Source organism: Heptranchias perlo, unplaced genomic scaffold (assembly GCF_035084215.1).
Source record: "Heptranchias perlo isolate sHepPer1 unplaced genomic scaffold, sHepPer1.hap1 HAP1_SCAFFOLD_60, whole genome shotgun sequence".
Classification (NCBI taxonomy): domain Eukaryota; kingdom Metazoa; phylum Chordata; class Chondrichthyes; order Hexanchiformes; family Hexanchidae; genus Heptranchias; species Heptranchias perlo.
Window position 1 is genome coordinate 3,143,858 of NW_027139623.1, and position 51,741 is coordinate 3,195,598.

Below are 51,741 nucleotides of genomic sequence, written 5' to 3' on the forward strand. Positions count from 1 at the left end.
ATTTTCCGCCTTTTCTCATTGCCGGCTGTTGATTGGTGAATAAAACAGCTCTCTGATTGGTCTGTGCGTTCAACCAATGAGATTGAGAACAGATGGACCAATCACAATTGCCCCCACTGTACTCCTCCAGAGGGTATAAGATGGGCGAGTGCGGGAGGATTTCTTCATTCTTTGTGAAAGTGTTTGTGAGATTGTGGAAATGTCTGGAAGAGGAAAAACCGGCGGTAAAGCTCGGGTCAAGGCCAAGTCTCGCTCATCCCGGGCCGGACTGCAGTTCCCTGTGGGCCGTGTTCACAGGCTCCTGCGAAAGGGGAACTACGCTGAACGTGTGGGTGCCGGTGCCCCGGTCTATCTGGCTGCTGTGCTCGAGTATCTGACGGCTGAAATCCTCGAGCTGGCCGGCAACGCGGCCCGGGACAACAAGAAGACGCGCATCATCCCCAGACACCTGCAGCTGGCCATCCGCAACGACGAGGAGCTCAACAAGCTGCTGGGACGGGTGACCATCGCTCAGGGCGGGGTGCTGCCCAATATCCAGGCCGTGCTGCTGCCGAAGAAAACCAGCACTGTGAGCTCCAAGAGCAAATAAAGCGGCCAAGATTTAATCTGATGTGGAGATGCCGGTGATGGACTGGGGTTGACAATTGTAAACAATTTTACAACACCAAGTTATAGTCCAGCAATTTTATTTTAAATTCACAAGCTAGGAAGGAGAAAATCTCCGAAAGCTTGTGAATTTAAAATAAAATTGCTGGACTATAACTTGGTGTTGTATAATTGTTTACAAGATTTAATCTGATAACCCAAAGGCTCTTTTCAGAGCCACCCACTGTATCTGTGAAAGGGCTGGTTACTGTCTGTAGGATCAGGGCTTAATTTGATAAGGACTTGATTCCGATTCTGGAAACGAACAATAATTTCTAAAATATAAATGATCCATATCGGTCTGTTGCAGTACTCGCCTCCGGACCGCAGATGTCGCCAACCTCCAATAGATTGAAATTTGCAGTTTGTCTGGTGAATGAGACGAAATACCGGAACCGTCAGAATTGTCAACTGGGTGGGTGGGATAGAGAAATACCAGGGTCGCTTTTTATTACAGTTCCGTCGTCGGATAACACTGGTAGAGTGTTGTTATTTTACCCAGATTTGTACAAGAGATGCTGACTAATGTGCTGTTTATTGTATCAGCGATTGCTGAATTAAGAATGTGAGTGAAATTTGTGTTTGGATGTGAGTGAGGTATTTATTCTGTCCCTGTCCGTCTGAAATCAGCTCCCTCCTCTTTATACATTTCCCATTTAAGCAAATTTCTCACGGCCCTGCCATTTCAACCCAGGAGATCACAGCTCTTTCCATCGCCGATGTGGTGGCTCTGAAAAGAGCCTTTGTTGCACTTGGTGCTGAAGCCGGGTCGGGTTTAGGCGCGCTCCCCGCGGATGCGGCGGGCCAGCTGGATGTCTTTGGGCATGATGGTGACTCGCTTGGCGTGGATGGCGCACAGGTTGGTGTCCTCAAACAGCCCCACCAGGTAAGCCTCGCTGGCCTCCTGCAGGGCCATGACGGCCGAGCTCTGGAAGCGCAGGTCTGTCTTGAAGTCCTGAGCGATCTCTCGCACCAGGCGCTGGAAGGGCAGTTTGCGGATCAGCAGCTCGGTGGATTTCTGGTAGCGGCGGATCTCCCTCAGAGCCACAGTGCCGGGTCTGTAGCGATGAGGCTTCTTCACTCCGCCCGTGGCTGGAGCGCTCTTCCTCGCCGCTTTGGTAGCCAACTGTTTGCGAGGAGCTTTCCCGCCGGTCGATTTACGCGCCGTCTGCTTGGTCCTGGCCATTTTCCGAACAGATCTCAACACAACCTGAGACACAAAGACTGTTAATACGGACTGCGCTCTGGGGCCGCCTTTTAAAGTGTCTAAGAGGATCCGCCCCTGGCCTCTGATTGGCTTCAGTCCCACACCCAGTCAGGGAGGGATCGCCCCTGGACGATGATTGAACCGAGCTCAGTCAGTCAGACCGAAACGGCGGGAGATATTGGGCCCCAATTGGCTGAGCTGAAATTAATCTTCAATTTCAAAAAGCCCGCCAATTTCAGAGCATCAAATAACAGTTTCAAGAAAATCTCATTTCCCTCCAGCAATTTCAGAATCTCTCTCTTTATAATCTCGAATATTTCCTCGCCCTCAGCTCAAATCTCAGGCTGTTTCACATTCCGGTTCATTCTCTGATCTGTCTGTAAACGGGCGGGAATAAAGCCCCGGTCATTGCTTTCCGTAACGGGACAAAGTCCAGCTTCAATTTCAAAAATCCCGCCAGTTCCGGCCCGGTGAACCGCTCCTCAAACAGAAACTTCACATCGAACTGATAATTGAATGAGGGCAGGAAATAAAGACCGAGCAGAGAGGACACAGCGGGAGAGGGAGTGAGGCGGGATTTTACTCTGAGCGGAGAATGTAATGTCTGGGGAAAGAGTCTGCATCCCCGCCTGTTCATTTATACCGTGAAAGCGGGAATTCCGCTCCTTCTCTCGGGATGGCCGAGAACCCGGGCCGTTGTTTCTGATCTCCCTGTACCGAGTGTTGGGGAATCTCCCTATACTAATTAAATATCAGAAACTGATTCCCCATCCCGAGATCTTTCCTCTCCCCGTTCCCAGGTCAGTGCTCTCTCTGTGAGGCGGTGGGCGGCTCTTAGAAGAGCCTTTGTTTTGTGTCCGGTTTGAAAGGGTCGAGTTGTTCAGCCGCCGAATCCATAAAGAGTGCGGCCCTGCCGTTTCAGAGCGTACACCACATCCATGGCAGTGACCGTCTTGCGCTTGGCGTGTTCAGTGTAGGTGACCGCGTCCCTGATCACATTCTCCAGAAAAACCTTCAGCACCCCGCGGGTTTCCTCGTAGATCAGACCCGAGATCCGCTTGACACCGCCACGGCGAGCCAGGCGGCGGATGGCTGGTTTGGTGATCCCCTGGATGTTATCACGAAGCACTTTACGGTGCCGCTTGGCTCCGCCTTTGCCCAGTCCTTTGCCTCCTTTACCTCTGCCAGACATGATTATTCTTCACTCAAATCGCTGCTGAATGAATAACAAACTTATGCTGCTTCCGTTTTTATGCAGCCTGCCCCGACCTGACTGAAACAGGCACAGGGTAAGAGAGGGAGGGGAGGAGACAGAGTTAGATATTAAACAGGGAGGGGAGGAGACAGAGTGAGAGATCAGAGAGGGGAGGAAAGATTCAGAGTGACGGACAGAGCGGAGAGCGGCCTCTGATCTTCCAGCTCCACCTCCAGCTTTCTCCGCCCGCCAATTTCAAACCGTTTATCGATAATAGAACCGAAACACAGCGCTCCGCACAAACCCTTACAGACTCGGGCTTCATATTCAAGGATTTCCAGAAACCCGGAGCTTTTCAATAAGCCCCGTTACAATTAACAGTCAGTAATATTCCTGCCTAAATACAGTCCCTTCTATAACAAGTCAACCCGCCTCCTTCCATTTCAGTCCCAGACCCGATTCGATCTCCCCACACATCCCCTCCCAGACGGGTTCAGCAGTTTACAAACACTTTATTCCAGCTGATTTGGAGAATCTCATGTGTTGGGGTTTGAATTGTGATAGCGGCGGATCTCCGCCAGTTTTACCCTGTCACCGACTCTCGCCCTGAATCTGGAAGAAAAAATGAACTGTGACTGGAGCCGAACACACGCCAGTTCCAGTGAGGACCGGCCCGGACATCCCATTCTCTCTATTTTATTTCAGACAGTGGGGGTGGGGCAGGGATAGCGAATATCAGCGAGTCACCAGGACCCTGGGTTTATTTGAAATGATTTCTATCTGAAATCTGAGCCCGGCCCCGGGACAGGAATCATCTGATTCCGTGATCAGCTCTTTTCTGAGAGACGTGGGTGGCTCTGAGAAGAGCCGTTGGGGTCAGATGGTCACAAGTTGCACTTGATTTTTTACTTCTTTTTGCCCGCTGCTTTCTTAAGCTTTGCTGACTTCGGCTTGGGCTTGGCCCTCGGTTTTTCCACCTTCTTCGCCTTCGCCTTCACTGTCTTGGGGGTCTTGGGCTTCTTAGCCGCCGCTTTCTTCTTAATTGGTGATTTCGCCGCCTTTTTCGTGGTCGATTTCTTGACCGCTGGTTTCTTGGCCGTTAATTTCTTGAACGCTGTTTTTTTGGCCGCTGGTTTCTTTCCGGGAGATTTCTTCGTCACTTGTTTCTTCACCTTCTTTTCCATTTTTGCCTGGGTTTCCTTCTTAGCGACTCTGAAGGAGCCCGAGGCGCCCGTGCCCTTGATCTGCACCAGGGAGCCTTTTTCCACATTTCTCTTGATACTTAATATGATCTGGGACCGGAGCTTCTCCACATCCAGGCCTTTGGTAGCCAGAACCTACTTTATCGCAGCCAGGGATATCCCCTTGCGATCCTTGCAATCCCCCACAATCTTGAGGATCTGTTCGCCCAACTTGGGTCGGGGAACCGCCTTCTTCTTCTTGGGAGCCTTGGGTGGAGCGGCGGCGGCAGGAGGTGCCGTTTCGGCGGCTGCAGTGTCTGTCATGTCCGGGACTCTGTCGAAAATCTCTCTGACAGTCAGAGCTGGGTCAGAAATGAAACGAGAGGCGGCGGCACAGAGCAACTGAAAGGCACAGAGCGGACGGGGCGGAGACATCCTGCTGTCAGCTCCCGGCCCCTCCAGCCTCTCTGTGTTTCTCTCTCCTCTTGAACTCCCCGATTCCAATTCAAATCGGGCACTCCAGAGTCGCAGACTAGCCCCTCCCCATCAGTAACACCGGTATGTTTGCTGTCGAAAAACTTTCACCGGAATTAAAAGCACCAGTTTCGATTTAAACCCGTTTCATTGCTGCACTGATCGCGCTCTCTCACCCGATCGCTGACATGATCTCCGTTTTTCGGCTGAAATCTTGAATTGAATTCAAACTTTACCTTAAATTTCCACTTGGGAGCTCGGCAGGGGAGGAGAACGTTCCTTTGACAGGGATTTTTTTTAATTTTACTCAAAATAGACTTGGAAATCCGGCGATGAGACCGGCCACACAAACACAGTGACATTAATCTAACCCGCCCGCCCCTTTAACACACTCTCTCTGACACAATGTTCACATCTTCACATTCACAGGACAAACTGTTCGCCAGATTGACAATTCCCGGGACAGGCTTTCCTCCCCGCTCGGCCTGTGCTGCAGATTCTCGGGGGTTAGTTGTCGTTTCCCAGCTCAGTAATTGTTAAACACTCTGAGGCCGGCGCTCCTCACAGTGTCTGATCCCCAGATTCAGGGACAGGAGCCAATCACAGCTGTGGATCTGATTATCCATATCTGGTTTTACAGGATTATATTATTCACACTCAGCAATATGTTTGGTTGAGACGATAATACAAATTATCCGCTCTGGGCTCCTCCAGTCTCTCTGTCTTTCTTTCCCTCCTCCTAAACTGACTGACAGACAAAAGTAACTGGTGTCCGATCCGTCCCATTCTCAACACCCAGAGACGGCCAGTTACTGAATAAATTCAACCTTCATAGGCAGTACAGTTTCAGACAGTTACAGGCTGTTTCTCTCCACCTTTCCTTACTGGACTGGAGACTGATAAATGCACCGTCAGACCGGCTCATACATAATAGAAGGGACAGTGACCGTCTCACCAACAGCACCGGAGGTCTGTTCACAGACACAGAATCAGTCTTTACCTTCCAACAGGGTGTTCATAACACTATCCCGCTTTCATGTACAGCGCTAGAGATAGAGAAATACAGACGGACAGATAAAGAGACAGACAGAGACAGGCACACAGACAAAGTATCATTCTCACACTTCCTCTCAGTGTGTCCGTTTCACACTCAGCAAACAGTATCCCACCTTCGTGTACAGCGCTAGAGAGATACAGACAGGCAGAGTATCAGCCATACGCTTCCCATCAATGTCTCTGTATCACGCTCAGCTGCAGTATTCCACCTTCATATGTTGTACAAAAGAGAGAGAGAAACTGACCTGCAATGTCCCGTTTTCACCCAGTAACAAATTGGAAAATTCTCCATTCCAATTGCCATTCCAAGCTGGAGTGACAGAAGATGCAGTCTCATCTCTCACTGATATTATTTCAGAGACAGACACATTATTAATCCCACTCTCAGGGACAGTGTCAAGCATTTAACCCTCTCTTGCATGTTGTACCATCTGCAATTTTGCAGCTCCGGGCCCTTCTGTATTTCACTCAGTGACCGAGAGTTTCACTCCGATTGAAATAAACTGGGACTGTTGCAGTCAGATATTAATCCTACACGGTCCCAGCAAATACACCGACTCCCACTTTCCTCCCATGTTTCTCCAGGATTGGTTCGAGGAATCCGGCCTCCAGTTTCGGAGTCACACGTCACTGTTTCAGTAAAGGGGCCAAGAATGAACAGAACCAATTGGCTCATTTCACAGCCGCCCACTTTATCACTGAAAGACTCTTTACCATCAAAAGATACCGAGAGAAACAGCAGGGATGGAAACATCTCGTTTAATAGTTGGAGATTGTAAAGTCAGTCTGGATTCCAGCGTTTGGCACTGGTGGAATCCCATCTATTTCCCATTCTGGTGCCTGTTCCTGCACTGCCTGTGGACCCCATTCCCTCTGACCTTTCCCCCAGACCCACTTCCTTTGCTCAGACTCGGAAAAATTCCAATTGGGGAAAGTTTCCATCGATTTTTGTATTGGGAATTAAACCAGATATCTGCGCATGCGTGACTCAGCCCCGCCCCCAGCGCTGATTCATGGGGAACAGAAGAGCGCATGCGCGCTGCCCTCCCCCAGCTCGGCCTGTGGGCGCCATTCCCTCAGTGAGCGGAAGAAGATGGTTTAAAACAGCCGGGAATGGAGAGATCACGGCCCCCGGGGGAAGGGAGCAAAGAGCAGCCTCGTTACAGCAGCTCATCGCTTCGGGACCGTGTCCGCAGATGGGCTCAGAGATCGGCATTGAGTCCGGGGGAAGGTCAGGGGGAGTCCGGGGGCTGTTTGTAAGAGGCGGAGTGGATCAGGAACTGGTCCCGGAACATGGAGTGAGCGGGGGAAGGGAGAGGTCATTCTCGGGCTGTGTGTGTACAGGGTGTGTCCAGGGGAAGGGAGACAGAATGGGAAGAACCTGCTATTTAAAATCATTGCTGCTTTCTCTCCCCAAATCAGTGGTGAATGGTCCTGGTTCAGTTCCAGTCTCACCCTGTCACTGGACAGTGAACAGTCAGGATGTGAGGAGTTACACAAACAGTATCTATACCAGGCATCAGGTGAGAAGTGTGAAGGACACATTTTAAACAGCGGTTGTTTGGTTTCGGGTGAACGGCTAGTCCCATGGGAGAGGAGTTGAGAAACCTGACCGGTACAAAGGTCCCTGCCCCATCGGGTGGTCCCATTCACGGATCAGTGCAGGGGTTGGGTTATGGCTGGATGTCACTAAATTGTTATAAAATCGTCCAACACACCGGGTGTGCAGAAGCTGAGTGCTGCAGTACTGCAGTGGAGTCAGACATTGACACTGTTTGTATCACTGGTTTTCATTTGTGGATATTCAAAATGATCATTAACAGAGATATTAAACTGATCACTTTTGTATTTTCTACCTCACCTGTTCCTGAGTAACAAGAGATAATTTTCTTTCTACAGGCAAATCCGAGAAGGATCCAGAATAAATGTGATGTTTCCTCCACCCGAGGCACTGGAAACAGTGCAGCCAGCTCCTTCTCACACACAGTAAGTACATTATCACTCACAGAGCACAGAGACACAGACAGGTCATCAGTTCCACAGTCTCAGAGAGCAGAAGTAGTCAGTCCCACAGTGATCTTAAATTCCAGAGACACATTTTCAATCCAACCATTAAACAGAGCAGGTGAAGTAGATACTGTTCCATTTCCCCCAAACTCAGTCCCGCTGACAGGGAAATACAAAAATCCCAGTCAAAATCACACTCTCAGATTGAAAGGCACTGTGTCAATCTCACAATAGGGCAACATTAAATACCAGATAGAAATTACACATGGTACCCGATTGAAAGGCACAGAATGAATCCCAATAATGTAGCCTGAGATTCCAATTGAATACCACCCCACAACTCACACATGTGAGTTTAATACATGCAGTATCCATTCGATTAATGTATCATGAGGTACAAACTGCAGACATGTCCAGAACTCATGTAGAGTATCAGACTGAGAAATGCTGTGACAGTGCAACCTGAGAAACAAATTAGAAACCAGTTTATAATACACTCATAGTATGAGATGTAAAGATACAGTACCAATTCTATTAGTGCACACTGAGATACACATTACATACCAGTCCAAAAATCTCATACAATATTAGACTGAAAGACACAGTATCGATTACAATAGAACAGACTGAGCTACACATTATACACCAATTCAAAAATCACTATCAGTTTGAAATATATATTATCATTCACAATAGTACACAAAAAAATTGATTTAATAGTAGTCCAAAAAGCACACAAATTATCTGATTAAAAACCTCCAGCACGAAATCCTAACGTTTATCCATATTTATCAATAAAATGAGAAAAACTATTTAAACATGAAGATATTAAAGCTACAGTATTGAACACCGTAATGTAATCTGAGAGAATAATTACAGACAGATACAGAATAAATCCCATCCTCATGTATGGTACCACAGTTGACAGAGAATGAATCCCACACTCACATAATGTACCAGAAACTGGCAGATAAAGTATGAATCCCACACTCACACAGCATCAGAGACTGCATATATCGAATGAATCGCAAACTCAAACACACTACTGACAAGATACACAATGAATCCCACACAGTATCACGGACTGAGAGATACAAAATGAATCTCACAGTCATCTACATTAGTGCAGGCTGAGTTACAAATTAGGGACCAGTCCACAAATCTCAGTGTCAGATTGAAAGATACAGTACCAATTCCATTAGTGCAGACTGAGCTACATATTAATTACCAATACAAAAGACCAATGCAGATTCAGACTGAAATATACAGTATTCCATTGATGCAGACTGAGCTGCACATTGTATATAAGTTCAAAAATGTCACCATATCAGTTTGGAAGATACACTAAATCACAATTGTGTTCACATTGATGCAGATTTAATAGTAGCCAAAAAGTGCAGTGATTCTCTGATTATAACCAACAGCCTCACATTTTAAAGTATATAATTATCTACCACTTAAACACTGGGAAAAATTATTTATACATTTAGGTATTAAAGATACAGGTTTGAACGCCATGCTGTAAACTGAGATACAAATTAGATACAGATAAAGAATGAATCTCATACTCAGATCCAGTGCCAGAGACTGACATACAGAATGAATCCCTCACTCATACAATGTACCACTGACTGACAGATACAGAACGAATCCCACACTCACACACTGTAGCACAGACTGACAGATACAGTATATATATCACTCATATACAGTATCAGAGATTGATGGAAATGGAATGAATGTCTCACTCACATACAGCACCAGACACTGACAGATATGGAATTAATCCCAAATTCACACACGGTGCCAGAGACTGACAGGAACAGAATGAACCTCATTCAGATACAGTACAAGGGACTGACATATATAGAATGAATCCCACACTCACACAAAGTACCACAGGCTGACAGAATCAGAATGAATCACTAAGTCAAATCACTGCAGACTGAGTTACACATAACATGCCAGTCCAAAAATCTTAGTGTCAGATTGAAAGATAATGTATCAATTTCATTAGTGCAGACTGAGCCAAACATTATATAGCAGTCCAACACTGTCAGACCTTATCAGACTCAAAGATACAACATCAATTCCATTAGCATGTACTGAGCTACATGTTACACACCAGTCCAAAAATCTCATACAGTAACAGACTGATAGATACATTATCAATTCTATTAGTGCAGGCTGAGCTATATATTACATTCCAGTCCAAAAATCTCACAGTGTCAGACTGAGATACAGAATTAATTCCATTATTATAGACTGAGCTACACATTATATACCAGTTAAATAATTTCACCATGGACAGATTGAAAGGTACATTATCATTCACAACAGAGTTCAGAGATGAAGATGTAATACTACTCCAAAACTCACACACATTGTTTGATTAAAGAAAATCCAAAAGTGTATCAATATTTACAAATTAAACACTTGATAAAAAACTATATATCCTTTAAAGTATTAAAGATATAGTTTCATATATAATAATATAAACCGAAATAAGAATACAGAATGAATCCAGACTTGCACATTGTCTCATAGACTGAATTATAGAATGAAACCCAGACTGAGATAAATTAGCTGAGACTGACAGATACAGAATGTATCCTAAACTCATATACAGTATCAGAGACTGACAGATACAGAATAAACCCCACATTTGCATGCAGCACCAGAGACAGACAGAAACAGAATGAATCCCACACTCACATACAGTACCAGAGACAGACAGATACAGAATAAACCCCATACTCATGTACAGTACCAGATACAGACAGGTACAGAATAAACCCCACACTTATATACAGCACCAGAGACAGACAGAAGCAGAATAAACCTGACATTCGCATACAGTACCCGTTACAGACCGATACAGAATAAACCTCACACACGTACAGTACCACAGACTGACAGGCACAGAATGAATCCCACAATCACACACAGTACCAGAGACTGACAGATACAGAATAACCCTCATTCATATACAGTACCAGAAACATTCAAATAAAGAATAAACCCCACACTCATTTGCAGTACCAGAGACAGACAGATACAGAATGAATCCCAAATTCACATACAGTACCAGAGACTGACAGATACAGAATGAATCCCAAATTCACACAAGGTACCAGAGACTGACATGTACTGAATAAACCCCACATTCACATACAGCACCAGAGACTGACAGAGACAGACAGATACAGAATGAATCCCAAATTCATACACAGTAACAGAGACTGACATATACTGAATAGACCCCACATTCAAACAGTACCAGAGACAGAGAGACACAGAACAAAAAACACACTCATTTCCAGTATCAGAGACAGACAGATACTGAAAAACTCCAAACTCATGTACAGTGAGACTGACAGACACAGAATAAACCCCACACAGGTACAGTACCACAGACTGACAGGCACAGAATGAATCCCACACTCACACAGTACCAGAGACTGACAGATGCAGAATAAACCCCACACTCATGTACAGTATCTGAGACTGACAGAAACAGAATAAACCCCACACTCACACACAGCACCAGAGACTGATAGGCACAGAATGAATCCCACACTCACACACAGTACCAGAGACTGACAGATACAGAATAAACCCCACACTCATATGCAGCACCAGAGACTGACAGATGGAGAATAAACCCCACACTCACACACAGCACCAGAGACTGACAGATACAGTATATACCCCCCACTCATATGCAGCACCAGAGACTGACAGATAGAGAATAAACCCCACACTCATATGCAGCACCAGAGACAGACAGATACAGTATATACCCCCCACTCATATGCAGCACCAGAGACTGACAGATACAGAATAAACCCCACACTCATATACAGTACCAGAGACTGACAGATACGGAATGTGTGAATTTGGGATTCACAGTATCAGAGACAGACAGATACAGAATAAACCCCAAACACATCTACAGTATCAGAGACACACAATTACAGAATAAACCCCACACTGACACACAGTTCCAGAGACTGACAGATACAGAATAAACCTCACACTCATGTACAGTATCAGAGACTGACTTATACAGAATGAATCTTATACTCACACACAGTACCAGAGACTGACAGATACAGAATAAAGCCCAACCTCATATACTGTACCAGAGACAGATAAATACAAAATAAACAACAAACACATCGACAGTATCGGAGATAGATGGATGCAGAATAAATCCCACACTGACACACAGTACCAGAGACAGACATAGACAGAATAAACCCCACACTCATATACAGTACCAGAGACTGATAAATACAGAATAAACCCCACACTCACACACAGTACCAGAGACAGACAGATACAGAATGAAAGCTGCACTCACACACAGCACCAGAGACAGACAGATACAGAATAAAACCGACACTCACACACAGTACCAGAGACTGACAGATACAGAATAAACCCCACACTCACACACAGTACCAGAGACAGACAGGCACAGAATAAACCCCACACTCATACACAGTACCAGAGACTGAAAAATACTGAATAAACACCAAACTTTTGTACAGTATCAGAGACTGACAGATACAGAATAAACCCCACAATCATGTAAAGTGCCAGGAAAAATTGTTTGGTTCGTGAGTGTCTGTAAATGAAGGAAACATGGTGTCTGGTAAGGGAGTGTCTATACATGAAGGAAAAACGGTGAAGGGTCAGGGAATATCTATAAATGAAAGAGAAATGGTGACAGGTCAGGGATTGTCCATGAATGAAGGTGAAATGGTTTCTGGTAAGGGAGTATTATAAATGGGAGAAGACATGGTGACAGGTCAGGGAGTGTCTAAAAATGAAGGCGAAATGGTGACGGGTTACGGAGTGTCCATAAAGGAGGGAGAAATGGTGACAGGAGGCAGAGTCTGTAAATGATGGAGAAATCGTGACTGGTCAGGGGGTGTCTGTAAATGGAGGAGGAATGTTGACTGGTCCGGGAGTGTCTGTAAATGAAGGAGAATTGTTGACAGGTCAGGTCGTGTCCATATCTGAAGGAGAAACAGTGATGGGTCAGGGAGCGTCTATTAATGAAGGGAAATGCTGACGGGTCAGGGAGAGTTTGTAAATGAAGGAGAAATGCTGAAGGGTCAGAGAGCGTCTATAAATGTAGGAGAAATTGTGTTTGATCAGAGAATGTCTGAAAATGAAGGCGAAATGGTGACTGGTCAGGGGGTTTCTGTAAATGAAGGAGGAATTGTGATTGGTCAGGGGGTGTCTGTAAATGAAGGCGAAATGGTGACTGGTCAGGGGGTGTCTGTAAATGAAGGAGGAATGATGATTGGTCAGGGAGTGTTGTAAATGAAGGCGAAATGGTGACTGGTCAGGGAGAGTCTGTAAATGAAGGAGGAATGGTGATTGGTCAGGGAGTGTCTGTAAATGAAGGCGAAATGGTGACTGGTCAGGGAGAGTCTGTAAATGAAGGAGGAATGGTAATTGGTCCGGGAGTGTCTGTAAATGAAGGCGAAATGGTGACTGGTCAGGGGGTGTCTGTAAATGAAGGAGAAATGGTGACTGGTCAGGGGGTGTCTGTAAATGAAGGAGAAATGGTGACTGGTCAGGGGGTGTCTGTAAATGAAGGAGGAATGGTGATTGGTCAGGGGGTGTCTGTAAATGAAGAAGGAATGGTGATTGGTCCGGGAGTGCTTGTAAATGAAGGCGAAATGGTGACTGGTCAGGGGGTGTCTGTAAATGAAGGAGGAATGGTGATTGGTCCTGGAGTGTCTGTAAATGAAGCAGGAATGGTGATTGGTCCGGGAGTGTCTGTAAATGAAGCAGGAATGGTGATTGGTCAGGGGGTGTCTGTAAATGAAGGAGGAATGGTGATTGGTCAGGGGGTGTCTGTAAATGAAGGAGAAATGGTGATTGGTCAGGGGGTGTCTGTAAATGAAGGCGAAATGGTGATTGGTCAGGGGGTGTCTGTAAATGAAGGAGGAATGGTGATTGGTCAGGGGGTGTCTGTAAATGAAGGAGGAACGGTGATTGGTCCGGGAGTGTCTGTAAATGAAGGCGAAATGGTGACTGTCAGGGAGAGTCGGTAAATGAAGGAGGAACGGTGATTGGTCAGGGAGTGTCTGTAAATGCAGGAGAATTGTTGACAGGTCAGGTCGTGTCGATATCTGAAGGACAAAAAGTGATGGGTCAGGGAGTGTCTATTAATGAAGGGACATGCTGACGGGTCAGGGAGAGTTTGCAAATGAAGGAGAAATGCTGAAGTGTCAGGGAGCGTCTATAAATGTAGGAGAAATTGTGTTTGATCAGGGAGTGTCTGAAAATGAAGGAGAAATTGTGATAGGTCAAGGAAAATCTTTAAATGAAGGAGAAATGGTGACTGGTCAGGGAGAGTCTGTCGCCAAAATTGGGAGATATCACAGATGGACGGCATACAGGCAGCTATGGGGAGGGACATTGTGTGGAAATGAGGGGCAGAGCATATACACACAGCCAGAGTCAGCATATTCAGGAGAGGAGAGGGGAATCAGTGAGTGTAGAACTGAATCCAACCAGAGTCAGCAACTTCAGGGGAGGAGAGGGAGGGGAACCAGTGAGTGTAGAACTGAACCCAGTCAGAGTCAGCACCTTCAGGGGAGGAGAGGGAGGGGAACCACTGAGTGTAGAACTGAACCCAGTCACAGTCGGGATCTTCAGGAGAGAGAGAAAACTTAAATAGAAGGAAAAATGTTGGAGGTGGTGCGATGGGTTTGGGTTTCAGCAGAGGGAGGAGGGTGAGTGTGTGGGACGGGGATTTACAGTTTGGGGGAATGAGCGGGAAGAATGTTCTATTGAAACTAGAATTGCCTGTTCTGAATTTCTATCCTGTATTCACAGTGAGGACTTTTGTTATCTCCTTTTACAGGGTATTAGAAGGGGCGGATTTGCAGACGAGAAACTCAAACCAAACATCACGTCAAGATCTGACTCCATTCACCAGCACCTGAAGATTATCGGCCTTAAAATGTCGGACAAATGTTGTTCTGTTCTATCTGTGGGAAAAGATTTCAAACATCACTGTGACTGGAATAGCAGCGAGACACACACACCCGATTGAGAGTGTTCCAGTGCACTGACTGTGGGAAGAGCTTTCACCAGTTACACAGCCTGAAAAAAAACATCACACCATTCACAGTGGGGAGAAACGAGACACGTGTTCTCTGTGCAGACGAGACTTCTACTGATCTCCAACGTGGAGAGAGAGAAGGACACCCGCACCATGGAGAAACCGTGGAAATGTGGGGACTGTGGGAGGGGATTCAGTTACTCATCCCGGCTGGAAACTCATCGACGCAGACACACTGGAGAGAGGCCGTTCACCTGCTCCGTGTGTGGGAGTGGATTCACTCAGTCATCCCACCTCATTGAACATCAACTTGTTCACACTGATAAGAGACTTTTTAAATGTTCTGTCTGTGAGAAGAGCTTTAAAAGAAAAAGTGATCTGCTGACACACCAACGCACTCACACTGGGGAGACGCCGATCACCTGCTCCGTGTGTGGGAGCGGATTCACTCAGTCATCCCACCTCATTGAACATTAACTTGTTCACACTGATAAGAGACTTTTTAAATGTTCTGTCTGTGAGAAAAGCTTTAAAAGTAAAAGTGATCTGCTGACACACCAACGGGTCCACACTGGGGAGAGGCCGTTCACCTGCTCCGTGTGTGGGAAGAGTTTCACTCGATCATCCCACCTGCTGAGTCACCAGCGGGATCACATGTGATTCCAGGAGTTGGATTCTGCTGTTATTCCTGCTGTTAATCACATCCAGGACTGAACCGTGTTCATTCTGACAGTTGGGGTTTGTTTTTGATGTTAATAATCCCTTTAACTGGGCTGGAGTTTAGTATTCTGTACAAGTGTCAAATGAATCAGCTTTCTTTCAAACAAAGTGTTTCTCGTCCTTCATATCTTGATTATAAGAATCATAGAAGTTTGCAACATGGAAACAGGCCCTTCGGCCCAACATGTCCATGTCGCCCAGTTTATACCACTAAGCTAGTCCCAGATGCCTGCACTTGGCCCATATCCCTCTATACCCATCTTACCCATGTAACTGTCCAAATGCTTTTTAAAAGACAAATTTGTACCCGCCTCTACTACTGCCTCTGGCAGCTCGTTCCAGACACTCACCACCCTTTGAGTGAAAAAATTGCCCCTCTGGACCCTTTTTTATCTCTCCCCTCTCACCTTAAATCTATGCGCCCTCGTTATAGACTCCCCTACCTTTGGGAATAGATTTTGACTATCTACCTTATCTATGCCCCTCATTATTTTATAGACTTCTGTAAGATCACCCCTAAACCTCCTACTCTCCAGGGAAAACAGTCTCAGTCTATCCAACCTCTCCCTATAAGTCAAACCATCAAGTCCCGGTAGCATCCTAGTAAATCTTTTCTGCACTCTTTCTAATTTGAGGACTTATGATGAAGTGTGTGGAATCCTGAGTTCCTTCACCTTTTCAAAAGATGGATCTACAAGATGTCCAAGTCTGACAGGACAGAAAATTGTATTATATCACAGGGTCCACTTCAATCAGCCTGAGCAGGTTTCCAATACACTTGTGTGAAAAAGAGATTCCTAATTTCAATCCTAGACGCCCTAGCTCTAAATTTAAGGTTATGTCCTCTTGTTCTGGATTCCCCCACTGGAGAAAATAGTTTCTATTTCTACCCTATCGAGCCCCTTTATAATTTTAAATCCCTGGATCAGATCACCCTTCAAACTTCTAAACTCAAGTGAATGCAAACCAAGTTTATCCAGCCCGAGTATCATTCTGGTGAATCTGCACTGTCCCCCCTCCAAGGCCAATATATCCTTGGTGAGGATCAGTACTCCAGAGGGGCTCTGACCAAGACTCTGTAGAATTGAAGCATCACTTCCTTCCCTTTGTATTCCAGCCCTGGAGATAAAGGCCATTAATCTGTGATTGCTTTTTGTATCTGTGCACTAGACTTTGGTGATTTGTGTACAAGGACACCCAAATCTCTTTGCTCCTCCACCGTTCCCAATCTCTCACTTTAAGAAAATACTCCAATGTTTCCTTTTTGCATCCAAATTGAATGATCTCACTCTTCCCCACATTGAACTCCATCTGCCGCAGTTTGTCCATTCACTTAAACAGTCCCTTTGTAACTTCCTGCTCCCATCTGCATCACTTACTGTGCCTCATAACTTTGTGTCATCTGGAAACTTGGATCTACAACTCTCTATTCCTTCATCCAATTTATTGATAAATATGGTGAAAAGCTGAGGCCCCAGTGCAGATCCCTGGGAACACCACTTGTCATATCCCACCAATCAAAGAACTTTCCCTTTATCCCTACTCTCTTCTCCGACCTCCCAATCAATTACAACCCATGTCACAAGGTCACTTTCAATTGTGTGCATTTTATTTATTCTATTAATCTCTTGTGCTGAACCTTATCAAATGCCTTCTGGAAGTCCACATAGACAACATCCATAGACACTCCCCTGTCCACCTTGTTGGTTTCCTCAACAAATTCAGCTAAATTAGTCAGACATGACCTACCCTTCACAAATCCAAGTTGACTCTCTTTGACCAGCTCAATTTGTGTCTCATGATAGATTTCAGTAAGTTCCCCACAACCGACGTTAAAATGACAGGTCTGTATTGTCCTGCTTTCTCCCTCCCTCCTTTTTTAAATAACGGAGTGACATTTTCAACATTTATATCCAAAGGCACAATTCCTGAGTCCAGAGAGCTTTGGGAAATTATAACTAATGCATCTCTAATTTCCCCAACTGTTTCCTTTAATACGATGGGGTGGATACCGTCAGGTCCGAGAGCAGTCTCCGTGGAGGGGGGTTATCACCTTTTACCTGAATACACCGATATTTTCGCCCACATTCATGTCAGTGTTTGGCGAACACTGTCTGATGTCTTTCACACACCTGCAGAAGCTTGGGGTCAGAGACGGAGGGGGTAATTTCACCTTCACTGCTTGGGCGGTAAACTGACGGAGCAGAAATTAAAATCGGGCCGGTTCTTTCAGCGGGGGGGGGGGGGGAGGGGGGGGGATCCGCTCGACCAGTTCAGCCCCCAGCGATGGTGAAAATTTCCCTCCACGTGTTGTGAACCGGTGCAGTTTGAGACAATGGACCAACTTGTGGGCTTCGAAGATTGATATTAGGGCGGAGGTCAGGAAAAGTGTGGCCGATTTTAACTATCCCCGCCTGGCGGAAATGGGGTGGTAGAGGCGAGTAAATGGTGTCAGGTCACTTACCGCCCCTTTAACGTTGGAGTTCCTGCCTCCACCACCGTGGGTCGGGTCCTGAGAAGAGCGGCCGGAGCAACACCCACCTGTTTCCGGGTCAGACCACGTGTAATATGTAAATCAGAGTATTATGACGTATCTGGGACAGTATTTAAATTTGGTGACGAATGGGAGGAGGAGCCGCCCTATCGATGGGCATTGAGTGATCCAGAACACTGAGAAGTTTATTTTTAACTTATATTTTTTGGAGTAAGGATGAGCCGGAGAGCTTTCCCTTGGCCTGCTGAGGCCGTGAGAAATCTCCCGGCCCCTGATCGTCTCAGAAATGTATCAGGAGGTTTCCTTATTGATCTGTGTAACCAGGCCCAGCCTCATGTCCCATTAAACTCCCTGCAGTGAGTAAACATTGCTGCCCAGCAGCTCAGAGAGGAAACGATCTCCGGAACTCCCCACTGGAGTTTGAAATTACATTAATATTTTACCAGTTAGTAACGGTCCGGGTGTTGGTCCATTATTATTCTGTTCTGGTCAAAACAAATGTCCCAATGAACAGGACGCTGTCTGACCCTGACAGCTCACCCTCAGTCCATCCCACCGGGCAGGCTGTATGATGGGAAATAATCATCAATCGAAAAGGAGGATTTGATTTTATTCATTTCAGGATTAAACATTTAATATTGAAATCATATTATTTCCAGACTAATAACAGCAAATAATTTCATGTTAGAATCACATCTTGTCGGGTAAAATATAATTCCTGTCTGCTTTTTTCCAAATTTATTTCAAGTATTCGATTGATATCAGTTACTTTAGTGAACTCATTGATGTCAATAGATAGTAAAATCAAGCGCGGTGAATAACGGGCGCCCGATCCGCTACCGCCCGTCTTAGGCCACCGCCAAACGTGAAACTCTAATTGACTCTAATTAACTTTTTATTTAATTTCGGATGGAAAGACTTCAGACGTTTCTATGATTTAACTAATGTAACAATTAGATTCAGTGGGTATTTCACCCCGTTCTTCAGCTCCTCTCTGAATTTAGTCTGGGTCACAGCATAAATACACGTGTTGGTGCAGGAACTGAGAAGTTGAAGCATGAATCCGGCTGACTCAATGTCACTGACCGTATAGAACTGGGCGTCTGTTATACGCAGAGAGATAAAATAAAAAACTTCTGCGCTCCATAACAATATAAAACTGCCTGATATACAGAAGAGTAAAATAATGGATTTCCTTCGGTTCTCCATCTCTGGATCATTGTGATTCTCTCCATTGCTGCGGCCCCGGAGTCCCCTGCGGACTCTATTGGCCGCTAAAACGTGCCTGGCGGTGAGAACATTGAACAGTAAAATCAGAATGAATGGGAGACAAGGCATTAATGCAAGATTAAACAAGTCAAACGCAGCAAATGTGGGTGAAGTGAAAAATGTAGGTTTGAAGACACAACCCCGGGGTACATTGTCCATTATATATTCCGGGTCTACTGCAAAGTACCAGGGAATGCTTAGTAAACAGCTCAGCGCACTCACCACCCCGATAACAACAGCCGCTGTTTTCTCGGTGCAATATTTTGTTTTCAGCTTCTGACAACAAATGGCCACAAATCGATCAAAGGTGAAAACCACTGTGAACCAGACAGAGGCCGCCGTGGCTGTTAGAATCAGGAAGAAAATGAAACGACACACGGGGGTAATGGTCAAGAATGAAACTGGGAAATAAATATCAGCAATGCGCCACATTATGACATCAGTGATAACGACCAGGAGATCGGCCGCCGCCATTCCCACCAGGTAGCGAGTGATACATTTGGAGAGTCCGCACTTCCCTCGGGACAGGATCACAATCGCCACCAAGTTAACTGTAAGAGAGAGAAACAGAAGCAGAGAAATTACTGTTCAGACCTGGAGACAAAGCAGCAGTTTGAGAGGATCAGGGTGAAATTTCCAGCTTTGTTGCTGCATCAAACGGTGGGAACTGATTTACTGACCTGGGCAGCGCTTTCGGACAGAGAAATGTTTTTAAATACAATGATCAATAAGGAATTGGGAAATTGATACAGAAAGTTAACAAAGTGAGCATCGGATCCACTGGAGGAGCCGAGTGAGGGGGCAGTGCCGGTGGGAAAGTGGGAGGTGTTTTACTGAGTGGGAATCCAACGGGTGAAATCCAGATTTGGGCTCCTGATGGACGGGAAAGTGAGCGAGGGTCGGGAAGGTAAGGGGACAGGGGGAGGTGCTGCTGATTTGTTGCTCTGGGTTGAGAGAGCTGACAGGGGCCAGCTCAAAACGGGAAAGACCGAGATCCGAGTCGGTGAGTTTGAAACTTCGAATACGCATGGAAAAGGCAGCTGGAGGCGGAGCCAGTGATTGAAATTGGGAGGGAGACAAAGAAAATTGACACGTCGGAGGGGAGGGGAGTCAGGAGCAGTTGGTTTGGGAAAGAGGATAAACAGAAGCAACAGATTAGATGAGAGTGGGAGGAGAGGCGGGGATTCACAGGGAGAGACTGCAACAGAATGTTAGGGGAAATCAAGTCTACAGGTCTCAGTAACACAAAGCAATTTACAAATTCAACTTTTAACGTCCGTGGTTATTGGTGTCAGGGAACAGCTCGTTGGTTACATAATGTTTCAATAAATTTACTTTTCACATTCAATTGCAATTAAACTCGAATGTATTCTTTAAGTTAGCCTCGTTCTTTATTGAACTAAGTTGACATATAGCTTCCAGAGTATAGTATCCTAATAAATCAATGCGATCAAGAAATCACTGATTTTATTATTTAAATACATTTCAATTATGTTTATATATTCAATCAGTAAACAAGTAAAAGGAACATTCACATAAACAGACTGAGGACCTGATAGCGATAAACACACCCGGAGAGAGTACAATAAAACTCTCACAATCTGACAACATCCTGATAACACTTTCAATTCACATTTCATCTTCATAATTATACTGGAAGTTTCAGCAGTTCATTCCGATGAATTATTCTCAACGCTGCCGTTCCCCCTCTCTCCACATCTCATTCTCTTTGTTTGTGTGACTTTCTCTGTCTCTTTCTCTCCCGTCCCTTCTCCACCTCCCTTCTCGTTTTCCTTCTCAGTCGCGTTCTCGATCGTTCCTCTCTGTCTCTCCGCACTCTCTCTACTCTCTTTCTCAATGTCGCTTTTCACACCCGAGTAAATCCTAACATCCTGCGCCTGCTTTCTCTTCACCAGCCCCGTGTTCCAACGATCCTATTCTTAATGTCAGTTTGTTCAATGGTGAAGCCTCTGTGAACAGTTTAATGTTTCTACAGATCATTCAAGTCTCCACCTGTTCACCTACACTGTTCACTTCATCTACAATGTAAGGAATAAAGAGAATCGAATGCCTCTTCCAGACACACCTCACAATAATTGAAATTCCTTCTCCTGAATTACAAAGTACAGCGTTAGATGGCGGCATTGTTCAATTAACAAAACGCCAACATCACCGCTGCTGCAAAAAATCTACAGATAAATAGAAGGGCTCATGATTCCAACAGATAAAGTGCAAACTGATACAAAATAACCTCAAAACATTGCATTTTACAGTGAATTCATCGACAGTGAAGCAGAGAATGAGATGTGAAAGAATCAGCAGCAAACTCAGTTCAGTAACCAGAACTCTGGAGCTTCTTCAGATACACACACAATGAAATAATATTTCATAAGAGTGATAACTAATAAATACATTGAAATCCCAGTTAAACTGAACCATGTTATTGTGGGGGGAGGACATTGCGCTGCCTCCTTGTAACACTGAGACCGTGAGCTGTCTCATTATCAATCACTGAAAACACATTGATGAAAAAAATTCCAGGTCAGATTAGTTCCACAACATGAAACTGTTAACAGCTCCTGATGGTCTGATACCAGCTCTTAGCCCTGACATCTGATTCCAATAATTCAAGTGCAGAGAATAATCGAGTAACAAAGCCAGGGTTGGATAAACAAAGTTCACTATAGATACAATGCAATTGCTACAGGTCCGACCGTTTGAAGCGTCGACCATTACTCCACAATAAATTCAGTGCACAGAATAATTCAGTAACAATGCCAGGGTTGGATATGCAAAGATCATAAAATCATGCAGAACCCTGGTTAGAGCGCACCTGGAGTACTGTGAGCAATTCTGGGCACCGCACCTTCGGAAGGACATATTGGCCTTGGAGGGAGTGCAGCGTAGGTTTACTGGAATGATACCCGGACTCCAAGGGTTAAATTACGAGGAGAGATTACACAAATTGGGGTTGTATTCTCTAGAGTTTAGAAGGTTAAGGGGTGATCTGATCGAAGTTTATAAGATAATATGGGGAACGGATAGGGTGGATAGAGAGAAACTATTTCCGCTGGTTGGGGTTTCTCGGAGTAGGGGGCACAGTCTAAAAATTAGAGCCAGACCTTTCAGGAGCGAGATTAGAAAACATTGCGACACACAAAGGGTGGTAGAGATTTAGAACTCTCTTCCGCAAACGGCAATTGATACTAGCTCAATTGCTAAATTTAAATGTGAAATAGATAGCTTTTTGGCAACCAAAGGTATTAAGGGATATGGGCCAAAGGCAGGTATATGGAGCTAGATCATAGATCAGCCATGATCTGAGCGAATGGCGGAGCAGGCACGAGGGACTGAATGGCCTACTCCTGTTCCTATGTTCCTATAATAGATATAATGCAGCTCCTACAAGACCAAGCGTTTTGAATTTAATGACATACCATTATTCAACAATATATTCAGTACAGAGAACAATCCAGTAAAAGTGCAAGGGTTGGATATACAATGTTCATTACAGATATAATGCAGCTCCTGCAAGACTGAAAGAGCAGAGACTTTAAACCTTCCATCATTCAACTGATATAAGAGAAGAGGTGACTGCGCAAAACATAATGGGAGAAAGAATAATTAGCCAAATACAGCAGCACAGTTAACACCGATTTGCAATATTCACAGATGAGATGACGGCTTACCTGGAACTCCAATGGCTGCAAGAACAGGATAGTAAATGCGTTCGATCTGCAACAATACTGGATATTCCATTTCTGTGAGAAGCGGTGACTTCTGTTGATCTGAAAACCGCAGCTCCAGAAGGCACTCTGGGCTGATACATTGCAACGAGCTTAATTTATACAGGGGATTAATCTCCACTGACACGGTTATACCCCTGATCATTGCTATTAGTTACAGTCACCTGAACAAACATATTACATCAGCAGCTTTGTCTCCCATGTAAATAATGACGAGAATATATCACAAACATCTCAAAGTCCAGCACATTATCTTAATGAGACCTCTCTCAGGAATAAAGTTAAAAGCTGTGCTCATAAAGGACTGGTCCAACAATCATGAGCGGCTCCATTTGCAGTTTTCATATAATTGTATTGACTAAGGAGACAGTAACGGAACATTTAGATAAGCATAATTTAATAGGACAAAGTCAGTATGGCTTTATGAAGGGGAAGTCATGTCTGACAAATTTGCTTGAGTTCTTCGAGGATATAACGTATAGGGTGGATAAAGGGGAACCAGTGGACATAGTGTATTTAGACTTCCAGAAGGCATTCGACAAGGTGTCACATAAAAGATTATTACTTAAGATAAAAAATCACGGGATTGGGGGTAATATTCTGGCATGGGTGGAGGATTGGTTATCGAACAGGAAGCAGAGAGTTGGGATAAATGGTTCATTTTCGGACTGGCAACCAGTAACCAGTGGTGTTCCACAGGGGTCGGTGCTGGGACCCCAACTCTTTACAATCTATATTAACGATTTGGAGGAGGGGACCGAGTGCAACATATCAAAATTTGCAGATGATACAAAGATGGGAGGGAAAGTAGAGAGTGAGGAGGACATAAAAAACCTGCAAGGGGATATAGATAGGCTGGGTGAGTGGGCGGAGATTTGGCAGATGCAATATAATATTGGAAAATGTGAGGTTATGCACTTTGGCAGGAAAAATCAGAGAGCAAGTTATTTTCTTAATGGCGAGAGACTGGAAAGTACTGCAGTACAAAGGGATCTGGGGGTCCTAGTGCAAGAAAATCAAAAAGTTGGTATGCAGGTGCAGCAGGTGATCAAGAAAGCCAACGGAATGTTGGCTTTTATTGCTAGGGGGATAGAATATAAAAACAAGGACATATTGCTGCAGTTATATAAGATATTGGTGAGACCGCACCTGGAATATTGCATACAGTTTTGGTCTCCATACTTAAGAAAAGACATACTTGCTCTCGAGGCAGTACAAAGAAGGTTCACTCGGTTAATCCCGGGGATGAGGGGGCGGACATATGAGGAGAGGTTGAGTAGATTGGGACTCTACTCATTGGAGTTCAGAAGAATGAGAGGCGATCTTATTGAAACATATAAGATTGTGAAGGGTCTTGATCGGGTGGATGCAGTAAGGATGTTCCCAAAGATGGGTGAAACTAGAACTAGGGGGCATAATCTTAGAATAAGGGGCTGCTCTTTCAAAACTGAGATGAGGAGAAACTTCTTCACTCAGAGGGTAGTAGGTCTGTGGAATTTGCTGCCCCAGGAAGCTGTGGAAGCTACATCATTAGATAAATTTAAAACAGAAATAGACAGTTTCCAAGAAGTAAAGGGAATTAGGGGTTATGGGGAGCGGGCAGGAAATTGGACATGAAGCTGAGTTCGGATCGGTCAATGCCCTGTGGGTGGCGGAGAGGGCCCAGGGGCTATGTGGCCGGGTCCTGCTCCGACTTCTTGTGTTCTTTAGATTTGTGGTTGGGATCAGATCAGCCGTGATCTTATTGAATGGCGGAGCAGGCTCGAGGGGCCGATTGGCCTACTCCTGCTCCAATTTCTTATGTTCTTATGTTCTTATGACAGGTAACGTTAGCGAAATGGCAGAAATATTGAGGTTTGGGGACTTCTACTGGCCGGATGCAGAACTGCAACAGTTGGAACAAATTGCTGAAACCAGACAATGTGCAGTGTGAGCGTGATTGTGATTGGTGGCAGCTACAAAATCTGATTGGATATCTGATGAAACCAATCAGAGAATGAAAGTAAATGTTATGTGTCATCACGCCCAATCGTCCAATCACAATCATTGCCTTCCCCCATCCCTCATTACCATAGGGCTGTGGGGCTGCCTATTTAATCCGAGCTCGGAGCGGATTTGGGTCATTTCTGGGTCTGAAATTGAGTTTGAAAATGCCTGAGGACAAGAAAGCAGCTCCCAAGAAGGGCGCCAAGAAAACCTTGAGTAAAGCACCAGCCAAGGGCGGCAAGAAGCGGAGAAAGTCGAGGAAGGAGAGTTACTCCATCTACGTCTACAAAGTGATGAAGCAGGTTCACCCCGACACCGGCATCTCCTCCAAGGCCATGAGCATTATGAACTCCTTTGTGAACGATATTTTCGAGCGCATCGCGAGTGAGGCTTCCCGCCTGGCCCATTATAATAAACGGCGCACCATCAGCTCCCGGGAGATCCAGACGGCCGTGCGCCTGCTGCTGCCCGGGGAACTGGCCAAGCACGCCGTGTCGGAAGGGACAAATGTAAACAATTTTACAACACCAAGTTATAGTCCAGCAATTTTATTTTAAATTCACAAGCTTTCGGAGATTTTCTCCTTCCTCAGGTAAATGTTTCAAGATCTCCTTGAAGCCTACGCATTTATACATAATTGAATAATACATGGTGTTTACAGACTGCCCCTGCAACTGCCCGTTGCCAAGGCAATCAACGTGTTCAGACAGAGAGGTGTCAGCTGCAGAACCCCCGAATACACATTCAACAAAAAAACAAACAGGGAAAAAAAACAGAGAAAAAAAAACACAGAGAGAGGCAGAAACATCCGGAAGGCAGAGAGAGCCAGCAAATGACCCATTATATTAAAAACAGATAACATTTGTTCGCTGGTGGGGTAACGTGTAGCGTGACATGAACCCAAGATCCCGGTTGAGGCCGTCCTCATGGGTGCGGAACTTGGCTATCAATTTCTGCTCGACGATTTTGCGTTGTCGTGTGTCTCGAAGGCCGCCTTGGAGTACGCTTACCCGAAGGTCGGTGGATGAATGTCCATGACTGCTGAAGTGTTCCCCGACTGGGAGGGAACCCTCCTGTTTGGCGATTGTTGCGCGGTGTCCGTTCATCCGTTGTCGCAGCGTCTGCATGGTCTCGCCAATGTACCATGCTCTGGGGCATCCTTTCCTGCAACGTATGAGGTAGACAACGTTGGCCGAGTCACAGGAGTATGAACCATGCACCTGGTGGGTGGTGTCATCTCGTGTGATGGTGGTATCTGTGTCGATGATCTGGCATGTCTTGCAGAGGTTACCGTGGCAGGGTTGTGTGGCGTCGTGGACGCTGTTCTCTTGAAAGCTGGGTAGTTTGCTGCGAACGATGGTCTGTTTGAGGTTGGGTGGCTGTTTAAAGGCGAGTAGTGGAGGTGTGGGGATGGCCATAGCGAGGTGTTTGTCCTCATTGATGACATGTTGAAGGCTGCGGAGAACATGGCGTAGTTTCTCCGCTCCGGGGAAGTACTGGACGACAAAGGGTACTCTGTTGGTTGCGTCCCGTGTTAGTCTCCTGAGGAGGTCTATGCGATTTTTTGCTGTGGCCCGTCGGAACTGTCGATCGATGAGTCGAGCGTCATATCCCGTTCTTACTAGGGCGTCTTTCAGCGTCTGTAGGTGTCCATCGCGTTCCTCCTCGTCTGAGCAGACCCTGTGTATTCGCAGGGCCTGTCCATAGGGGATGGCCTCTTTGACGTGGTTAGGGTGGAAGCTGGAAAAGTGGAGCATCGTGAGGTTGTCCGTGGGCTTGCGGTAGAGTGAGGTGCTGAGGTGCCCGTCTTTGATGGAGATTCGTGTGTCCAAGAAAGAAACTGATTCTGAGGAGTAGTCCATGGTGAGCTTGATGGTGGGATGGAACTTGTTGATGTTATCGTGTAGTCTCTTTAGTGATTCCTTGCCGTGGGTCCATAGAAAGAAAATGTCGTCGATGTATCTGGTGTATAGTGTTGGTTGGAGGTCTTGTGCAGTGAAGAAGTCCTGCTCGAACTTGTGCATGAAAATGTTGGCGTATTGGGGTGCGAATTTGGTCCCCATGGCTGGGACAAAGGCGGTGACCAAGTACACCAGCTCCAAGTAAAACTCCACAACGTACTGAAAAAAAACAACGGCTCTTTTAAGAGCCACCCACAACCTCTCTGAAGGAGCTGCATTTCCTATATATTTACTTAGGATTGTTCTAATACTGCAATATTATTCCAATCTTATTATGAAGTGATACTGTAACTGCCCCGTTGAAATCCCTAACCCATAAACTGATCCGCTCCTTCCCCTTTGCTTCGCTCTTAAAGCGTTACAATTCTGTCTCACTCCCTTCGTGTTTCATTTAACTGTAAGAATCCAGTCTCCGAATGTTTACGAGCTGATGTGAAAATCCTCACATCAACAGCAAACCCACCCCTTGCAGAAACACAGCGGAATCGGGTCAGAATGAGAGCTCCGTCCGGGTCCGTCTTTTCACAGAAACACTCCCGGCCCTGTGAGAAGGGACCAATCTATAACGTGTCACTTTTATAAAGAATAAATTGAAACGTGTCCCTTCACGGAATGCTGTGAATGGGGATTTAGTCCCGAACGGTACAGTTTGAAAGCGATGAAAGAATGAGCCATAATTTAAAGCAGATTTTAAAATAGCTCCAGCGATTGGTGACGGGTAGCGCTGAATAAGACAAGATAAAAAGAACGGGTTTAAAATCTTGTGCTCAGGGCGACATTGATCGAAATCCGGTCCTTTACTACACTGAAATTGGCGGGCTTTTTGAAATTCATCAAATTCCTGGTCTGACCGTTGAGGCCGGTAAATCCCGCCCTCTTCTGATTCCCAGCTATCTGATTGGTTAATGAAATAGGCAAATGAGGTGTGTTAAAGAACAACCAATCAGATGACCTTTCAGTCTATAAGAAGGGTCAATACGGAAATCATTCTTCATTCTTTGTGAAAGTGTTTGTGAGATTGTGGAAATGTCTGGAAGAGGAAAAACCGGCGGTAAAGCTCGGGCCAAGGCCAAGTCTCGATCATCCCGGGCCGGACTGCAGTTCCCTGTGGGCCGTGTTCACAGGCACCTGCGAAAGGGGAACTACGCTGAACGTGTGGGTGCCGGAGCCCCGGTCTATCTGGCTGCTGTGCTCGAGTATCTGACGGCTGAAATCCTCGAGCTGGCCGGCAACGCGGCCCGGGACAACAAGAAGACCCGCATCATCCCCAGACACCTGCAGCTGGCCATCCGCAACGACGAGGAGCTCAACAAGCTGCTGGGACGGGTGACCATCGCTCAGGGCGGGGTGCTGCCGAATATCCAGGCCGTACTGCTGCCGAAGAAAACCAGCACTGTGAGCTCCAAGAGCAAATAAAGCGACCAAGATTTAATCTGATAACCCAAAGGCTCTTTTCAGAGCCACCCACTGTATTTATGAAAGGGCTGGTTACTGTCTGTCAAAGGACTTGATTCCGATTCGCGAAACTAACAATAACTTGTTAAACACAAATGATCCATATCGGTCTGTTGCAGTACTCGCTTCCGGACCGCAGATGTCGCCAACCTCCAATAGATTGAAATTTGCAGTTTGTCTGGTGAATGAGACAAAATACCGGAACCGTCAGAATTGTTAACTGGGTGGGTGGGATGCAGAAATACCAGGGACGCTTGTTATTATTTACCGTCCCATCCTCGGACAAGTCTGCCTGGGTTTGTTATTTTACCCAGATGTATACAACAGATGCTGAATGATCAGTTGTTTATAGTGTCAGCGATTACTGAATAAAGAATGTGTGAAATTTGTGTTTGGATGTGAGTGAGGTATTTATTCTGTCCATGTCCGTCTGATATCTGCTCCCTCCCCTTTATACATTTCCCGTTTAAGCAAATTTCTCACGGCCCTGCCATTTCAACAAAGGAGATCACAGCTCTTTCCATCGCCGATTTGGTGGCTCTGAAAAGAGCCTTTGTTGCACTTGGTGCTGAAGCCGGGTCGGGTTTAGGCGCGTTCCCCGCGGATGCGGCGGGCCAGCTGGATGTCTTTGGGCATGATGGTGACTCGCTTGGCGTGGATGGCGCACAGGTTGGTGTCCTCAAACAGCCCCACCAGGTAAGCCTCGCTGGCCTCCTGCAGGGCCATGACGGCCGAGCTCTGGAAGCGCAGGTCTGTCTTGAAATCCTGAGCGATCTCTCGCACCAGGCGCTGGAAGGGCAGTTTGCGGATCAGCAGCTCGGTGGATTTCTGGTAGCGGCGGATCTCCCTCAGAGCCACAGTGCCGGGTCTGTAGCGATGAGGTTTCTTCACTCCGCCCGTGGCTGGAGCGCTCTTCCTCGCCGCTTTAGTAGCCAACTGTTTGCGAGGAGCTTTCCCGCCGGTCGATTTACGCGCTGTCTGCTTGGTCCTGGCCATTTTCTGAACAGATCTGAACACAACCTGAGACACACAGACTGTTAATACGGAGTCAGCTCTGGGGCCGCCTTTTATGGAGTCTATGGGCTCCGCCCATGGCCTGTGATTGGCTGACGTCCCACACCCTGTCAGTGAGGGACTGCCCCGGGAATTTGATTGGCAGGTTTGAACCGAGCTCTGTCAGTCAGACCGAAACGGCGGGACGATTTAGGCCCCAATTGGCTGAGCTGAAATTAATCTTCAATTTCAAAAAGCCCGCCAATTTCAGAGCATCAAATAACAGTTTCAAGAAAATCTCATTTCCCTCCAGCAATTTAAGAATCTCTCTCTTTATAATCTCCATTATTTCCTTCTCCTCAGCTCAAATCTCAGGCTGTTTCACATTTCGGTTCATTCTCTGATCTGTCTGTAAACGGGCGGGAATAAAGCCCCGGTCATTGCTTTCCGGAACGGGACAAAGTCCAGCTTCAATTTCAAAAATCCCGCCAGTTCCGGCCCGGTGAACCGCTCCTCAAACAGAAACTTCACATCGAACTGATAATTGAATGAGGGCAGGAAATAAAGACCGAGCAGAAAGGACACAGCGGGAGAGAGATTGAAGAGGGATTTTACTCTGAGCGGAGAATGTAATGTCTGGGGAAAGACTCTGGATCCCCGCCTGTTCATTTATACCGTGAAACCGGGAATTCCGCTCCTTCTCTCGGGATGGCCGAGAACCCCGGCCGTTGTTTCTGATCTCCCTGTACCGAGTGTTGGGGAATCTCCCCATAATAATTAAATATCAGAAACTGCTTCCCCACTCCTAGATCTTTCCTCTCCCCGTTCCCAGGTCAATGCTTTCTCTGTGAGACCTCCTTTACCTCTGCCAGACATTATGATTCTTCACTTAATTTGCTGATGAATTAATAAAGAACTGATGCTGGTTCCTTTTTTATGCAGCCTGCCCCGACCTGACTGAAACAGGCACAGGGAGAGAGAGGGAGGGGGGGAGACAGAGTGAGATATTAAACAGGGAGGGGAGGAGACAGAGTGAGATATTAAACAGGGAGGGGAGGAAACAGTCAGAGTGACGGACTGAGCGGAGAGCGGCCTCTGATCTTCCAGCTCCACCTCCAGCTTTCTCCACCCGCCAATTTCAAACCGTTTATCGATAATAGAACCGAAACACAGCGCTCCGCACAAACCCTGACAGACTCGGGCTTCATATTCAAGGATTTCCACAAACCCGGAGCTTCTAAATAAACCCCGTTACAATTAACAGTCAGTAATATTCCTGCCTAAATACAGTCCCTTCGATAACAAGTCAACCCGCCTTCTTCCATTTCAGTCCCAGACCCGATTCGATCTCCCCACACATCCCCTCCCAGACGGGTTCAGCAGTTTACAAACACTTTATTCCAGTTGATTTGAAGAATCTCATGTGTTGGGGTTTGAATTGTGATAGCGGCGGATCTCCGCCAGTTTTACCCTGTCACGGACTCTCGCCCTGAATCTGTGAGAAAAAATGAACTGGGACTGGAGCCGAACACACGCCAGTTCCAGTGAGGCCCGGCCCGGACATCCCATTCTCTCTATTTTATTTCAGACAGTGGGGGTCGGGCGGGGATAGCGAATATCAGCGAGTCACCAGGACCCTGGGTTTATTTGAAATGATTTCTATCTGAAATCTGAGCCCGGCCCCGGGACAGGAATCATCTGATTCCGGGATCAGCTCTTTTCTGAGAGACGTGGGTGGCTCTGAGAAGAGCCGTTGGGTTCAGATGGTCACAAGTTGCACTTGATTTTTTATTTCCTTTTGCCCGCTGCTTTCTTGGGCTTTGCTGACTTCGGCTTGGGCTTGGCCCTCGGTTTTTCCACCTTCTTCGCCTTCGCCTTCACTGTCTTGGGGGTCTTGGGCTTCTTCGCCGCCGCTTTCTTCTTAATTGGTGATTTCGCCGCCTTTTTCGTGGTCGATTTCTTGACCGCTGGTTTCTTGGCCGTTAATTTCTTGCCGGCTGTTTTTTTGGCCGCTGGTTTCTTTCCGGGAGATTTCTTGGTCACTTGTTTCTTCACCTTCTTCACCACTTTTGCCTGGGTTTCCTTCTTAGCGACTCTGAAGGAGCCCGAGGCGCCCGTGCCCTTGATCTGCACCAGGGAGCCTTTTTCCACATTTCTCTTGATACTTAATTTGATCTGGGACCGGAGCTTCTCCACATCCAGGCCTTTGGTAGCCAGAAACTTCTTTATCGCGGCCAGGGATATCCCCTTGCGATCCTTGCAATCCGCCACAATCTTGAGGATCTGTTCTCCCAACGGGGGACCGGTGGACTTGGGTCTGGGAACCGCCTTCTTCTTCTTGGGAGCCTTGGGTGGAGCGGCGGCGGCAGGAGGTGCCGTTTCGGCGGCTGCAGTGTCTGTCATGTCCGGGAATCTGTAGAAAATCTCTCTGACAGTCAGAGCTGGGTCAGAAATGAAACGAGAGGCGGCGGCACAGAGCAACTTAAAGGCACAGAGCGGACGGGGCGGAGACATCCTGCTGTCAGCTCCCGGCCCCTCCAGCCTCTCTGTGTTTCTCTCTCCTCTTAAACTCCCCGATTCCAATTCAAATCGGGCACTCCAGAGTCCCAGACTAGCCCCTTCCTATCTCTAACACCGGGATGTTTGCTGTCGAAAAACTTTCACCGGAATTAAAAGCACCAGTTTCGATTTAAACCCGTTTCATTGCTGCACTGATCGCGCTCTCTCACCCGATCGCCGACATGATCTCCGTTTTTCGGCTGAAATCTTGAATTGAATTCAAACTTTACCTTAAATTTCCACTTGGGAGCTCGGCAGGGGAGGAGGACGTTCCTTTGACAGGGATTTTTTTAAATTTTACTCAAAATAGACTTGGAAATCCGGCGATGAGACCGGCCACACAAACACAGTGACATTAATCTAACCCGCCCGCCCCTTTAACACACTCTCTCTGACACAATGTTCACATTCACAGGACAAACTGTTCGCCAGATTGACAATTCCCGGGACAGGCTTTCCTCCCCGCTCGGCCTGTGCTGCAGATTCTCGGGGGTTGTTGTAGTTTCCCAGCTCAGTAACTGTTAAACACTCTGAGGCCGAAGCTCCTCACAGTGTCTGGTCCCCAGATTCAGGGGCAGGAGTCAATCACAGCTGTGGATGTGATAATCCACATCTGGTTTTACATTATTATATTGTTCGACACAGAAATATGTTTGATTAAGATGAAAATACAAATTATCCGCTCTGGGCTCCTCCAATCTCTCTGTGTCTCTCTCTCCTCCGAAACTGACTGACAAACAATCGTAACTGGTGTCCTATCCGTCCCGTTCTCAATCCCCTTGGACGGCTAGTTACTGAATATATTCAACACTAACAGGCAGTCCAGTGTCAGACAGTTACAGGCTGTGTCTCTCCACCTTTCCTTACTGGACTGGAGACAGGTAAATGCACCGTCAGACCGGCGCATACATAATAGAAGGGACAGTGACCGTCTGACCAACAGAACCGGAGGTCTGTTCACAGACACAGAATGAGTCTTTACCTTACAACAGGGTATCTATATTACGCTCATTAACAGTATCCTGCTTTCATGTACAGCACAAGAGAGAGAGAGAAAGAAAGACCGACAGACAAACAGAGAGAGAGACATACACACAGACACAGTATCAGTCTCACACTTCCTCTCAGTGTGTCCGTTTCACGCTCAGTAACAGTATCCCACCTTCATGGACAGCGCGAGAGACAGAGACACAGAGAGGCACAATATCAGTCTCACATTCCCACCAGTGTGTCCGTTTCACACTCAGAATGGGAAGAACCTGCTATTTAAAATCATTGCTGCTTTCTCCCACCAAACCAATAGTGAATGTTCCTGGTTTAGTTCCAGTCTCACTCTGTGGTTGGACAGTGAAGAGTGGAAACAGAGCCGGACAGTAAGGATGTGGGGAGTTATACAAAGAGCATCTATTGCAGGCATCAGGTGAGAAGTGTGAAGGATACATTTTAAACAGCGGCTGTTGGGTTTCGGTTAAAAGGTTAGTCCCATGGGAGAGGGGATCAGAAACCTGACCTGTACAAAGGTCCCTGCCCTCTCACACTCACATACAGTTCCACGGACTGAGAAATACAGAATGAATCCCACACTCACACACAGTACCAGAGAGTGAGAGATACAGAATTAATCCCACATTTACATACAGTACCAGAGAGTGAGATACAGAATAAATTCGTCACTCACATACAATATCAAAGAGTGACAGTTACAGAATCAATCCCACGCTCAGACAAAGTACCAGAGAGTGACAGATACAGAATGAAACCCTCAGTCACATACAATACCAGAAACTGACAGATACAGAATCAATCCCACACTCACATACAGTTCCACACACTGACAGATACTGAATGAATCCCACACACACAGGACCAGAGACTGACAGATTCAGAATTGCTGCTTTACTCGGTCTTCATCCTTTGAAACTGGTGGAGAAATTGAAAAAATCAGTGAAACTGCCCCATTTTAATGTTTGTCTCTGTAGAATTTACTGCCCAATAAAGTGAACACGGATCCGGGGTCCGTTCAATTCCCCTTTTGCTTTGCTCTCGCTCTCATTCAGATTTACACCGCCCCCGGTTTTCCCGTTAACCACCACTTTCAGGGCTAAGAATCAGAATTCAGTTCCTTCGCCTTTCTCACTGCGGAGCCAATCTCTGAAATAATTAATTACTGATATTTATATCCCGCATATTACCAGCACGTTCCCCGCAGTGTAACAATCCAGAATGAACGTCTTGGAGAAAAGAATAGGCTCATTTTAAGGCTTCGTCAATGATTCCGTTTTCAGGACACACGGCTCCTGTTCAGTCCCTGCAACGGAATAAATCGATAACCTGGAATTTGTTACGTTTACAGGTAGAAGTGAAATTTGTCCATATCAGCAATCTATGAATGGGGTTTTATTCCGCAAGTTACAGACAATGTGTTTTTTAAACAGCGCTAGGAATTTGGGACGTGTAATACGGAATAACATTATTACAAAGAGATTTTAAGTCTTTGTCTGAAAACGACATACACTGAAATTGGCGGCCTTTTTCAAATTTTAAAAAAATCGGTCAATTCTGGCCAATAATTTGCTCTGTTTTCGTATTGACGTCTCTCCGATTGGTTAAGGAAATTAGTTTTCAAGCAAAGCAACCAATGAGAAGTAGCATCAGTTTGGAGCGGGCTTTGAGAGTTGGGCCTGTGGTAATTCCAGGTCCCCAATGACTGAGCTCAAACGGTTCAATTTCACAAACCCTCTCAGTATCAGTGTCAGAAACAACCGTCAGAGGGAAAATCCATATCACAAGCTGGCCCCTTATCACAGCGGCTCAGTTTAACCAGTTCTCCCATGGAAACCCCCGGTCCCACATCACAACATCTGACTGATAAATAGAACCAAAACAGAGCGAATGGAGTGAAGGAGCATTTCACTGAGGGGGAATGCGGGTCCGGGTAAACTCACTTGTAACGTTCCCTGGACAATTCAGTGCACTCATTAAGGGAAATGTTGCCCGAAGTAACCGGTGCAGCACGCCGCCGATCCCACGTCACCGTACTGTGTGTTCCAGAAAACTCCCTAGCCCCATATATCCCGCACCAGTTCCCAGGTCAGTGCTCTCTCTGTGAGGCGGTGGGTGGCTCTTAGAAGCGCCTTTGTTTTGTGTCCGGTTAGAAAGGGTCGAGTCGTTCAGCCGCCGAATCCATAGAGAGTGCGGCCCTGCCGTTTCAGAGCGTACACCACATCCATGGCAGTGACCGTCTTGCGCTTGGCGTGTTCAGTGTAGGTGACCGCGTCCCTGATCACATTCTCCAGGAAAACCTTCAGCACCCCGCGGGTTTCCTCGTAGATCAGACCCGAGATCCGCTTGACACCGCCACGGCGAGCCAGGCGGCGGATGGCTGGTTTGGTGATCCCCTGGATGTTATCACGAAGCACTTTCCGGTGCCGCTTGGCTCCTCCTTTCCCCAGTCCTTTTCCTCCTTTACCTCTGCCAGACATGATAATTTTTCACTCAGATCGCCGCTGAATGAAAAACTCTCGCCTTTCTTCTCTATTTATAAAGCCCGCCCCGACCTGGTTGAGAAAGGCACATTATCGGAGAGGCCGGGGAGGAGTGTTTGAATGACAGACAGAGCATGAAGTGCGGGAGGGGAGGAGACTGGCTCAGAATGACGGACAAGCGGACAGGCAACGTCAAGCTCCGCCTCCAGGAATTAGTTACCGTCCTTTATAAAATTTTCACCAGCATCAAATGCGAAATATAAATTCAGACACAATCCTTACAGACTCCGGCTTAATATTCAAGGATTTCCAGAAAAAAAGGCGGAAAATACAATTTAAATTCAATAAATGAGGCACACTACAGTTCCAATACAATCACTATCATAACAGAATCAATCAGTGCCGCTACGGGACCGTTGGAAGAGGGAGTTTTAGTTTTCAGATTTGTAGCTGACAGAAGGCGCCCAATAGTTCAATAAACATAAATCGGTGTGGAAGGCACCCGATACCTTTCCGTGTTTGGGTCAGTATGGGACTGGATAGATTGAGGGACCGGGGATGGATGGAGACTTGTCCTGTGTGGGGACTGGATCGATTCAGGCACCGGGATGGATGGAGACTGGTCCTGTGTGAGTAAAATGAGTTTAATTCGAGCTGAGGTCATTGGGGACTGGATAGATTATGGGAACGGAATGGATGGTGACAGATCCTGTGTGGGACTGGATCGATTCAGGGACATGGATGGATGGAGATTGGTCCTCTGTGGGTATAATGAGTTGAATTAGAGCTGGAGTCAGTGCAAAATTGGATAGATTCAGGGACCGGGATGAACAGACCCAACATCCAGGGACCGGGATGAACAGACCCAACATCCACCCCCGAAACATCGCGCGTCTCCGCCTCAACTGATGTGGTGCTGAAATCTTCACCCTGACCTTGTTACCTCCAGACTTGGCGATTCCAATGCTCTCCTGGTCAGCCTCCTATCTTCCGCCCTCTGTAAACTTGAACACCTCCAAAACTCGGTTGCCCTATTCCAAATCCCATTGGGTACCGTTCACCTGTCACCCATGTGCTCGGTGACTTACATTGGCTCCCATTCCTTTAACCGCTGTCGCGATGTAATGTATTAACGTAGACCGGGGATAACTGTAATCAATAGGTCATTCTCTTCAGACAGTAACCAGCCCTTCCATCGATACAGTGGGTGGCTCTGAAAAGAGCCTTTGGGTTATCAGATTAAATCTTGGCCGCGTTACTTGCTCTTGGAGCTCACAGTGCTGGTTTTCTTCGGCAGCAGCACGGCCTGGATATTAGGCAGCACCCCACCCTGAGCGATGGTCACCCGTCCCAGCAGCTTGTTGAGCTCCTCGTCGTTGCGGATGGCCAGCTGTAGGTGTCTGGGGATGATGCGGGTCTTCTTGTTGTCCCGGGCTGCGTTGCCGGCCAGCTCGAGAATTTCAGCCGTCAGATACTCGAGCACAGCAGCCAGATAGACCGGGGCTCCGGCACCCACACGTTCAGCGTAGTTCCCCTTTCGCAGGAGCCTGTGAACACGGCCCACAGGGAATTGCAGTCCGGCCCGGGATGAGCGAGACTTGGCCTTGGCCCGAGCTTTACCGCCGGTTTTTCCTCTTCCAGACATTTCCACAATCTCACAAACACTTCACAAAGAATGAAGAAATCCTCCCGCACTCGCCCTTCTTATACGCTCTGGAGGAGTGCAGTGGGGGCACTTGTGATTGGTTCATCTGTTCTCAAACTCATTGGTTCAATGAACAGCCCAATCAGAGAGCTGTTTTATTCACCAATCAATAGCCGGCAATGAGAAAAGGGCGGAAAAAACCGAACTGAACCGTTTTTTCAAATTTGAAATGCCCGCCAATATATTTGTAACACAAGAAGCGGATTTAGTTAATAATGTCGCGTAAAGACAAAGATTTAAAAATCTCTCTCCTTTTACTCTTTATTCCACATTTCCCGTCACAACTTCCAGAATCTTTTACAATCCGGTTAAAATCCGGCTTCATTCACCGTTCGCTTTTAATCGGGCGGGAATAAAGTCCCATTTTGTAACGGGACAGATTCCAGCTCAATCTTTGTAAAAGTAACAAACCACAGATTGTGGATTGATCCCTGTTCACATGAGCTGCAGCGCGATCGAAACCGGAGCCGAGACTCCTGGTGTAAGAAGTCGAACTGTGACAGAGCCTTTAGACTATTCTGTACTCGGTGTGAAGTCCCTTTCAGGGCTGCTGTTTTACAAAGGATTGCGGTTCTGAAAGTGATATTCCCGAATAATGAACAAACAAACGTGAAAAGGAGAAAGAAATGACTGAAGTCTAATCCACCGCCTGAAAACGGCTCTGAAGGGGCAGATGCGGGGGAAGGGGTGGAAAATGAACGGGAATGAGAGGATCAGGGACACGTTTTTGGTTATTGGGACTCAATAAAAAAGCGATACACAGATTAAACCGGGCTGTGATTATGAGAATCTTCCAGATTTCAAGAGAAACTACAAAAACACAAGAGTTATAGAGAGACAGTTAGTATCAAACTATCTACAGTAAAATGATTCCATACAGAGGTGTCGGTACAGCGTCTTCAGAGAGACTGTGGGTGGCTCTTAAAAGAGCCTTTGTGTTTATTTTTTTTTCAGTACATTGTGGAGTTTTACTTGGAGCTGGTGTACTTGGTCACCGCCTTTGTCCCTTCCGACACGGCGTGCTTGGCCAGTTCCCCGGGCAGCAGCAGGCGCACGGCGGTCTGGATCTCCCGGGAGCTGATGGTGTGCCGTTTATTATAATGGGCCAGGCGGGAAGCCTCACCCGCGATGCGCTCGAAAATATCGTTCACAAAGGAGTTCATGATGCTCATGGCCTTGGAGGAGATGCCGGTGTCGGGGTGAACCTGCTTCATCACTTTGTAGACGTAGATGGAGTAACTCTCCTTCCTCGACTTTCTCCGCTTCTTGCCGCCCTTGGCTGGTGCTTTATTCAAGGTTTTCTTGGCGCCCTTCTTGGGAGCTGCTTTCTTGTCCTCAGGCATTTTCAAACTCAATCTCAGACCCAGAAATGACCCAAATCCGCTCCGAGTTCGGATTAAATCGGCAGCCCCACAGCCCTATGGTAATGATGATGTGGAGATGCCGGTGATGGACTGGGGTTGACAATTGTAAACAATTTTACAACACCATGTTATAGTCCAGCAATTTTATTTTAAATTCACAAGCTTTCGGAGATTTTCTCCTTCCTCACATTTACCTGAGGAAGGAGAAAATCTCCGAAAGCTTGTGAATTTAAAATAAAATTGCTGGACTATAACTTGGTGTTGTAAAATTGTTTACTATGGTAATGAGGGATGGGGGAAGACAATGATTGTGATTGGGACTGATGTCACAATATTTTTCCTTTATCGATCTGATTGGATATCTGAAGAAACCAATCAGATTTAATACCTGCCACCAATCACAAACACGCTCACACTGCACATTGTCCGGTTTCAGCAATTTGTTCCGAACTGTTGCAGTTCTTCTTCCGGCCAGTAGATGTCCTCAAACCCCGGGTCATTGAAGTTTCCAGATGAGAGAGGGACAGAAGATAAACTCATTCTTCACATTATATTGCACGAGTGGGATTTTCAAAAACTGGGAATGGAGAACATTTTATAGATAAAACATTAGTTGTAATGCTGTATTAAATGCTTGTAATGAATTTAGGGGGTATTATCTATACTGACTTTAATAAGCTTGCTGAAAGGCGGTGCAAATGGCCTTTGAATTTCCATATAGAAAGGTGTGAGGTGGTGCATTTTGCTCGCGGGAATAAGGAGGCCACATACTGCTTGGAAAATAAGAGTCTAAATGGAGTCGAAGTGTAAAGGGATTTAGGGGTACAGATTGACAAATCGTTAAAAGTAGCAACACAGGTTGATAAGTCCATAAAAAGCAAACACAGAGGTTTGTTTCTGGAGGAGTAGAATTGAAAAGCAGATAAGTTATGTTGAACTACAATTTAAACTTTCAAACCTTCTGTCAAACTGTTAAACCTTCCCTTTCTGAAATCCGTGCTGTCTATTCTTTATTATATTTTCGGTTTCTCGATGTTTTTCTATTGCAGTCATGATGTGGAGATGCCGGTGATGGACTGGGGTTGACAATTGAAAACAATTTTACAACACCAAGTTATAGTCCAGCAATTTTATTTCAAATTCACAAGCTTTCGGAGGCTTCCTCCTTCGTCATTTTCACATCGTTCACCTGACGAAGGAGGAAGCCTCCGAAAGCTTGTGAATTTAAAATAAAATTGCTGGACTATAACTTGGTGTTGTAAAATTGTTTACAATTTTTCTATTGCAGCATTGAGTGAAAGATTCCATGATCATTCCGACCACCGGCCTTTAGTTAACTGGTCTATAGTTCCCTGGACTTGTTCTATCTCCTGTTTTAAAATATAAGAATCACATTAACTGTCATCCAGTCCTCTGGCACTATTCCTTTTTGTGATGATTTTTTCTATATATGTAACAGTGCCTCTGCTGTCCCTTCCCTTGCTTCATTTAATATGCACGGATGCAATCTATCTGGACCAGGATTTTACCCACCCTTTCTAATTTAAATGTCTTGATATCTTTATTGACCTCTTCCTCTAATATCATGTTCACCCTGTTAATCTCCCGGGTAAATACTGAGGCAAAGTAATAATTCAATATTTCTGGCATTTCGCTGACGTTATCTGTTAGTTTATCTTGTGCATCCCTTCGTGGCCCTCAGATATTCTGATTTTCCTTTTGTTATTTTTGTGCCTGTGGAATAATATACTATTTATTTTTGTATTCCTTGATAATTTGATTTCGTAGTTCCTGTTTGCTTCCCTAATTGTTTTTGTGACTTCTTCCTAACCTCTTTCCATTCGCTTTTGCCATCACCTTATTTAATATCAAAGAATGAGAAATTCCATCAGCTTGTTGTGTCTGTTCAGGGGCTGATGTTTGGGAACTGTTTATTGTCTATGATTAAAGTGCCAGAAACCAAAAGGGAGCAATTCAGTCCGAAACTCCACAGAAACACTCTATTTCTCCCTCCGAGTGAACTAAGGTGCTATAATGGTGAGTAGAGCTGCCTTCCAAACAGTTAATTCCAACAGGTTTGAATCCCAGTTCGCTGAATTCAGAAACACCAAGACTTGAACCGAATTTGATGATGTTCAGAGCGATAGTGTTTCCAAAACACAAACGGGTCAAATTTACATAAAAATACTTTTAAAATTCATTTATTTCTCCCATAACGTTGAATTTAACTCTGATCCTTTGTATTATTATGTGCCCTGATCTGTACAGTGGATACGGAACACAATTGCCCGGATTCAGTGAAATTAATTGATTTTCTGAAGTCTTTCCCTCTGCTGATTCCCGTTCCTTGTTTCAATTATGTCGGATTAACCTTTCTGATCTATAGAAGGGTCATAGTCCTGAACCGTTAACCCGAGCTTCCCTTCTCCACAGATGCTGCCGGACCTGCTGAGTCTTTCCAGCATTTTCGGTTTTAATTATTTCTATATTTTATCCCTTTCACTTTTGACGGTCGCCGTTGAAACTTGCAGATTTGCGCTCAGTTTTTATTTGTGTTTCAGTTCGGTTTATTTGAATTAATATAAATCGAGTCCTGAGAAATCAGACAGAAATCTTGTGCAATGTCGAGTGAAACATAATGGGGCAACTTTCGAATGAGCAAAACAAAAACTTTATTATGAATCAATTGTCTAATTTTTCACGGACAAAATATGAAAAAGTACGAGAGTAGAAGTTACAGAGAGAAACTATTTCCTCACATTGCACATTGTCCTGAATCTGGAACGACGAAAGATAATGTGAATTTGTTCCACTCTGTTACAGTTCTCACTTATGGCCAGTAGATGTCAGACTGCATGTGAGTTTGGGATTAATTCTCTGTCCGTCAGTCTCTGTTACTGTATGTGAGTGTGATATTCATTCTGTATCCGTCAGTCTCCAGTACAGTCTGTGAGTGTGGGATTCATTCTGTATCTGTCAATCTCTGGTACTATATGTGAGTGTGATATTCATTCTGTATCCGTCAGTCTCCAGTACAGTCTGTGAGTGTGGGATTCATTCTGTATCTCTCAGTCTCTGGTACTGTATGTGAGTGTGGGATTCATTCTGTGACTGTCAATCTCTGGGAATGTGTGTGAGTGTGGGATTCATTCTGTATCTGTCAATCTCTGGTGCTATCTGTGAGTGTGGGATTCATTCTTTGACTGTCAGTCTCTGGTATTTTATCTCAGTTTGGATTCATTCTGTAACTCAGTCTCTGGGCAAAGTGCAAGTCTGGATTCGTTCTGTATTCTTATTTCAGGTTACAGTATGGTGTTTCAAACTGTATCTTTAAGTCATTAATGTATGCAAATCTTTCATCTAGCATTAATTTGTAAATATGGATACAGTTTCGGATTTTATTTTAATCAAACAACGTGTGTGAGTTTTGTTGTCGGATTACATTTTAATCTCTGTGAAGATAATGTACATTTCAATCTTTTACTGTGAAATTATTGGACTGGTATTTATTGTGTAGCTCAGTCTGGGCTAATGGAATTGATATTGTATCTTTCAGTCTGACACTGTATGAGATTTTTCGACTGGTATGAAATGTGTGGTTCAGTCTGTACTAATGGAATTGACACTCTAACTTTCAGTCAGACACTGCGAGAGATTTTTGGACTGGTTTCTGATGTGTAGCTGAGTCTACACTAATGGGATTCACACTGTCTGTTTCAGTATGATGATGCATGTGAATTTTGGACGGTATATAATGTGTAGCTCAGTCTGCACGAATGGAATTCAGACTGTACCTTTCAGTCTGACACTGCGCAATATATTTAGACTGGTTTGTAAGGTATAGTTCAGTCTGCACTAATGGAATTGATACTGTATCTTCCAGTCTGACACTGTGTGAGATTTTTGTACTGGTATGTAACGTGTCGGTCAGTCTGTACTAATCTAATCGATACTATATATTTCAGTATGATACTGTATGTGATTTTTGGACAGGTATCTAATGTGAACCTCTGTCTGCAGTAAAGGAATTGATATTTTATCTTCCAGTACGATACCTTATGCGAATGTTGGACTGGTATATAATGTGTAGCTCAATCTGCACTAATGGGATTGATACTGTATCTTTCAACTTGACACTGAGATTTTTGGACTGGTATGTGATGTGTAGCTCAGTCTGCAATAATGGGATTGATACAGTGTCTTTCAATCTGATACTGTATGAGAATTTTCGACTGGTATCTAATGTGTACCTCAGCCTGCAGTAAAGGAATTGAAACTGTACATTTCATTCTGACACTATGAGGTTTTTGGACATATGTGAGTCAAATATGGGTAACATCTGAACTGGTATCTAATTTATATCTCAGTGTACACTATTGTCATGAATATGGCATCTTTAAACTCATAATGTGTGTGAGTTGTGGGCTGGTATTTAATTTGAATCTTGGAGTACACTATTGTGATTCATTCTGTATCTATCGATCAGTACCATGTGTCAGTTCTACCTGGTAGTTAATTTGTAGCTAAGGCTGAACGAATGTGAGATTAACACCGTGCCTTTCAATCTGATACTGGGTGTGATTTTGGACTGGGAAATATTTATCTGCCGGTCAGCGATACTGAGTCATTGTGAAATGGGAATTATGTCTTTCTCTCCTGCTCTCTTTGACTGTTGGATTGGGATCAGTGCGCGACTGACTATTTCTGCTGTCTGAGACTGTGGGACTGATGACTTGTCTGTGTCTCTGTGCTCTGTGAGTGATAAGGTACCTACTGTGTGTGAGAAGGAGCTGGCTGCACTGACTGCTCCTTGTGCCCCGGGTGGAGTAAACATCACACTGATTCTGGGTCCTTCAAGGATTTAACTGTAGGAAGAAAAAGTATGTCTTGTAATTCAAGAACAGGTAAAGTAGAAAATACAAAACTGATCAATTGAATCTCTGTTAATAATCATTGTAATAACCACAAATGAAAACCAGCGATACAAACAGTGTCAGTGTCTGACTCCACTGCAGTACTGCAGCACTCAGCTTCTGCACACCAGGTGTGTTGGGCTGTTTTACAACAATTTAGTGACATCCAGACACAACCCAACCGCTGCACTGATCAATGAATGGGACTACCGATGGGGACGGGACCGTTGCACACATCAGATTTCTAATTCCCTCTGCCTTGGAATGAACAGTTCAACCGAAACAAAACAGCCGCTGTTTAAAATTAGTCCTTCAAACTTCTCACCTGATGCCTGCAATAGATGCTCTTTGTATAACTCCCCACATTCTTTCTGTCCGGCTCTGTTTACTGTTCAGTAACAAACACTAAAGTTTAATGGACAGGTATAAAAAAATCAGATTTAATACCTGCCACCAATCACAAACACGCTCACACTGCACCTTGTCCGGTTTCAGCAATTTGTTCCGAACTGTTGCAGTTCTGCTTCCGGCCAGTAGATGTCCCCAAACCCCGGGTCATTGAAGTTTACAGATGAGAGAGGGACAGAATATAAACTCATTCTTCACATTATATTGCACGGGTGGGATTTAGAAAAACTGGCAATGGAGACGAGCTGCAAGTACATTTTGTTTGACCAAACACTACTTGTAATGCTGTGTTAAATTCTTGTAATTGATTTAGGGGGTATTGTCTATACTGAGGAAGACTGGGACAAAATAAACTTGCAGAACGGCCGTGCAAATGGCCATTGAATTTCAATATAGAAAGGTGTGAGGTGGGGCATTTCGCTAGGGGGAATAAGGAGGCCACATACTGCTTGGAAAATAAGAGTCTAAATGGGGTAGAGGAGCAATGTAAATCGTGTTCTGGGAAATCAGAGAGAAACACTGCGCAATGTACAGTGAAATATAATGGGGCAAATTCACAACTATCGAATGAGTGAAAGAAAAACTTTATTATGAATCAATTGTCTTCATGTTTCACCGTCAAAATGTGCAAAAATACGAGAGTAAAAGTTACAGACAGAAACTTTCCTCACATTGCACATTGTCCTGTTTCTGTAACCACGACAGATAATGTGAATTTGTTCTGCTTTTTTACAGTTCTCGCTTACGTCCAGTCGAGGTCAGTCTCTGGTACTGTATATGAGAGTGGGGTTTATTCTGTATCTGTCAGTCTCTGGTACTGTATATGAGAGTGGGGTTTATTCTGTATCTGTCAGTCTCTGGTACTGTATATGAGAGTGGGGTTTATTCTGTATCTGTCTGTCTCTGGTACTGTATATGAGAGTGGGGTTTATTCTGTTTCTGTCTATATCTGGTACTGTATATGAGAGTGGGGTTTATTCTGTATCTGTCTATCTCTGGTACTGTATATGAGAGTGGAGTTTATTCTGTATCTGACAGTCTCTGGTGCTTTCTGTCAGTGTGAGGTTAATTCCATCACTGCCAGTCTCTGGTGCTGTGTGTGAGTGTGGAATTAACTATGTACCTGTCAGTCTCTGGTACTGTCTGTGTGAGTGGGATTCATTCTGTATCTGCCATTCTCTGCTGCTTTATCTCAGTGTGGGATTCATTATGTAATTCAGTCTCTGAGACAATGTGCAAGTCTGAATTCATTCCATATTCTTATTTCAGTTCAGAGTATCGTACTTGAAACTGTATCTTTAACACTCCAAATTATATACAGTTCTTTGTCGAGTATTTGATTTGATAATATGGATACACTTTTCGATTTTCTTTAATCAAACAATGTGTGTGAGTTTTGGAGTGGTATTACATCTTAATCTCTGAACTCTATTGTGAATGATAATGTACCTTTCAATCTGTTCACGTTGAAATTATTGGACTAGTATGTAATGTGTAGTTAAGACTGCAATAATGGGATTAATTCTGTGTCGGAGTCTAACACTGTGAGAGACTTTTGGACTGGTGAGTAACATATAGCTCAGTCTAGGCTAATGGAATTGAAATTGTATCTTTGAGTCTGATATGTTGTGACATTGTTGGACTGCTATATAATCTGTGGCCCTGTCTGCACTCACGGAATCGATACTGTATCTTTCAGTCTAATATTGTATGAGATTGTTGGGCTGTTATATAATTTTAGCTCAGGTGGTGTGAATAGAATTTAAACTATACCTTCCAGTCTGATCATTTATGGGGTTTGTGGACTCGAATGCAATGTGTAGCTCAGTCTGTACCAATGGTATTGATAATGTTTATTTCAGTATAACATGAGTATTACCAATATATCGAATATGTAGCTCAGTCTGCACCAATGGAATTGACACTGTATCTTTCAATCTGACACTATGAGATTTTTGGACTGGTATGTAATGCGCAACTCAGTCTGCAGTAATGTGATTGTGAGATTCATTCTGTATCTGTCAGTCTCTGGTACTGTTTGTGAGTGTGAGATTCATTCTGTATCTGTCAGTCTCTGGTACTGTTTGTGAGTGTGAGATTCATTCTGTATCTGTCAGTCTCTGGTACTGTATGTGAGTGTGAGCTTCATTCTGTATCTGTCAGTCTCTGGTACTGTTTGTGAGTGTGAGATTCATTCTTTATCTGTCAGCCCCTGGTACTGTGCATGAGTGAGATTCATTCTGTTCCTGGTATGGTGTGTGAGTGTGGGATTCATTCGATATCTGTCAGTCCCTGATACTGTGCGTGAGTGAGATTCATTCTGTTCGTGGTACTGTATGTGAGTGTAGGATTCATTCTATATCTGTCAGTCTCTGGTACTGACTGTGAGCTTGGTGTATATTCTGCATCTGTGACTCTCAGGGGTACTATGTATAAGTGATGGATTCATTCTGTATCTGTCAGTCTCTGGTGCTGTATGTGAATGTGGGATTCATTCTGTATCTGCCATTCTCTGCAACTTTATCTCAGTGTGGGATTCATTCTGTAATTCAGCCTCTGAGACAATGTGCAAGTCTGAATTCATTCTGTATTCTTATTTCAGTTTACAGTATCTTATTTGAAACTGTATCTTTAATACTTTAAATTATATATAGTTCTCTGTTGATTATTTAATTTGTAAATATGGATTTCTTTTGATTTTCCTTCATCAAAGAATGTGTGTGAGTTTTGGAGTAGTATTACATATTAATCTCTAAACTCTATTGTGAATGACAATGTACCTTTCAATCTGTTCATGGTGAAATTACTGGACTGGTATGTAATGTGTAGTTCAGTCTGCAATAATGGGACTAATTCTGTATCGGAGTCGAACACTGTGTGAGATTTTTGGACTGGTAAGCAATATGTAGCTCATCCTGAACTAAAGGAATTGTTACTCTATCTATCAGTCTGATACTGTATGAGACTTTTGGACTGGAATGTGACGTGTAGCTCAGTCTTCAATAATGGAAGTGATACTGAATCTTTCAATCTGATTCTCTGAGATTTTAGGACTGGTGAGTAACATGTAGCTCAGTCTGTGCTGATGGAATTGATGTTGTATCTTTGAGTCTGATAGGATATGAGATTGTTGGACTGCTATATAATGTGTGGCTCAGTCTGCACTAATGAAATCGATACTGTATCTTTCAGTCTAATGTTGTATGGGATTTTCAGTCTTGTATGTATTGTACAGCTCAGGTGGTACTAATAGAATAGAAACTGTATCTTCCTGTCTGCTGATTTATGAGGTTTTTGGACTGGTATATAATGTGTAGCTCAGTCTGTACCAATGGTATTGATACTATTTATTTCAGTATAATACTGAGTATTTACCAATATATCTAATATGTCGCTCAGTCTGCACTAATGGAATTTATACTGTATCTTTCAATCTGGCACCAGGAGATCTTTGGACTGGTCTGTAAAGTGTAACTCAGTCTGCAGTAATGTGACTGTGATATTCATTCTGTATCTGTCAGTTTCTGCTACTGTATGTGAGTGAAATTCATTCTGTTCCTGGTACTCTATGTGAGTGTGGGAATCATTCTGTATCTGTCAGTCTCTGGTATTGTGTGTGGATGAGGGATTCCTTCTGTATCTGTCAGTCTCTGGTATTGTGTGTGGGTGTGGGATTCATTCTGTATCTGTCAGTCTCTAGTATTGTGTGTGGGTGAGACATTCATTCTGTATCGAACAATTTCTGATGCTGTGGATCAGTGAGAGAAATTCTGTATCTGTCAGTCTGTGCGATAATGTGTGAGTGTGGGATTCATTTTGAATCTGTCAGTCTCTGGTAGATTGTATGAGTTTGGGATTCATTCTATGTATCAGTCTCTGGCACTCTATCGGAGTGTGAGATTCATTCTTTATCTGTATCTAATTTGTATTTCCGTTTACAGTATGGTGTTCAAATCTGTATCTTTAATACCTTAATGTATGAATATTATTTCCCAGTCTTTAATTAGTAGATAATGATATATTTTAAAATGTAATGCTGTCGGATATAATCAGATAATGTGGGCATCTATTTTTGGACTTCTATTAAATCTGTATCGATGGGAAAACAAATGTGAATTTGTGCATCTTCCAAACTGATATGGTGACATTTTTGAACTTGTATATAATGTGGAGCTCAGTCTGCATGAATAGAATACTGTATATTTCAGTCTGAATCTGTAACAGTTTTGTTGTCGTGGTTTCTAATGTGTAGCTCAGTCTGCACTAATGGAATTGACACTGTATCTTTCAATCTGACACTGTGAGATTTTTGGACTGGTACGTAATGTGTAACCAAGCCTGCATTGATGGAATTGATACGTTATCTTTCAATCTGTGACTGTGAGATTTTTGCTCTGGTAAGTAATTTGTAACTCAGCCTGCACGAATATAGGTGACTGTGAGATTCACTTTGCATCTCTCAGTCTCTGGTACTGCATGTGAGTTTGGGATTCATGCTGTATCTGTCACTCTCTGGTACTCAATTTGAGTGTGGGATTCATTCTGTATATACATTCTCTAGTACTGTGTGTGGGTGTTGAATTATTTCCATATAAGCAGTTTCTCATAATGTATGTGAGTGTGGGATTGATTCTGTATCTGTCAATCTCTGGTACTGTGTGTGAGTGTGGGATTGATTCTGTATCTGTCAGTCTCTGGTACTGTGTGTGAGTGTGGGATTGATTCTGTATCTGTCAATCTCTGGTACTGTGTGAGTGTGGGATTGATTCTGTATCTGTCAATCTCTGGTACTGTGTGTGAGTGTGGGATTCATGCTGTATCTGTCATTATCTGGTGCTGTGTGTGAGTGTGGGATTCATTCTGTATCTGTCATTCTCTGGTTCTGTGTGTGAGTGTGAGATTCATTCTGTATCTGTCAGTCTCTGGTACTGTGTGTGAGTGTGGGATTCATTCTATATCTGCAATTCTCATGTACTGTGTGTGAGTGTGGGATTCATTCTGTATCTGTCAGTCTCTGGTACTGTGTGTGAGTGTGAGATTCATTCTGTATCTGTCAGTCTCTGGTGCTGTGTGTGAGTGTGGGATTCATTCTGTATCTGCAGTTCTCAGGTACTCTGTGTGAGTGTGGGATTCATTCTGTATCTGTCAGTCTCTGGTACTGTGTGTGAGTGTGGGATTCATTCTGTATCTGTCAGTCTCCAGTACTGTGTGTGAGTGTGGGATTCATTCTATATCTGCAGTTCTCAGGTACTATGTGTGAGTGTGGGATTCATTCTGTATCTGTCAGTCTCTGGTACTATGTGTGAGTGTGGGATTCATAATTTACCTGTAAGTCTCGAGTGCTTTATGAGAGTGTGGGATGAACTTGATATCTGTCAGTCCTTGGTACTGTATGGCCAGTGTGGGATTCATTCTGTATCTGTCATCTCTTGTACCGTACTTCAGTGTGGGATTGAATTTATGTCTGGCAACCTCTCGTACTGTATGTGAGTGTGGGATTCATTCTGTGTCTGTGTGTCTCTGTACTGTATCTGAGTGTGAGATTCATTCTGTATCTCTATGCAATTATTCTCTCAGATTACATTATGGTATTCAATACTGTAGCTTTAATGTCTTAATGTTTAAATAGTTTTTCACATTATTTAATTGGTCAAAATGGATACACTTTAGGATTTGATGCTGGAGGTTTTAATCAGATAATTTGTGTGCTTTTTGGACTCGTATTAAATGTGTATTTCTGTGATTACTATTGTGAATGATAATGAATCTTTCAAAATGATATTGTGAATTGGTATGTAATGTGTAGTTCAGTCTGCACTAAAGGAATTGATACTGTAACTTTAAACTTTGTTTCATAAGATTTTTGGACTCGTGTGTAATGTGTATCTCAGTCTGGATGAACAGAATTGTTACTGTATCTTTTAATCTCATACTATGAGTGTATTATAAACTGGTATCTAATTTGTTTCTCAGGTTACACTGTCACAGCATTTCTCAATCTGATACTGTACGTGAGTTTTGCACTAGCAATTTGTATTCGAATGGTACACTATTTGAATGGATACTGCATGTATTAAACTCACATGTGTGTGAGAGTTCTGGGCTCGAATTAAATAGGAATCTCGAGGAACGTTATTGGGATTCATTCTGTACCTTTCAATCGGGTACCATGTGTGATTTCTATCTGGTATTTAATTCATGGCTAATGTTGCCCCTTTGTGAGATCGACAATCTGAGAGTGTGATTTTGGACTCCCTGTCAGCGGGACTGAGTTAAGGGGAAATGGAACAGTGTCTGCCTCACCTGTTCTGTTTGACTGTGGATTGAAAATGTGTCTCTGGAACTTGGGATCATTGTGGGACTGAGTACTTCTGCTGTCTGAGACTGTGGAACTGATGACCTCTCTGTGACTCCGTGCTCTGTGTGTGATAATGTACTGACTGAATGTGAGAAGGAGCTGACTGCACTGTTCCTTGTGCCTCGGGTGGAGGAAACATCACATTTATTCTGACTCCTTCAAGGGTTGGCCTGTAGAAAGAAACGTATGTCTGGTAACTCAAGAACAGGTGACGAAGAAAATACAGAAGTGATCAGTTTAATATATGTTAATAATTATTTTGAATATCCATAAATTTAAATCAGCGATTCAAACAGTGTCAGTGTCTGTCTCCACTGTAGTACTGCAGCACCCAGCTTCTGCACACCAGGTGTGTTGGGCTGTTTTACAACAATTTATTGACATCCAGACACAACCCAACCCCTGCACTAACAAATGAATGGGACGTCCCAATGGGGCAGGGACGTTTCTACAGGTCAGGATTCTGATCCCCTCTCCCGTGGGACTAACCGTTCAAATGAAACCAAACAGCTGCTGTTTAAAATGTGTCCTTCACACTTCTCACCTGATGCCTGCAATAGATGCTCTTTGTATAACTCCCCACATCCTTACTGTCCGGCTCTGTTTCCACTCTTCACTGTCCAATAACAATAAACAGCGTGAGACTGGAACTAAACCGGGAACATTCACTGCTGGTTTGGGATTGAAAGCAGCAATGATTTTAAATATCAGTTTCTTCCCATTCTCTCTCCCTTCCCCTGGACACACCCTGTACACACACAGCCCGAGAATGACCTCTCCCTTCCCCCGCTCACTCCATGTTCCGGGACCAGTTCCTGATCCACTCCGCCTCTTACAAACAGCCCCCGGACTCCCCCTGACCTTCCCCCGGACTCAATGCCGATCTCTGAGCCCATCTGCGGACACGGTCCCGAAGCGATGAGCTGCTGTAACGAGGCTGCTCTTTGCTCCCTTCCCCCGGGGGCCGTGATCTCTCCATTCCCGGCTGTTTTAAACCATCTTCTTCCGCTCACTGAGGGAATGGCGCCCACAGGCCGAGCTGGGGGAGGGCAGCGCGCATGCGCTCTTCTGCTCACCAACAATCAGCGCAGGGGGCGGGGCTGAGTCACGCATGCGCAGATATCTGGTTTAATTCCCAATACAAAAATCGATGGAAACTTTCCCCAATTGGAATTTTTCGGATTCTGAGCAAAGGAAGTGGGTCTGGGGGAAAGGTCAGAGGGAATGGGGTCCACAGGCAGTGCAGGAACAGGCACCAGAATGGGAAACAGATGGGATTCTACCAGTGCCTAACGCTGGAATCCAGACTGACTTTACAATCTCTAACTATTAAACTAGATGTTTCCATCCCTGCTGTTTCTCTCGGTATCTTTTGGTGGTAAAGAGTCTTTCAGAGATAAAGTGGGCGGCTCTGAAATGGGTCTATGGATTTTGTTCATTCTCGTACTCTTTACTGATAAAACTGAT

At 44.8% G+C, this 51,741-nt stretch overlaps 1 protein-coding gene and 1 long non-coding RNA gene across 2 annotated transcripts; one reads left to right on the forward strand and one right to left on the reverse strand.

The window, feature by feature from the left end:
• The first annotated feature begins 7,034 nt into the window (after positions 1-7,034).
• LOC137316814 (uncharacterized) lies at positions 7,035-15,686 on the forward strand. The gene is made up of 3 exons (XR_010961607.1): positions 7,035-7,281; positions 7,658-7,744; positions 14,658-15,686. It is a non-coding gene; the product is annotated as an uncharacterized lncRNA (long non-coding RNA).
• A 21,095-nt stretch (positions 15,687-36,781) lies between these two features.
• LOC137316809 (histone H2A-like) lies at positions 36,782-37,225 on the reverse strand. Its single transcript, XM_067980659.1, has one exon. It carries the CDS (start codon positions 37,169-37,171, stop codon positions 36,782-36,784), a length of 390 nt encoding a protein of 129 aa, XP_067836760.1. The 5' UTR covers positions 37,172-37,225.
• Positions 37,226-51,741: the final 14,516 nt, after the last annotated feature.

Coding starts and splice junctions, on each gene's coding strand:
- LOC137316809 (XM_067980659.1), bottom strand. CDS start 37,171: ATGTCTGGAAGAGGAAAAACCGGCGGTAAAGCTCGGGCCAAGGCCAAG.